This window comes from Vitis vinifera, chromosome 7 (genome assembly GCF_030704535.1).
Source record: "Vitis vinifera cultivar Pinot Noir 40024 chromosome 7, ASM3070453v1".
In the NCBI taxonomy this organism is placed as follows: domain Eukaryota; kingdom Viridiplantae; phylum Streptophyta; class Magnoliopsida; order Vitales; family Vitaceae; genus Vitis; species Vitis vinifera.
Window position 1 is genome coordinate 7,545,334 of NC_081811.1, and position 72,089 is coordinate 7,617,422.

At 34.9% G+C, this 72,089-nt stretch overlaps 5 protein-coding genes across 5 annotated transcripts in view; 1 reads left to right on the forward strand and 4 right to left on the reverse strand.

Annotated features, from left to right (window-relative positions):
* The first annotated feature begins 20,903 nt into the window (after positions 1–20,903).
* Positions 20,904–24,891, forward strand: LOC100266867 (MDIS1-interacting receptor like kinase 2). The gene is made up of 2 exons (XM_010654102.3): positions 20,904–24,240; positions 24,349–24,891. Exons 1-2 carry the CDS (start codon positions 21,081–21,083, stop codon positions 24,681–24,683), a joined length of 3,495 nt encoding a protein of 1,164 aa, XP_010652404.1. The 5' UTR covers positions 20,904–21,080; the 3' UTR covers positions 24,684–24,891.
* A 1,652-nt stretch (positions 24,892–26,543) lies between these two features.
* LOC100241197 (cellulose synthase A catalytic subunit 4 [UDP-forming]) lies at positions 26,544–31,120 on the reverse strand. The gene is made up of 12 exons (XM_002273485.4): positions 30,986–31,120; positions 30,700–30,898; positions 30,496–30,605; positions 30,282–30,348; positions 30,036–30,183; positions 29,316–29,928; positions 29,085–29,222; positions 28,883–29,008; positions 28,588–28,800; positions 27,879–28,391; positions 27,444–27,794; positions 26,544–27,366 (listed from the first exon to the last, which is right to left on the reverse strand). Exons 1-12 carry the CDS (start codon positions 31,058–31,060, stop codon positions 26,785–26,787), a joined length of 3,135 nt encoding a protein of 1,044 aa, XP_002273521.1. The 5' UTR covers positions 31,061–31,120; the 3' UTR covers positions 26,544–26,784.
* Positions 31,121–32,810: 1,690 nt separating this feature from the next.
* On the reverse strand, positions 32,811–45,931 carry LOC100244545 (protein PHOSPHATE STARVATION RESPONSE 1). Its single transcript, XM_002270475.4, has 8 exons — positions 45,660–45,931; positions 41,876–42,662; positions 41,502–41,712; positions 41,333–41,409; positions 41,202–41,241; positions 40,227–40,284; positions 37,157–37,226; positions 32,811–33,590 (listed from the first exon to the last, which is right to left on the reverse strand). The coding sequence occupies exons 2-8, from the start codon at positions 42,533–42,535 to the stop codon at positions 33,153–33,155; spliced, it is 1,554 nt and encodes a 517-aa protein (XP_002270511.1). The 5' UTR covers positions 42,536–42,662; positions 45,660–45,931; the 3' UTR covers positions 32,811–33,152.
* A 2,221-nt stretch (positions 45,932–48,152) lies between these two features.
* LOC100246316 (acid phosphatase 1) lies at positions 48,153–50,793 on the reverse strand. Its single transcript, XM_002273412.5, has 3 exons — positions 50,260–50,793; positions 49,493–49,702; positions 48,153–48,474 (listed from the first exon to the last, which is right to left on the reverse strand). Exons 1-3 carry the CDS (start codon positions 50,757–50,759, stop codon positions 48,297–48,299), a joined length of 888 nt encoding a protein of 295 aa, XP_002273448.2. The 5' UTR covers positions 50,760–50,793; the 3' UTR covers positions 48,153–48,296.
* Positions 50,794–57,248: 6,455 nt separating this feature from the next.
* LOC100260103 (uncharacterized) overlaps positions 57,249–72,089 on the reverse strand; it is a 23,797-nt gene continuing 8,956 nt past the window's right edge. The window contains exons 5-10 of the mRNA XM_002270355.4: positions 62,337–62,507; positions 61,763–61,863; positions 61,541–61,609; positions 61,389–61,429; positions 60,020–60,119; positions 57,249–57,676 (exon numbers count right to left, since the gene is read on the reverse strand). Of these exons, the coding sequence (XP_002270391.2) occupies positions 60,037–60,119; positions 61,389–61,429; positions 61,541–61,609; positions 61,763–61,863; positions 62,337–62,507 (465 nt within the window). The 3' untranslated portion in view covers positions 57,249–57,676; positions 60,020–60,036. The remainder of the gene's footprint in view (positions 57,677–60,019; positions 60,120–61,388; positions 61,430–61,540; positions 61,610–61,762; positions 61,864–62,336; positions 62,508–72,089) is intronic.

The following is a 72,089-nucleotide window of genomic DNA, read 5'->3' on the forward strand; positions in this document are numbered from 1 at the left end:
CAACTACCACTTTAAGGTTCCAAATTAGTGGTGAGTCATGTTGGAAAATATCTCAAATTTCTAACTAGTATAAATTCCTATAGACCCTCCATTTTATACCTTTAGCACAAGCCCTACTAAGTGTTTTTTTAATACTCCACAGCAATTCCTTGATGGCTTATTGCTACTCATACAACCTACCTTTTCTGAGTCACCTTGGATACTTTGGTTGAGAGATTTATCTACCCCCCCTAGTATAAATTCCTATAAACCCTCCATTTTATACCTTTAGCACAAGCCTTACTAAGTGTTCTTTTAATACTCCACAGCAATTCCTTGATGGCTTATTGCTACTCATACAACCTACCTTTTCTGAGCCACCTTAGATACTTTGGTTGAGAGATTTATTGGCCTAAGAAGAGTCTTCCAGGTATGGGTATTATAGGGTCTCTTGTTCAATTTGTTTATGATACTGCTCTTCTTTCTTTCATATTGATTTCTGGGTATTATTAACTTGCCTAAGAATGGATGGTGAAGACCACTTGTTTTAGAATCTGATTTTGGTCTTTTATTTGCCATTGTTATGCTTGTCCTTGTTTTTCCACAACTTTGCCCATAAAATGATTTGAATGAGGTTTTATCCTAGTTGCTTGATATTTGGAATTTATGCCTTTCCTTAGCTTTGAATTCCATTATGGTTCTCTCTTTCGTTCATTAAGCCCGTTGATAACTCATGAAACGAGGCTTTGCACAATAAACTTTCAATTCACTTATTCTTGTTATGTTTTTGTCAGCGTTCTTTTATATATATATACTTCTCTGCTCTTGGTGTTTTTCTGTGGTATGCTTTGATTGGTGCATTTTTGTTTGAGAATGCAAACCTATGGATAAAAAGCTATGATTATAAAGGCTTAGCCTTCAACGAGTCCCCGAGGAGATTTTTGCAGCTTGAGCCTAGATTAATATCTTATGTCATGGTTGGATACAACAACTGGGTAACTATGCTTTAGAATATCACAAAGCCCTTATGGTGTGTCACACACCCCGATAGGCAACCTAGAGTTCGACTCGTGATGCCAGGTCAAAAGTTTGACCCTATTACACATATCCAAGTTGGCAATCAATCCTAATAACCTTATTTATTTATTTTTTGCAATAAATCAATACTAATCTTAAATTTATTAAACTAAGTGAGAAAAAAAAGGTTAATCTTAATAAGGAAAACACCCAAGAGGGGGGTAAATTGGGTTTTAAAAAATCTTTTTCAAACACAGTAAATTCAAGCAAAAGAAATACCTCCTCAAGCTCCTAACTGGGTGAGGGTTTCACTATACTTGAAGTTTCAACCAAACTTCTAACACCTTTACACTTGAATTTCGACTCCAATGGGCTCTTACATAATCTCTTCAAGTCTCTACTCATTTGAAGATTTTAACACTCAAATAACACATTTAAATCTCTCAATCTAGCTCAATAAAGGCTCAAATACAACTCAAATGTTAGGATGAATAACAAGGCTGCACTAAGGAATATGCAATTAGAGGTTTAATGCACCAAGTAAAGAATGAGAGCTTGTAAGGCAAGAACAAGTAGGTAAACAAATAAATGCAAGTGTTATTATGCTCATAAATGAAGTGGAGCTCTCAATTTATAGGTTTCTAGCCTCAAGAGCCAAAATGCCAAAAAACAACCTCAACCAATCAAACTGGAGTCAACCAGTTGACTAGCCGTTAGGCAATAAATGCATGGCAGGTGATCGTTAGGCCTCTACCAAACCTCGACCAAGAAGGCATAGTCATAGACTAGGAATGCAAGGCTATTGGAAGACAAAGAAGATTTTTTGCATCTCTTGATCGAACCTCAACCAAGAAAGTATAACCAATTGACCAGTACCTTAACCGATTGAGCCGATTGACCAGTGTCTTGACCAATTCACCATTTTTAGCTTGTAAACCTATCTTTTTCTATTTCTTTCCCTTTTAACACTTAGGCAAGGTCTTTAGGTAAATGAATATGTCAATTTTGAATTGATTTGTCTAAGGTTCATTTGATAAAACTTGGGTTTTAATGGAAATGTAACTTTAATGCATAAACTGAGTTTTTAAAGATGCATAAAATGATATGAAAATCTTAAGTGCACTCATGCATTCAACTTACATATGTTTCATATGATTAAAAGGTCTTTCATTTGTCTTGATCTTGTATCTATTGGGTCTTTTGATAAATTTCCAAACTAACACTTGATTTTTTTTTTAATTCAAAATGATTAGCAACTTAACCATGGTTTGTTATTATCAAAACACAATTAGGAGAACCCTTGGACTAAAACTAAGATTTGCTATATGATTTTTTTCCAAAACCAACCATCGCCTATTCACAAGTATAGTAAATCCACCAATCACCTTACCACCTAAGGTGATAACCCAAATATTTACAATAATCTCTAAGTCAAAAATATTTCTAAAATGTTTTACTAACTAACAAAATATAATTTAAGCTATAAAAGTCCATATAACTCAAATTAGTATATGCCAAAAAAGGTAATATAAATTAAAAACAACCATTATTATTGTTCTATTACTTTCTAGGGCTTTTTGGAACACTTTCTAATCTTCTTGTGGTTCCTTAGAAACTATATCTGCATTCAAAAATTTTAGAAAATAAAGGGGTGAGCATTTTCACATTGCTCAATATGGTGTCTTACGCCCAAATGGATTAAAAAATTTAAGTCAATAGAACACAATCATATGTCAAAATATAATATTACATCTACATTGTGTATATTAAATAAAACCTCAACCATGCAAATTTAAACCAATCAAAATTATCACTCTTCTCATTCAATCATATGTATAACATATCAAACAATTCTAAATTTACGAATTAAATAAGTCATTTCTCTAATAATAGATCTTTTCTTTTCATTTTTGCCCTCTTTGAAGTCATTTTATTCTCGTTTCCATTTCATACAACCATTTCTTCAATTTTTCTTTTCCTTCACACAACCATAATGCATATGAAATAAAATAAACTCATTTGTTATCATCCACAATGTTTCAGGATATAATTTTTATTTACTCCAAACATGCTCAATAATTCCAACAACCAACACAACAATTTCTCTTCAATTAAATCACGACAAACATAAAAAATTAAAAAATTTAAAAAAAATTCACAACACTTCATTTATCATCAAAATATAGTCTAAGGTACCCAAATTATATAAATTTCATTTATTCCCAACATATTCAATAATTTTCAACAACCAACACAATAATTTTTCTTCCATTAAATAATTACAAATATCATTAAAAAAATATCCATATTAACCCATATATCATCAAAAATGCAACCTAACCATAACCATATAAATTTTATTTGCTTCAAACTTGCTCAATACCTCTCAATAATCAATACAACCATTTTTCTTTAGTTAAATCACCACAAACCTAAAAAAAAATTAAATAAAAATAAACAAAAAAGAAAAACTTCATAAATAATCCATAAATCACAATAAATAAATAAATAAATAAATAACCCTAACAATAATCATATTTCAAATAGCATAAAGAATAGCTCAAATAGCACGTATTCATCTTCCAACAACCAAATCTATGATTTTTTTTTTTAAGAAAATACATTAAATAAAAATTTTACAGTTAAACCACCCTACCTTAAATTAGAAAATCTAACTGTTGAAACTAAAATCCAACTCTGTAAAAATGTTCCTCGTGACAAATTGAACTCCCTCTCAAAATTTGATATAGATCGAAGCACATTTGGTAGGTCAAAATGAGGGTTTTCCATCATGGAAAAGTAAAACCAACGGTCATGCACTACATCTCCCTCTCTTATTCTTTTCTTTTTCTTTTTCTTTTTTTCTTTTCTGGTAATGACTTTTCACACCACTTTGATGTCCACTCTATATATATATATTATTATTACAAATTCAAAATATCATGCATATCCCTTTTAATAAATTAAACTACTATTCTTTATTTCATATTCTACAATTATAAATTATACTTAACTTATGATTTTTTAGCTTACAAAAAATACCACTATATTCTTAATTAAATTTACTATAAGTTTGCTCTTCAAAAAAATATAATTTGACTTTAATTACCTGAAGCATTTTTTTACTTTGAAATTCACTTAGGACATGACTCCATTAACTATTAAAAAAACAATTTCATAAAATTTCTAAAACATAAAATAATTCTTTGACATCCAAGAAGTTGAAATTCATAATAATCTTTAACTCGTTAATTTTACCAATATTTATTTACCACCAACATTTAAGCAATATTATGAAACTTAATTCCATCAATTATTTAATCAATCAATTTATAATAATCAAATTCTCAACCATTTAGTATAATTTTTATTTAATTTACTCCATTTGTCAAATCCCTCAATTGAATCAAACTTTCAAAAGTTAAATTCAATAAATTCACATTTAATTAATTTACCTTTTTGTATACTTTTCTAAATTCATATATCATAATTTAGTCTTAATTTAATTTCAATTTTATTTTATTTGATGTTTTATAATTCTATAATGTTTAATTATGATTGATTGATTTTTCGTTGTTTATTGCATCAAAACACAATTTATAACCTAATTCACTATTTTAGAATAGCTTGTACCTGATCAACAATGATTTTAGTACAAACTGCTGTTGTATAGTGGTTTTTAGGTGTCATCCACTAAGATGGATTATTTTGGGTAATTAAGGCCTGAATGGGAGGAAAAGAAATTATTATGATCAAGTGAAATTGGTTTAACAATTCATGATGAAAATCAAAATAACAATGATTTCAAATTTGAAAGAACAATAAAAAGTAAAACAAGAGAAAATTAATAGGAAAAGAAATTCTCGGAGTTAGGATTTTCTATAAAGCAATTTCTATGGTGAATAGATGTTGAGATCTATTTTTCATCAAGTTAGATTAAAAACCTAAATTCTCATCTAAACTAATTTTAAATTTGACTTTAAGTCTATAGCTAATTTATCTTCAAATTAGGTTATTTAATCCAAGAGATCAATTTAATCTATATATTCAATTCATCTTAAATCATCTTCTAATGATTCATACAATGCAACTATTCGATCTCATCAAATCTAGCTTTAAGAATTTAATGAATCTATCTAGTTTGCAATGTAATAGTCATTCAAGATAATTTTATTATTATAAATTTAATGAATCTACCTAGTTTGCAATGAAATTATAGGTATGAAGCTGCAAGTATAATGAAGAAAAGTTGCAGATATGACACAGAGAAGCTGGTCAATTTTATTCCATTTGAAATGAGACATTTATACAAGAAAAATAACAAATTCTTCCTATCTTTCATGCATATTTATTTAGGCTATTACACTTGTTTTTGAAATTTAAAACAAACGAAGTCATAACAAACTTGAGCTAATCTTCAGCAAAGACTAAGTCTTCAAGGCTTGGAATTTTGAATGCCAACAATTGAACACTCCTCCTTGGCATCCGAATGACAAACACCTATCTTCTGCTTAAGAGCTTCAAACCTTTCCATTGGTAAAGGCTTTGTGAATATATCTGTGAGTTGATTTTCAGATGAACAATGAACAAGTAACACTTCATTAGATTGTTGAACTTCTCTAATGAAATGATATTTGATCTTAATATGCTTTGTTCGACCATGAAACACAAGATTTTTTGAAATTGATACTGTAGAAATGTTGTCACACATAATGTTGGTTGCTTTAACCTGCTTTTGCCCCAAGTCTTTCAATATTTTTCTTAACCATAAAGCTTGATTTACAATAGATGCAGCAGCAATGTATTCTGCCTCTACTGTGGATTGGGTTGTGGTTTCTTGTTTCTTTGAGCTCCAAGTGAAAAAACCTGAGCCTAGGGAGAATAAGTACCCTAAAGTACTTCTTGAATCATCAACACAACCTCCCCAATTGCTATCGGAGTAGCCTAGCAGCTTCAAATCACCTTCTGCAAATTTTGAAAATTGAACTCTAAGAGCAACAGTTCCCTTGATGTACCTTAATACTCTTTTAGTTGCCGAAAAATGTTTCTAACTTGGTGAGTGCATGAACCTGGAAAGCACACTAACAGCAAACAGTATGTCAAGTCTGCTAGCTATTAGGTATAAAAGGCTACCAATTAAGCTTCTATATAAGCCTTCATCTATTTTCTCGAAGTTGTCATCCTTGCTTAACTTCTCGTTGGTTGTCATAGGAATAGACATAGGCTTGCAATCTTGCATTTTAAATTTTTTTTAGCATATCCATAGCATACTTTTGTTGGCATATGAAAATTCCTGAACGTGACTGCATCACTTCCATTCCCAAAAAATACTTCATGACTCCAAGATTGGTCATTTCAAAGACTTTGTTCATCTCATCCTTGAAGCTTTAAATTAACTCGAGTTGATTTCCTATTACAAGCATGTCATCTACATAAAGAGAGACTATTAAAAGTTGGACATCATCAGTTTTTACATATAAGGTTGCTTCACTCTGACTTCTAACAAAACCAAGTATAGTCAAATGCTTGTCCATGGTTTCATACCAAGCCCTGGGGGCTTGCTTCAAGCCATACAATGTCTTTCTTAGAAGGTACACATAGTCCTCTTTGCTTGGAGCCACAACCCCATCTGGTTGCTCTACATATGTCTCTTCATCAACAAATCCATTTAAGAAGGCAGATTTAACATCTAGTTGATGAATATGCCAAGAATTTTGAGCAACAAGTACAAAAAGTAGCCTGATAGTGGCATACCTTGCCACAGGAGCAAAAGTCTCCTGATAATCAACACCATACTGTTGAGCATATCCCTTCACCACTAGCCTAGCTTTGTGCTTGCATATCAAACCATCAGGATTGAGTTTTGTTTTGAAAACCCATTTCACTCCGATCATCTTGTGATTTTTGGGTCTCTCCACAAGCTGCCAAGTTTCATTCTTGTTAATCATCTTCATTTCTTCTTGCATTGCTCTCCTCCACACTTCAAAATCTTTGGCTTCTACATAACTTGTTGGTTCAATTATTGTTGAATTGCACCTTTGATAAATGTCCTCCAAGCTTCTTGTGCCCCTCACTGAAAAATCATCTACGGATTCAAAAGTTTGAAAATCTTCATGATTATTGAAGTCGACATCAAATTGTGCATCTTTTTTATTTTTCCAAACCCAAACTGTCATTTCATCAACTTTTACATTCCTGCTCAAGACAATTTTGTTAGTTTGCAAACAAAATATTCTATAGCCCTTAGTTGATGTCCCATAGCCAATGAGAATGCCCTTCTGAGCTCTGCTATCCAGCTTGCTTCTTTTAGGTTCTGGTACATGATAATAGCATATTCTTCCAAATATTTTAAGATGTTTAACAAAGAGCTTGACACCATACCATGCTTCATATGGTGCTTTGTTCTTCAAGGATTTTATAAGCAATCTATTCAGCAAATATAAAGAGGTGTTAACTGCCTCTACCCAAAAATTACTTGGCATTTTTTTTTCAAATAGAAGACACCTGGCCATCTTCATTATGGTTCGATTCTTCCTCTCTGAGACACCATTTTTTTGTGGAGTGTATGGGGTTGTTAGCTGATGTTTGATGTCTGCAGTGCTACAAAACTCAACAAATTGATTTGAGGTATATTCCATACCATTGTCGGACCTTAAGATTTTAATGCTCAAGTTGCTTTGATTTTCTACAAGGGCTTTGATTTGTTTGAAAACAGAGAAAACTTCATTCTTTAGTTTGATAAAATATACCCAACACATTCTGGTATAGTCATCTATAAAGAGAATGAAGTATTTGTTACCACTGAAAGAAGTTGTTTTCATGGGACTACAAACATCGATGTGTATGAGTTGAAGTTTTTCGGTGGCTCTCCATGCTTGATTATTTTTGAATGGCAACCTTGCTTGTTTGCCTTGTTGACAAATCTCACATATTTAAGCTTCATCACATACGTTTCGCATGTCTTCCACCAGCTGAAGTTTTTTTAGCTTTACTAAGTTCCTTTGGTTGTAGTGTCCAAACCGTTTATGCCATAGGTCTAAAACACTTTGAGTAACTCCAGCATATGCATATTCAACAGCATTTTCCCAATTGATGGCAAAGCTCTTGCTTTTCATCTTCACACAAAAAAATTTCTCTCCATAGGGATCAAAGATGATGCACTGGTTGTCTTTGAATTGTAGGGAATATTGCTTTTCAAGCATTTGACCTACACTCAGTAGATTTTGACTAATATCAGGTAGAAATAACACATCAAAGATGAGCTTGATACCTGAATTTGTTTTGACAGCAATCGTGTCCCTTCCCTTGACATCCACGTATCCACCATTGCCAACTTTCACCGTAGAGTTGTAGGTTTTGTCAAGGTCATTGAATATTATAGCATTGTGACACATGTGGTGTGTGCATCCACTATTAATGAGCCAAGCATTATAAGAGTCTTGACTTGAGAAACATGATGCTACAAAGAGTTTCTCCTCCTACAAATCTGCATCAGCAACTTGTGTTTGCTAAGATTGAGGACCTTTATTTTTATATTTGCAAACTTTGATAACATGCCTAAGCTATTTGTAGTTGCTGCACATTGCGTCCAGCCTCCACCAATAGTATTTCTCTAGATGCGTAGTCTTCTTGCAATGTGAGCAGGTTGGATATTTCTTCTGTTGGGGCCCTTCTTTGCTGCTCTTCTCTCTACTTTTACTTTTCTTCTTGCTAAACTGATTTTTTTCTTTATTAGATTGTAGGGTATGCATCTGAAAAGCACCATCTGTGACGTTCTCTTGCCTCAAAGCTCTTCTTTACTCTTGTGCTTGGAGTGCGTTCATTAGTTCAGTAAGTGAAATTTGTGAAAGGTCCCTAGATTTTTCAAGAGATGAAATCTTGGACTCAAACCTCTCAGGAAGTGTCACAAGAACCTTCTCCACGATCCTTGCATTATGAAATTCTTCACCAAGCGACTTGATTTTGTTAACAATCAAAGCTATTTTGTCAGAATACTTGGTGATAGTTTCATCTTCTTGCATGGTTAAAGACTCGAAGTCCCTTTTCAAATTCAGCACTTGCATTTGTTTGGTTCTATCACTTCCTTGATACTCCAATTTAAGCTTGTCCCAAGCTTCTTTGGTTGCCCTGCAATTCATAATTCTATGAAATACTAAGTCAGCAACTGAATTTTGGATTAAAGTCTTAGCTTTAAACTTTTTAGTCTTTTCGTCAGTATGAGCTTTGATTTGTGCTAAGGTAGGATTCATCGGAAGTGGAGCTATTGGTTTGTCTTCAGCTACAACTTCCCAAAGATCAAATGCTTTCAGGTACGTTTGCATCTTTACGGACCAAATTTGATAGTTTTCTCCAGCAAAGATTTGAGGAGCTAACAAAGAGATGCTATCAGTTGCCATTTTCTAGTGTGGTTTCAAATGGGTTATGAGGTGAATTTTCTTGGTTTTCTCTCAAAACACAGGTCCTATAAGATCAACTGTGGCTCTAATACCAATTGTTGGAGAAATTACAGGTATGAAGCTACAGGTATAATGAAGAAAAGCTGCAAATATGACAGAGAGAAGCTGATCAATTTTATTCCATTTGAGATGAGATGTTTATACAATAAAAATAACAAATTCTTCCTATCTTTCCTGCATATTTATTTAGGTTGTTACACCTGTTTTTGAAATTTAAAACAAACTAAGTCATAACAAACTTGAGCTAATCTTCAGCAAAGACTAAGGTGGTGTTTGTTTTTTTAGCTTTTTACTGAAAGCAATTTAGTTTTAGAATTTAGGTTGTTTGTTTTTCTACTTTTTCATGACTTATTATAAACTTTTTACTAAATAGAAAAAGTCAAAATATGTAGCTTTTTCTAAATAAAAAAAATAACATATTGGTTTTTTTTACTTTTTAATATTTAATATAAATAAAATACTACAAAAACAAGCAACCTAATATTTAACACTATTAAGCATTAAGGTTCTATTTAGAATTAAGTAAAAAAACAAACACCACCTAAGTCTTCAAGGCTTGGAATCTGGAATGCCAACAACTGAATAGAACAGCTACTTACGATAACAAAAGACAATGCAGAATAGGGGTAGGATGAATACATGCATTCTGTGACATCTTTGCCAGTGAACAAGGAAAGATTATATAAGGGCATTCCACCCAATGCTCTCTGAACTGGTGGCAGCATTCCAATGGCATCCAGATTAGGCTCTCCAAGTTCTACAGCATAATTGGAAGGTGGGAAGGTCATTCTTTTGGACAAAGTGAGAAAGATAGTGATCCTCTCAGCCTGATTGGGGACTCAGATTCTGGAAGGATTTTTTTGAAAACCAATCCTATTCTCTTTCACATAACTCCCATCACTATCCATGCTCGCATATATTCTCTGGGGGGCCATTCTGCACATGTAGTAATCCACTCTACTCATGCCGCTTACCATTCTCCGCGTGTGGTAGACCATCCTGCAGATGTCAGGGACCATTCTGAGCACGTCAGATCCCATCAAGCATACCACTTCTCAACAGAAGTTCCCCCCGGTTCTGCAAGCGATGCTCCAGGATCTGCCCATCCTCTCTTCTCAAGCTTCCCATTTTCATAACAGCAGGAATGTTGGCAATAGAGAATTCTTCTGATCTGGTTAAAATTATTTGTTTTTTGCATTCCAGCTGTTAATAGAGCACAGAATTGACAATACTTGCTTGCACGATCACAACTCAGCAGCCCCAAAGCAAAACCCGAAGACTCTTGATTCATCGTGTAAGGAGCTTGGTCTGACGTTCAAGCACGCAATCACTGAGATTCATTATTCTATGGACGATTCCATAGGGTCGAAAAACATAAGCAGTGACACAATTGACAAGCAGGCTGCCATCCAATAGAGTTCACTAACACTCCACCTATCATCGAGCCAATTTCAGATCCCATTTTGGAGCCAAAAGTGCAGTCCGGTAATTCTGAAGGTCTGATTTCAACTCCAATCCTGCCTAAAGACATTAGCAATGGGGGAGAAGTTGCAACCATTGGAAGTGGATGATGGCACATCTTCAAAGAAACTGTTGAAAATAGAGATGAAGGACTGTTTGCAGTCTCTGCAGTCATGTACAAGTTCACTCCCAGAGAAGAAATCCATTTTGGCACTACTGTCCCCGAATCCCCTCCCAGCATCATTATTCCTTCAGATGTCCCATTATATCTCGCAGGTGGATTCTACCCTAGTGCAGACTCTTTTGTGTCTGCTAGATCTTTTCCAACTGTCTTAGCTGCTACGCATGTACCAGAACTTCAGGGCTATTCAGATATGTTCAGCACATGGCCAGTTTATTCATCCAACCTTCCTGTAGTTTCTAATAATGGTGCATCACGATTCGAGGATTTAATCACGAGTTTTGTGCCCATTTGACAAGATTGAGCGAACAGTCAGCTGGAGTCTTGATGAATTCTCTTTCATTTTAGAGAGTTTGGAGCTTAATCAAATAGCTGAATAGAGATTTTTTTTTTTTCATTTAATGAGTCGCTGCAATCTGACAATTCAAGATTAAGTGGCTTCAAATTTCATGAGATCCACTGCAGAAACCTCTTTGATAATTCATGGCAAAGCTGTTGCATCCATTGCCCACAAGACAAAACCACTAGAAGCACACTTAATTCATGCACCAGTTTGCAAGGATCTCCTGCAGGTGACTAAGAACATGGATGCAGTAAGTATTCCAAAGGTGGGAATTGATGTTTGTCACGAGGAATTGATGAACTAACTTTGTTTCCCATTGAAGCACTCAGCTTGCAACCCAGGTACGCTCTCTATCTCCTACTCTCAAAATTCCATGAATATGCATGTCATTGTGAACTATGTCCATATTTGAATGTACTTGATTGCCCTAATGCTTGTTTGATTAGCTCTAATAAAATGTATGTTGTGTGTTTTATTTTTTGAACTAACTTTGATGTTTTATAATAGTGCTTAAGAAGTAGGTACACCCTAACTCTTCTTTATGACTACAGTTTGAATTTTGGTTTGGCATGCTAGTGTTAGTAGAATTTTAAAATCACCTTAGCCCTCTTTGGTACCCTAAATCAATCAATTAATTACCACACTTCCCTCAACCTATTTGGTAGAGACCTTTTTAGGGTTTAGAGGGGTGCTACCTCTTTGAGGTATCTTCCCGATAAGTAACATAATCCTCGAACTCAAACTCGAGTTTTTTAAATACATGTTTTTTCAAAACTTAAGGAGTCATTTTTTTTCTCAGGGTTTTAGTTTCTTATTTTATTTCTCTTTAAAAAAAATAATAATAAGTAGCGACTCCAATTTTCATAAAAATAACAATTTTTCAAAAAAAAAAAAAAAAAGTCTCGCCATCAAATGGGGATGCAAGTGAGAAATGCAAGTCCACAATTCCTTTTTTGTAAAAAAATATTGAATAAATTATTTTCAATGTGGATATATTATTATAATATTAGATTTCCTCATAAAATAAGGAAATTTATTAAGAATATTACTATAAATATACTAGGTCATGAGGGGAAAAGATTATGAGATGTAGATAAACTTGTAAAGACTATACAAGGTGGATAGAAATGTGAGAAGGAATAAGAGACACTAGATGGGGATAGGGGGCTCGTGGTTCAAGATGTAGATACAAGAAGTTAAATCATGGGATGTTTTGGGAATCCAATAATTGTATCTAGTTTATGTCCTTTATAATTCTCTATGGTATAGTGAAATGATTCTCTTTCATCCATGAATGTAGGCATAGTTGGCGGAACCATGTTAAAATTTAGAGTATCTTTATGTGAATTGTGTTATCTTTGTGTTCTTGAATTAATATTATTTGCATTAAAGCTTTTGTTGGCACAAGTCAAGTTTGACTACTAACTAGAGGTAATATGTCATATGGTATATATATTTTACATGAAAAATTCATGCTCGTGACTATTTTTGTTATTTTGTGGAATATTGCAACTTGAAACCTTAATATGCACTATTTAAGGTTGATTCTTATGGTACCAAGATCAATGGTAATTATAATTATTGGAATATCTACATTAATCCTTACCAAGCCTTAGATCGTAGGGTTCATGTTACTAACATCCTAATGATACTAGATCCAAGCAACATAAGCAGTTTTTAACTAAAACATTAGATCTAAGTTCTCAAAAATAATACCTACGACCTGGATGTTTCCAAATCGATTCCAATCGGTGAAGATGGTGATGAGAATCTCAAAACCAAGTGATCTTCCACCTAATCACCTTCTTTGATCCATGGGACTTGTGTAGAGCGGCTACACAACTTCAAAGAAGAGAGAAGAGGAGGCTATGTATCTAGTACACTAATAGATTGAAAAGTTAGTCTAAACCTAAAACCAATGGGGTTTATATAGACTCTCATGTAGGCTTAAGTGACTTTAGCCTAACTTTGGTTTTAGTCACTTAATCCCCATTGGGTCTTAATTAATTATCTAGCTTTTTATGGTTCTAATTAATAAATTAGCCAAATCCATATACATAAAAATAATGAATTATAAAATCTTGTACAACCTTGTGTTTCTACCAAAATGTCCTTATGCACATAAATTATTAATTCTCCATAATCCGCAAACTTTAATGCCAACAAAGAATATGAGTTGAGTGGGACTATTAAGACACATGAAAATACTACCTCCTTGACAATCTAATTATGAAGTTGACTCAACATTCCATTAAAAAAAAAAAAAAAAAAAGTGAACTGTACTCCAATATCTTATGTCATTACATCAAGATGGGAATTGATTAAATCCAATTTAATCAATTCCTCCAATCAATGACCTATTTTCATTATATTCAAACTTATCATAGACTAGTATTCATAATTTTACAAGGTAAATGCTATAATATCTCAAGATTACCTTTACAATCATTGAGTCTCAAACTCTTTCCTTATGTGATCAATTAACATACTCTAACTCACTAAAAGCATATGTCAAATTCCACTAATCGAATTACTGTAACATCATAAATTTCATAATTACAAGTCTTTAACATCACTTAAGGGGACACATTGTCTCAAACCCATAAAATATCATAGTTGTTATCTTGAGAATACTTATTGTCACCTTCCTTAATCAACAATCACACAATACATAGGGAATATATAACCACCCAAGTCTCACCTACAAGTTAGAGTCAATGAAGACCTCATCAATAGCCTAAGATTCTCTTAAGGTTGAAAATTCATACAACATAACAACTTGGTGAATCATGACTATCTAATAGCTAATGTCATGATTCACCATAGGTCATCATGTCTAATGTGTAACCATACACACTAATGCACTTATCATGGAAAACTCATTCTGGTGATCAAGACAAATTAAATCATCCCTCCAATTAAAAGGCAGTATACATTACAACCTCAGATAGATTGCAGCCTAAGTCCATGAATTAGTTGTATGCACTCATCAACATACAAGAAACCCATGACTTGGATCTTTTATGTAACTCCTAATGCACCCAAGTCATGTACAATGTGGGCAATGCAAACCGAAATGCTCAAATAAATCTTAATCCAATTATTGGATAGAACAGTAGAAACTCAAGTCTAACTTTATTATATTATGTCTTAATTTTAAGGGTTTTATCCTAATAATAATGATTTTTTATGATGGGTAAGAGTTGACTTAGAGTTCTATGTGATGTAGAGGTCAATTTAGAGTTTCTATTATAAAATTGTAAAGATATCACTTTAAAAGCATAGAGATTTGCCTTCTAGGTATAGTTTTTCATTGGCCATAAGGTCTATCCTTGACAATTTAATGACATGTGTTAGGTGTCATGTTGCCTTAAAGAGAAGAAAAAATTTTCTATCTTAGTTCTATTATGATGTAATTATTGCATAGTAATAATGGGGAAAATTTGAATTTAGGGATTTAATGTAGCCCATCATTCTAGGATTTTCAGTAAGCATGCCTACATATTTAAGGGTCATGATGTTTCCATATGGTTGGTTTAAGACCATTTTTTAATGGGATAATTATTCAATAGTGCTTAATTGATTTTGAGAAGAATGGACTTCATTGGCCCAAATTTCTAGAAATATGGGCTAACAACCCAAATTTGAAAACAATCCCCTTCAATAGCCCAAAAAACATTGAAAGATTACCGTAAATTAAGTTCGCCCATTCAGTAAACACCTAATCACATTGTTGCCTCATCACTAACACAACCAGATACTCACATGGAAAAATATATGGTGATGAATCAAAAAATGTGACAGACACAAAATTTGGTTACTCTCTATCTCAGTTCATCCACACATGCAAACCCTCTTATGGAAAATTCCATATGCTATGTCAAAACCTTGCATTTCAAAATCTGGTGCTAAGCAAACGTCATGGTGCATGGAAGGTGAACATCTAAGCACATGACTAGAGAGGGCATCATGGATTGCAACAACGTCCTCACTTGTTCATCAACTCCTTTGCAAACCGTGGGTTGAGTTATATGTTTGAACCACATTCGAACAATGTTTGTTCTCCTTTTCACCACATCTATGTTATCTAATTTGGTTGTAATAATGGTAACGCTAGGTTTGAAATGGGTAGGAATGATTTCCTTATTTGAAGGAGAGTGGGTTTTTAGGTTTTAGCTTCTCTTCCACTATCAATAAGATTATGCTTTGGTAGTATTGATCTAATTAATTTGTGGAACATGAAGTAGCATTCATAGGGAATGCTTAGCTGATATGGAGCTAGTGTTAGGCTTCCTAAGTTAGAGTTTTCTGTTTGTTTGAATGACTTGTACCTGGTCGGTCGGTATGCTATTTGGACATGTTTGGAAGAATGCTAGGTATTCAAATCATTCATGATTGCCTTTGTCTACGTAACATGCTTCTCAAACCTATTATTTAGGCTAATTGGTAGTGATGATATGGAAAGTGCTCCAAGAAAGTTTAGAAGTCTGGCTAAAATTTATCAATCTAGCAAACTTTGCTCTTACTGCATTTGATGTAACAACATTTGAAAATGCAATGGCAAAATCAAAATGGAAGGCAGTAATGAAAAAGTAATCAATACAATTTAAAGAAACACAACATAGAAGCTGGTTGATCCACTTACTAGGAAGGAAATGGTTGTGCTTGAGTGGATCTATAAATCTTAAGTCCAATTTTGATGGAATTCTTCCAAAAATACAAAACTTGATTAGTTGAAACAAGCTCAAATTCACTGAATAGATTTTTTAAAAAACTTTTTCACTATTAGCAAGGATTAACACCATAAGAACAATGTTATCTTTGGCAACTCAAAAGAAGTTGTAAGTTTACCAATTTGACATCAAATCAACATTCCTAAATGGAGTATTAACAGAGGAGGTGTATGTTGAGCACTCTATTGAGTTTGGAGTTAAAGGGATTGAGCAAAAACTTTTTAAATTAAAGAAGGAAATTCTTAAAAAGCTCCAAAAACGTGGTATGGTAAGATTGATAAATATTTTCTTGATAACAACTTCAAGAGAAGTGAAAGTGAACTTATATTATATGTGAAATCCCAAGTACTTATATTCTCATTATATGTATCTATGTTGATGATATGATATCCATTAGAGATTATCAAAGTTTGATTTAAGATTCAAATATATATATGAAAAACTTGGGTCTTTTGAATTATTTCTTGAAATTTTCTAGGACTCTCATGGAATTTTTTTGTGCCAAGAAAAATATTCTCGTGACTTGTTGAAAAGATTTGTCATGTTGAACTATAATATAATAAGGACTCTTCATGAACACAAATGAAAAACTTCCGGTGGATGATGGGGTCAAAAAAAATAGATCTAAAGAAGTATAGAAGTTTGGTAGGAGGACTTATTTACCTCACTCACTCAAGGCATGACATAATATGTATATATATATATAGTTGGCTTTCTTTCAAAGATTTATGCAAAGCCCAAGTAAGCATCATCTTGGTGCAACAAAAAAGGTTCTAAGATGTATTAGTGGTACTCTCAACTTTGGAAGTAAGTATTGCCATGGTAATAATTTTAAATTGGTGGCTTATACTAATGGTGATTAGGTTGGTTGTATATATAAATGATTGAAAAAACACTTATAGATTTGTTCTCATTCTTGGTTCAGGTGTCATTTCATGGGCAAGTATCATGTCATAGGTAAAAAAACAAGTAGCAATCAATTGCCTTATCAAGTTCACCAGCAAGGTACATTACAGCGTAACAATTAGTGCAACATGTCAAGTGGTGTGGGAAGGAGAAACATGATAACTAACAACCTTGTTTTGTGACAAGTCTACCATTGCAATGACAAGAAAAAATTAGTTTTTCATAGAACCAAACATATCAAACTTCAACATTTTTTTATTTGAGATCTTGTGGCAAGCAACTTTACAAAAGCATTTTTAGTTGAAAATTTCTATAGAACAAGGAGTCTGCTTGGATGTAATGGAGGAGATTTCCAATTTGAGTGGAAAAATTCTCTAGAAGGAGTCTTATAGTTATCTATTTTGCATATATTTTTTTTCTGAAAAGACAACACAGTTTTTCTTCAAAACTATCCTATAGTGCTTGTAGCTTTTTTAAAAAACTATTTGTCATTGGGTGATCTTCAATAACCCTGATAAATTGATAATCTCAACAAAATAATATTTTTTTTCTAGTCCCAACTTGGGGCCAATGTATTAAATAAATAATTCAATAATTTATAAGAAAATATATATTATAGCATAATCTGCGTAGTTTCATATAAGACCCACTTACTACATAAATTAAAAATTTTCTAATATGCAACTAAAACCATATGATTTGTTAAGGAGTCCATTGTCAAATGAATCCTTAAAATTAATGTCAACTTAGATCTCATCTTTAATTTTTCATAAAACAAAAAAAAAAAAAAAAAGTTTTAGTCTGGTATTCTCATATTGCAACAATATATTATTCAATGTCATTAACATTTTGAGTGTTTCTTTGCATGAGAAGGCCTCTATAATAGAATTACCCTCTTCATCTTCATTTCCATCCTCTTTATCACTTTTCATGATGCTCTCAATAATCTAATCATCACTTAACATCTTTGAGATTGTGTCATCTTCTCCAAGGTAGTTCAAGAGGTACTCAATATTCATTCCATTAGGGCACTACAATCCTTTGATTGCTATTTTCAATTCTCAAATGCCTTTTCCATCCAAGGGTTCATCCAAATTCTCTAAAGCTATATTTTCTATGGACCTAATTTTACAATGTCGCAAGCAATTTGCAGTTGTATTCGCTTAAATATCTACTATCCAAGTTTAAATTGCAAGATTCATTGCATGTAAAACATTTGTTTGTTTTGGATTTGGTTGCACTACTTTATAACTCTCCAAAATTTTACAATAAACTTGATGACAATAATGCATTTTGAAAGCTTGTATGATCTTTGTGTCACAAGGTTAAGTCTTTGATGTCATCATGTTGGGTGGCAAAAAAAACAATTTCACATTCTTCAATCCTTCAATTTTTAGATAAGTAGAACAATTATCAAGAAGCAAGAGAACTTTTCTAGTATCCATCTGTTTATCAAATCATCGAACACATTCTTGAAATAAAGCCCCAATCATCCATTCCCATTTGTTAGCATGATACTTATAATTTTGTACAAGTTTACATTCTTAGAATACCGTAGTTTAGCATACTTCCCGATAATCCATAAAGGAATTTTCTCTTAACCATCCTCATTACAACAAATAACAATAATAAGCCTTTTCTCATCTGTTTTTTTTTCTTTCAAGTTACTTTGTTGTAAGAGAATGATCTTATTGTAGCTTATAAAACAATCTTGTTTCATCAATATTGAAAACATCTTGTTGGTACATTAGGTTATATAATTTAAGTTGACAATTTTGTTTCATTCATTCTAGTAAAAGATTTTCCTATATTATATCTTTCCATTGAAGACTCAAGGTTGTTATGTGATCAACAGAAACGATACAAGTATATAAAGGTCTGAGAAAGGTTAATAGAATTTATATAAGACTTTGAGTAGACTTAAGCTTTTTAAAATTGAACAAAAAAAATAAATAAATGTTTTTAAAAACTTTTAAGGGTACTCAAGCACTCGTAAAAAAAAAAATTGCGTAATTGGACTAATTTTATAATTGTAATTGGATTAATTTTACAATTGTAATTAGATTACTTTTGTAATTACAATCGGATTTGTTTTGAAAAACATAATTTGTCTTCCCATTTACAAAGCTCCCAAAGAAGATTATCATACTTCTTTTGGGTTGTGAAGGAGATCTACATCCCCACAAGCGCTAAGGTGATATCCACTGGGAGTACACAAGGTGTTGCATCGCAAATGTTGAATATAATGTAGGTACTGAAGAGTAAGTCTAAGGGTAACGTTTTTCAAGTAAATTTGTGTATTGCATTCTCATACAATGGATTTGTATTTGAAGTCTTTGATCCTATAGTTTTTCATCTCCCCACGTGGTGTAGAGGTTTTCCATGTAAAAAAAAAAAAAAATCTTGTCTTGTGTGTTGGATTGATTTGATCTTTTATAATTTCTCAAAGGGTTTATTGAATTAAAAGGATTCAACTTTTAGGCTAATAAGAGTAAGAACACCTATTCACCCCCTCTAGGTATTCCATAACTAAGATCTACAAACTTTCACATCTTTCATTACAAATTGATGTACTTTCGTCATTATGGATTATAACTTGTTCTTCATGCACTCCATATCAACTAATTAGCTTTCTTCGAAACAACGACATGTTTTGATCTTATATTTTGATTTCAAAAGCTCAAGCTAACCTTGAAAAAAAAACTGCATTATGGAGTATCTACACAATAAATGTTTCTCATAAAATATTTTCCTTTTCCATGATTAGTTCTCCAATCATTTTCACACATACTTGGTATAAAACAATCCACTCATTGAGAGTCTTCTCTAACTCAAGGAATTTTGCGCCTTTGTATTGTTTAACATCACCTTTTTTAAGATCAGACAAGAGATATTTTGGAAATTGCTTGATCATATTTTATATCGTCCCTTGATTCCTTTGCAAGTTAAAACTTGTTTGGGAATAGGTTGGATTTTCTTTGTTATACTTACACAATGTTTTACACATTTTATCCATCATTAGCGCTTTCTTTACACATTTGAGATGAAAAGCCGTCGTTATATGACTTGTCCTATAGTTTTTTGTTCACTTAAATAGTGTTAGTTTGTAAAACGAAATATTGAATTAAAGCGATGTTAGATATAACAATTTGGAAAAAAAAATATGGGATGATTAGATAAATTAAGAATTTATTAATTAATCAATAAGCTAATATTTGTTCAATTAATAAATCTTCCTTGATCCCAAGGTAACTGTACTTTTAATTCAAATGGTTCTTGTTGATTCTCCTTCTCAAAAACTACCCCAATCGTTGATTCAATAACAACAATGATATTCTCTCTTACTGTGCTTCCGATCGAGAAGCTGCAACAAAGACCAGTGCCGGTGGTTCCGGGGGATTTATAGGGGTTCTCAAGTTTGCTCTGGGCCGCCCTTCTCCCCGTGAAATTCCACTTACCCACACATTGTGTGTGCCTCTCCACTTCTTCTTCCTTCGACCCACTCGGCGCCAACCATCCATCTGCTCAGGGCCTGTTTGTACCGGAATCTCTCTGCTGGACTGTGTTCCATTAATCTTGGATTAGGCATAGAGCAAAGGCCGGGCCTCACAGAAGTCGCAATGGGTTGGCCCATGACATAAAGCTCTCCCCATTCCCCAACCAACACAATTCGATTGCACCTTTCCAGTCTAAAGTGGGGTAAATATGCTTCATCTTCCGGTCTAAAGTAAACGTGCCTCGTTTTTCCATTGTAAATTAAATATGCTTCTGTTTTTTCCAATTCTAAAATGAACCTGCTTACTTTTCCGGTCTAATATTCTCAACTAGACTAGTGGAGTCTTAACTTCAGTTTCACTGGCTATTCCCATATCTATGAAAAATTCTACAGTGCCGCGTGGGAGCACCGTGAAGGAGATTTCGGTACCCAAGCATGACCCTTATATATAACGTGAGCAACATCTCTTTGTACTATAGGGAGATCTGACTGATCAGTAGAATACAACATGAGGAGCATGGCTATAATCCCAAGCACTTGTATTGTTGTTATTCAGTTTGTCTTCCTCATCTCCTTACTTTCTTTCAAGGTTACATCCTCATCCAGAACAGAGGCAGAAGCTCTCATCCAGTGGAAGAACAGCTTGTCTTCTTCCCCCTCTCTCAATTCATCGTGGGCTCTCACCAACATTGAAAACCTTTGCAGCTGGACGGGCGTTGTGTGCGGCACCACCGGAACTGTCTCCGAGATCAACCTCTCCCAGGCCAACCTCAAAGGAACGCTTGCCCAGTTTGATTTTGGTTCGTTTACTAATCTCACCCGCTTCAATCTCAGCATCAACAACCTCAACGGGTTGATACCATCCACAGTTGCCAACCTATCCAAGCTCACTTTCTTGGATTTAAGCAACAACCTTTTTGAGGGCAACATCCCTTGGGAGATTGGACAGCTGAAGGAGCTTCAGTATCTTAGCTTTTACAACAACTGTCTCAATGGCACCATCCCCTACCAAATTACCAATCTTCAAAAGATATGGTACTTACACCTTGGATGGAACTACCTGAAGTCTCCGGACTGGTCCAAGTTTTCGACCATGCCTCTGTTGACACACCTAGACTTCAACTTCAATGAACTTGCATCAGTTTTCCCGGAGTTCATAACTGACTGCCGGAACCTGACATACCTCGACTTGTCGTGGAATCACTTGACTGGTCCGATACCAGAGTCACTATTTCGCAATTCAGGGAAACTTGAATTCCTCAATCTTGCTAAGAATTTATTTGAAGGCAAGATTTCTTCTTCCATAGGTCAACTCAGAAACCTTCAGAAACTCGATCTCCATGGCAATGGCCTCAATTCTACAATTCCGGGGGAGCTTGGGCATTGTTCTAACATCATCTTCTTGGCTCTAGCTGAGAACTTACTTGCTGGAGTGCTGCCTTTGTCCTTGACCAATCTTAACAAGATATCAGAGTTGGGCTTGTCTGGAAATTCATTATCTGGTGAGATCTCCCCATATTTCTTCACCAATTGGACTGAATTGCTCTCTTTGCAACTTCAGCACAATCACTTCTTTGGAAAAATTCCATCTGAAATTGGCCTTTTGAAAAAGCTGAATGTCCTTTTCCTTTATAATAATAAGCTCAATGGCTCAATCCCCTCGGAGACTGGGAACTTGAGAGAGTTGTCTTCCTTAGACCTTTCGGGAAACCAACTCTCAGGTCCAATTCCTCCAACAATTTGCAAGCTCACCAAGCTTAATCTCTTACAGCTTTTCTACAACAATCTTAGTGGAACAATTCCTCCAGAGATTGGTAATATGAGCTCGCTGGTTATCCTCGATCTCAACACCAACAATTTGGAAGGAGAGCTACCAGAGACCATGTCACTCCTCAATAATCTAGAGATACTCTCTCTATTCACCAATAATTTCTCGGGCACTGTTCCAAGGGAACTGGGGAAAAACAACCTCAACTTGAAGAATGTAAGCTTTTCTGACAACAGCTTCACAGGAGAACTGCCGCCTGGACTATGTAATAGTTTCACTCTTCAACTGTTAACAGTAAACGGCAACAGCTTTACTGGGAAATTACCAGATTGCTTGAGGAATTGCTCGAGCCTAGATCGTGTCCGTCTTGAAGGGAACCACTTCAGTGGGGACATTTCCAAGGCATTTGGAGTCCATCCAAATCTCAGTTTTATTTCTCTGAGCGGCAACCAATTTTCAGGCGAGCTGTCACCTGAGTGGGGAGAATGCCAAGGCCTCACTAAATTACAGATGGATGGAAATAAAATCTCTGGTAAAATCCCATCTGAGCTTGGGAAGTTGTCTCAATTGCAGGTCCTAAGTCTGGATTCCAATGAATTTACTGGGGAAATTCCAATGGAACTGACGAAACTAAGCCTGTTGTTCAACCTCAGCTTGCGCAAAAACTTTTTCACAGGAAAGATCCCTCAGACTATAGGCACTTTATCTAATCTCCAGTATCTCAATTTAGCGGAAAATAAACTCAGTGGAAGCATACCAAAAGAGCTTGGGAATTGTGAGCACTTGGACAGCTTGGACTTAAGCCACAACGCTTTGTCAGGTGAAATACCATCAGAACTCGGAAACTTGGTCAATTTGCGGTATCTTTTGGACCTCAGCAGCAATTCACTGTCAAGAACAATCCCTTCAAACCTGGGAAAGCTTGTGAGATTGGAGAGCCTCAATCTCTCTCGAAACAATCTTATGGGGAAAATCCCATCATCATTTTCAAGCATGCTCAGTCTAAATTCCATTGATTTCTCATACAATCAGTTGACTGGTCAGATTCCAAGTAGCAATATTTTCAAGAAGGCAGCCTATACTGGAAACTCAGGTTTGTGTGGATATGCAGAAGGATTGAATCCTTGTTATTCAACTTCCCCCAGCAGCAAGCCCTCCAAGTTGAACAAAAAGGTTCTTATTGGTGTCCTTGTTCCTACTTGTGGGCTCTTGTTTTTGGCATTCATTGTTGCTGTAATTGTAATCCTCCATCCACGATCCAAACACTCTGATGAAGAGACTGAAAGTACAGAAAAGTATGATGCTGAGGAGTGGTTAATTTGGAAAAGACGAGGAATATTCACATTTGAGGATATTGTGAAGGCCACCGAAGACTTCAGTGAGAAGAACTGCATCGGAAAGGGAGGATTCGGGAGAGTTTACAAAGCTGTGTTGCCACAGGGTCAGACAGTTGCAGTTAAAAGACTTAATATGTCAGACTCAAGCAACATTCCAACAACAAATCGGCTGAGTTTTAAGAATGAGATCGAAATCCTGACAGAAGTTAAGCACCGAAATATCATTAAGCTTTTTGGGTTCTGTTCCAGGAAGGGGTCCATGTACTTGGTTTATAAATATATAGAGAGAGGCAGTTTGGGGAAAGTGTTGTATGGGGAAGCGGGGGAGATGGAGCTAAGCTGGGCCACAAGGGTTAAGATTGTGCAAGGCGTGGCTCATGCAATTGCTTACTTGCACCATGACTGCTCTCCGCCCATTGTCCACCGTGATGTAACTCTGAATAACATTTTGCTTGACTCGGAGTTTGAGCCACGGCTCTCAGACTTTGGAACTGCAAGATTGTTGTACCCGGACTCATCCAACTGGACTGCAGCAGCTGGGTCTTTTGGCTACATGGCTCCAGGTAAACTAAAGATTTAATTTATAGATCATCTTTTTTCTTTTCTCTTTCTTCAGGGGAAGGATTCAGAATATTTCTTTGAGAGGATAATTTTGTTTTCTCGTTGTGCAGAGCTTGCGTTTACAATGTGCATCACAGATAAATGTGATGTCTACAGCTTTGGAGTGGTGGCACTGGAAGTAATGATGGGGAGGCATCCAGAGGAGCTCCTAGTTTCACTACCATCATCAGCACTATCTGATGATCCTGGTTTACTTCTGAAGGATGTGCTAGATCAGAGACTTCCAATGCCCACAGGGCAATTAGCAGAAGAAGTAGTGTTTGTAGTCAAGGTAGCCTTAGCATGCACGCATGCGGCTCCAGAGTCACGACCCACCATGCGTTTTGTGGCAAAAGAACTATCAGCTCAACCCAGGCTCCCCCATTCAGAGCCTTTCCCCAGGTAACCCTTAAAAGATTGACAAGCCTCCAAAAGTAGATCAAAGTTGTATATGGTAAACTCGCTGTATTATGTATTGTCTGCTCAATAAAAATGATAGATGTTAAAACCCCACTGTTAAATTAGCTTCCAGGGTGGTCCACAGGGCTTTGGCTTTTGTATACATTGAGTAAATGTTTGCCGTGCATTGACCTATAATCCTGGTCCTTGTGTGATTGTATGTATTTTCCTTTTAATAAGACTTCAGAGGTTTGCCTTTATGGATTGCTAGTCAAAACTTGACTCTGAATGAGTAAGTCTTTGGTTCATGGATATCCACACACCTAGCTGTGGACCATGCTATTAAGAATTTTGGGTCATGCTGTCTTGAATTAGTGAGACATGAAAGGTCATTTGAGGTTCTGTTCAGTGATGGTCACAGAAAGTTCAGCAAAGTATAATGGGTCTGATTCGTTAAAACATTGTGTTGATATGAGTGTTAGAGATGTACAAGCTGATCAAGTTGGAAAAGTGTTCAAAAATGGCCCTTTAAAAACTGATAAGAGGACAAATTGATTGGCCCATGGAGACAATCAATTGTCACCTGGATGAACTTGTTTGCTTTTTAAAAAGTTTAAGGGACTGATCCTATCAATTCATGGCAATATGATCTCAAACCTACATAACAATAAGCTAAGATACGTCTGTTCAGCATTCTTTTTATTTAAGATGCTTTATGTACCGGTCAAATTATGAGTTTTGTCCATGTAGAGACCTCAAATCCCAGTACTTTCTTGCTAAATTCTGAAAATGCAAATCATGTACAAACATTTCCCTTTCTCTTTAATAGGGATGTTAAGAAGTTTCCATTCACTTTCTTAGGATTCCATTTGAATTATGGAAAGTTTGAGCCATAAGCTTTTTCTGCCATTCTTCCTATTCTCTTTCCTTTCTTTACTAATTCTGAAAGATATTTAATGCAGCGCAAGAGTGGGTTTGGGGGACATCTTTTTCTTTCTGCATTTGATAGTCTGAAGCTGACTTTGAATAAGAGGGAGTAGTTGTTGATGGAATGCCTTAGCTACTTTCCTGGTTCCTTTAACAGGGCTCAAAGTTGAGACTGACTGAAAGCCAAGGCATCAGTGGGAGTTTCCCAGGAAGGCCCCCTTCTGATTTTTGGTAGAGATTCTTTTGGTTGGTAAAATCGGGTTTTCAAAGAAATGTGATTGCACCATATCATAAGGCAAATTAGGTTGTCAAAGAAACCAATGACATTGGTTTCTTTCTATGGATTACGTAGTGATAAGATTGGCTTTAAAGAGGATAGGTGGGAGTCATAATGTCAACGTAAGGTAGGTAAGGGTTTATAGTAGGGTTTAAGCTTCTTTCACCCTCCAGACAGAAAATGAAACCAAAGAATTCAAAAAATAAGTCGGTACTCAAGTAGGATTGTATTTGGGTAGCCTTATTCTTCATTCCTATAAATCAAGGTATATTGAAATAAGTTTCAAATGAAATTTGTGCTTAAAACCATGACTGCAAGAAGGATGCTACACCATGTATAACAAATCATATTCATGGCCCATTTCCCTCATTTGCATATCAGGTCATATTTGAGCATGGGGCCTTGGGTTGTATTAGAGCTTGCACCTAGTCCTAAGTTCAAGTTATAGGCAAAATCTAGTAAAAGGGCTTGATTTGATACATTCCACTGGTCCTGAATTTTTTGGTGAACAGATCATGTTCCCAATAGCCTGAAAAGTGAGAAGCCTTCATATTGAATCACAAAATTAAGAAATTTCTTAGTCATACATACAGACCGATGGATTTGGATTGACAACCTTCATCATGTAGGAGGAGAAGATACATTTCTCAGGGCAATTCACAATGCACACAATGTTGTTCAGGTGGAGACTCTGATTTCAATATTTTCATTACAGTATTTGTGAAGTGTACATATGCCATGGGCTCAGAGTATGCACATTACCAACAAAATTCCTCTTAATGATTGTATACACAAATCACTCTCTTAGAAATCTTGAAAATCATTCAAAGAAGCAACTGAAAAATGTGGTAGAATCTGAGAAAGAGAACTGTAAAAAGGGAAGCCAAGGACCTCAAATGCATGGCTAGCATTCGACACCACATTGTTTAAGAACTGGGCCTGTTTGTTTAGGCAGGAAAGGATCAATTCGAACCCAAACCAGTGAGAAAATCGAAGCGAGAAGGATGGACCAAAGGACTACAATGGTAGGAGTTCTGTTTTGCCTTCCCATCAAACCCTTGAGGAATGGATAGAGATGGACAATGACCCAGAAGGCAAAAAATAGTTTCCCAAATAAAGGTCCCCATGAACCATAACCATTGTTGATGGCATCTGAAACTCCAGCTACAACTCCAACCATATTCAGGATTATAAGAGTGGTTGGTGGGATGAGAAGGGTAGTCCATTTGAAGAGGTAGAGGTCTCCAAACTCAGCATCATCTGCTGCTTTTGATGTTACAGTGAAGTTGGTATCAACTCCAGCAAGAACCTTGAGGAGGCCCTGGAAAACGGCGAAAAGGTGAGCTGAGACACCACCAATCACCCAGAATTGTTCATTGCGCCACCAGTCCTGGATGCTAACACCACTCCATCGGAGCTCAAGCACACCTGTTACTATGATGGAGAGGAAAAGAGCCATAAACCATACGCTAGCAAAGTTTGTCAGCTGCATAAAAATAAAGTTCCTATTAGAACTCATACTTCCCTAAAGCCACCTCAGAAATGTATTCTAACATTACTTACAGTTGGGATGATGAATTTTCCTGTGAGAAGACAGACTGCAGGAATGGTACAGTAGGCAAGCAAGGGAATGGAAGTGAAGGGATAAACAATGGTGTTAATGTAAGCAAGCCTCTCCAGCCATTTCAACTTTCCTCCATAACCATACCATAGAGGACAGTGACGACTAAGGAAAATTTCAACAGATCCAAGAGCCCATCTCAAAACTTGGTGCAACCGGTCTGATAGATTTATAGGAGCAGATCCCTTGAAAGCCGCTCTCTTTGGCATACAATACACTGACTTCCACCCTCTACAATGCATCTTGAATCCTGTCAAAATGTCTTCTGTAACTGAACCATAAATCCATCCAATCTGCAAAGGAAACAAATGTCTCAAGAAGTTATCTTTCCAGGGATTGTCAAAAACCATAAGCAGCTCAGTTTATGCTAAACTCACCTCTTTGCCCCATTCGGTTTTTTCTTCATAGCCGCAACTGATAACATGGATGGCTTCTTTGATAAGAGCTGTGCTATTAGTCCCTTCAGGAAGGCCACCATCTTCCATGAGAGTGGAAGTAATGAAAACTGGAGACTGTCCAAACCGTTTCTCAAAGTTTTTCTGTGACATAAGGGATGATTTCTCCAACTCATCATAGCCTTCAAGGCCTTCTTCAATCTCTTCAAGATCAAAGACTGGTCCAGATCCTTTCCTGGAGTAGTTCTTCCCCATCATTTTCTTCTTCTTGCTATACACTCCTCCAAGCAAACCTCTTTCAACTTTCTTCTTCGACTTTGACTTCCTTGAACCACCACAACAGCAGCAGCACCATGAAGGCCAGCAGTCACATGTCATCTTGGGTCTTTTCTCGGACACTGGTGGATCATAGCCATACAATGCCTGCCGGTTGAAGACACATCCAGTACCAACATACACCGGCCCTTGAATCCCATCTAGGCCTTTCATGTTGATCTATAATCAAAACCATATTGAAGCAAACTAAGATCAGAGATTGAAATATTGATCACAGATCAATTGTCAATCTGGGGTTGGCATATACACTGACATTTAAATAACTTTCTAAAGCTGCATATTCATCTAAATCAACTGTAAAGAATACACTATTGATCTGTAATAAAAGAAGTCAAATGGAATTTGACCAACTTACATCAAAGAATACAACATTTCGGTTAGCATATCGATCGTGGAGATCAATACCATCGAACCTCTGTGGGAACTGGACATAACAGAGCTTCTTCCCAAGCTGTGGATCCATCAGAAAGCACATGGCTTCTCTTGCAGCCTTGCTGTTGTTGATGTAGTGATCACAATCCAAATTCAACATAAAGGGTGCATTGGTAAGCACTGCAGAGACTCGAATCTAGGGATCAAGCATAACAATGTTAATTAATTAGTACTGCATATTTTCATTTCGTTCATCAATTCACCTCAAGATCACTCACCAGAGCATTCATGGCACCAGCTTTCTTGTGGTGCTGATAGCCAGGTCGTTTCTCACGAGAAACATACACGAGCCGTGGCAGCTCCTTACCTTCTACATCAAGTGCACCTTCACTACCAAGGTAAACCTGTAAAGAAGTAGCGTTGGTTACATCATAGAACAGATTGGTTCTTCCAAAAGAAATTGGAATAGCCTTGTAAAACCTGAATCATCCCGGGATGATCGCGAGTGATGTTTCCAGGCCATGGGGTGCCATCCTGCATGGTCCATCCTTCTTCTGGTTTCTTTTGAGCCTTTGCTACCAATGCGTTAATCCTCACTTTGAACTCTTCATACTCTCTCTGCAATATAAACAGCCAAGAAATTTCTTAAAACCAGTTTGGCCAGAGAATTCAGGAAAATAAAATGATGGGAAACTAATGTTGCTTGCTTACTTTCATGGCTCTGCGCTCCTTCACAAAGCTGGGGTCCACTTTATCTTTCAAGTAGTCAATTTTCTGAGAGAAGTAGAACTCAGGAGCCCTGGGCTCAATGCTATGCTTCTTGCAGAATGGCACCCATCTCCTTGCAAACTCAGCAGTTTCTGCTAGAGAATCGAAAAGAAGCATGGATGCGCCATCATCCGATACATAACAACTCACCTTCTCGACCGGATAATCAAGGGACAAGATGGATAGAACTGTGTTTGCAGTTATGATTGGTGGTTCCTTAAGAGGGTCCACAGTACTTACAAAGACATCAACTGGGGAGAGACGGTTGGGCTCACCCTCACGCTCAAACCTCATTGACAGGCGTTCCAGGTAGGTTTCACGGTTGATGGGTTGCCATTTGGGGAACTGGTCAAGTATCCAAGAGAAAGCGAACCAGATCTCACAAATGACAGAGATGAGCCACAAGGGAAAAGCATCATAAGCTGGGGTTAAGATGCGGAAACGGAAGAAGAAAGCAAGAATGACTAGACGGAGGACGATGACTATGCGATATGGGCTGATTTTGCTTGATGCGATTGGGACTTTTCTCCACAATGGTTGCCGGGCCTCAGCCAGACTGATGAAAAATAGTAGTTGTGTTAGTGCAAAAATTGAGTTTATAGACCCTTCCAAGACTATCTTCTTGTTTGATCGAGATTCAAAAGAAGAAGAAGAAGAACTTACAGGAAGTCATCATCATCGCCTGGATCATTTCCTCCATCTTTGCTAATTAAACCTTTCTTTTCTTGCCTGGTTTTCCATTTCTCTACCCTGTCTTTCCATTCATCATTGTTGTAAATATCTTTCTCACCTTCAAAATCCTTTCCAGCAACTAAAATTCAGAAAAAAAAAAATGAAAAATTGCAATTAAATTCACAGACTGCAACAAAAGAAAATTACGAAAAATAAAATAAACTAAAACCCACTTACCACTCCCTGCTGCAGAGAAGGCTTGGCCATTTGCATGCCATTGCTGCGGATTATAGTCTCCATTTTCCTGCAAAATTCATCACCTTAGCTTGAAAGGGTCTCATATATATCACTTCCTGACATTGCTAAGTATAAATATTTATTTAAGAAAGAATCTAATACTAACAATTTCTTAAGATTAATCAATTATGTGCCTCTTAATTAATTAAATTACCGAAGGAGCAAAGACATTCTGCTGATCTCGCGTGTTCTTAATCTGAAATTCATCATTGAAATCATCTCCATCCAAGCTGCCTTCATCATCTCCTGCAACTCTAGCGCAACCTGCACATGTAGACCTTATGTGGGTTGGTGACTGTCCCATTCAGATGTAAGGGGTGTTATTACTTTAAGCTCGACATTCAGGCAAAAAAAGAACCTTTGTGACGCTTATAGCGAGTGTTACACTGGGGACAGCACTGGTTTCCTTCACTCCTTTCATACTCATAACAAGGCTTGCAAACTGGGAACCCACACTCATGGCAGGCTACAAACAACTCACCATCCGCTTTAACTCCGATCTCATCGCCACAAACACGACATAGTTTGGGTACAGACTGGCGGGTGGGAGGCCGTTGCTGCCAAAAGAAAAATACACACTCACGTTAAAATCTCAAGAAAACCAACCCCATTATCAGAGAAAAAGAAGAGGAAGAAGAAGCTACCTCGCCATGCAAAACATGCATCTCATTTCGGGTATGGGAACCTGCAACAAGGCCTGCCATGGTGTTTGAGGCCATGGCTAGGAAAGAATGAGAGAAGTGGGGTTGACAGGTGAGGGGAGAGAAGGGAAGGAGGGGGTTATAATGAAGGGTGAGAGGTATCCATGTGTGTGTGTGTGTGTGTGAGTTTCTACCAACTGTGAGTTGAGAAGTCATAGGTTTGAGTCTAAGAGACGTTATGGGGGATAGGTGGTGGGAGAGAGAGTTTGCTTGCTATGCCAATATGCTGCATGTAACTTGAATTCAAAGGTGTCTGAGATGTTAACCCTTCCCAAACAAACAAACAATAAACGAAAAACAGATTTACATTCTTCAAGGACCCCACCACCATGGCCCCATGCCTCTCAAACCAAACTCTCACTCACACAGAGGAACCACCATTCTTGTTCAATAGCCCTAACCAAACTTTTCTCCATGTGGCAAAATGTTATCATCTCTGCAGGTCGATCCGTGAGTCCTAAACATTAGTCTGTTAAAGGTGTAACAATCGGGTCTGCACGGTTTTAAAATGTATTTATACGAATATAGAGAACTTTTTTTCATATCGGGATATGAGATATTATAATACTTATCATGTCGTGTTACTTGTTTGAAAATTACATCATGTTTTAGCTCATTTTTTAAATTTAATTATTATTTGTACTGTGTTTGGATTGATTTAGTTAAGTACCTTAGTACTGATAGACTAGATGTTGAGTTCATTTGAAAATGCTACCTCTTTGGATTTGGGCACTAGTGCCTTAAAATTGTGTTCACAAACAAAATCTTGGGTTAAATTTGACTTGAGCCGGAAGGATATGGGGAAAGGATTACCTTTTAATAAATTGTTTGTATTTACATATTTTTGGAAATTTTCAAAAAACAAAAAAAAAAAAATATATATATATATATATATATATATATATATATATATATATATATATATATATATATATATATATATATATATATTGCCATAAAATGACCAGCCATGATTTAAAAATAAGAAAGGAAAAAAAAAATCAAAATCACATGAAGTTCCTTGCTTTTAGTTTCAAAAATCAAATTTTGGAAACTCGCTAGTCCATCCAATTCCAAATAGTGAGGCTGAAGTTGCTAGGGCCTTCATTGCAAAGAAGACCCATATTTCTTCCATCTGATATGCTTAAGTTAAGGAACACCTTCACAGGTGAAGATCAAATCATGAGAGCCTGGTAGGTAGCAGCATTGGATTGATAATTGGCAGGAGGCCCATGGGGTCAAGCCCCATGATTAACAAAGTTGGGAACTGCTTTAACACCAGAAGGTAAAACCATTTGCTCCTTCCCAGTTTCTCTTTTCTCCCCAAATCCTGAAATCCTCCTCTGTTTCCTTAGCTCTCTCTGCATGTGCCTGTTGCATTTTCTTCAACCTTTTGGCCATCGAGATTGATTTCGTGTTGCATCTGCTGAAGCTGTCTCTCACCAGACAAATCTTCAGGAACTGATTGAATTGGGTATCATTGAAGAGGTGGATGCAAGAAAAGGGTAAAGCGTTACAAAGAACATGAATACAGGTAATGGGAGAAGACAAGCCTTAGACATGATCAGAACCAATTACTGTTAGCCAATAGGATTCCGGCAGTGATAAAGTCGTAAGGGAAAATCAACTATTCAGTTGAGAATATCATCTGAAAAATGGTCTCTGCCATGTCCAAGTAAACTAGTCCTGTGAGAAATTTTCTGGTCTGTTTTTCTGCAACATTTCTGACATTTATAACAAAGCACATACACAGAACATACTCTAACCATAAGTAAAAAGATTATTGATACCTTGACAATGAGGGGCATAAAAATTCGTTACAAATAGACACTCCTTCATGGGCATAATCAGTGGGTTTAGGACAGCATTTCTTAATGCACATTCGTCCTTGCATAACCACAACAGTACAAATGAGGAGGTCAATAATTATAATCTCCACTTTGTTTATCCAACTAAACAGAAAGAGTAAACTAGTCATTGCCCATGAGGACTTGACCAAAAGGAAGAGATAGGACATCAAAAGTTCCAAAGATTGATATACCAGTCAGCTAAGTCTGTCCTACTTGAGAACTCGATCTGAACTAGAAGATTCACTAGTTGACAATTCCTGTCAGCTCGATGCTGATTTGACAGATGATATGGATGACTCATCCACTTTTGCACGCTTCGAGGGTTGGGAATTAGATTCACAAGCAGCATCTTGTTCAACATTCCTAGGAGCTTCAGGTTCAATTGCAATTTGCTCGCTACCCAGAAGAGCTTCAGTTTCAATTGCATTTTGCTCCCTGCTCAGTTTTTGGGGATTTCCGCTTGATGTTTTGCTGTCATTAACTAGGTCGGTTCCTGTTTTGTCATGCTCATCATGGGATGCTTCCATTTCACTTTTAGCAGGGGAATTTGGTATGGTATCTGATGATAAAGAAGAGGGGTTTTCCAGTGCAGATGATGATGTCTTCAGCTTGTCAATTCCTGATTTGCATTGCTTCTCAAACATCATTTGGAGGTATCTCCCTTGTTCTTCTATTCGCAGCTGTAAATTTCTTTGTATCTGCGACCATGAAAGTTACCAATATTACATAAAAATCATGGATATGAACTAATATGCAATTCTCTTTATGCTTATATATATATGCATGTCTCTTTGTGTATGACTCCACAGCAAACCTTTCCTACCTAAATTATGAAGGGTTTTTTTTTTTTTTGATAGGTAAATTATTTTTTTCTTTTTTCCTTTTTTGTCCCCATTGGACTTGAACCTGGAACCTCCCATAAACCTACCTCAAACCTTTACCACTTGAGCTAGGCCTCAAGGGCGAAGGCTTTTTATTTTTTTCAAAAAGTACTTCAATTATTCAGGGTTTGTGATCAAACTAAAAATGCAGTGAACATAAAGCAGCCCATCCCACAGAAAAGATTTGTTTATGATCAAATCCCACATGAAGGCATTGATTTATTTTATTTTTATTTTTATTTTTTTTGATAGACACATCAAGGCATTATTCCATTGCTCAAAAAGAGGATTCCCATGGTCTATGGGTTAAAAAATGGGGTTTTGGAGATTCTTCCATGTTATAGAATCTCAAGTCCCATGACTAATTTTGAATATCTCATACTGTATCCAGAATTGATGGGCAATTTGGCACATGTTCTAGTACAGATCAAGTCTCTGGGACATTTATGCATGGCAGAAATTACATCATGCCATGTAGCTTTACACACTCTCAACACAAAAATAAAAGAGGAAAGGAATGAAACCCTCTAATAACAATCAAATAACACAGGATAGGGCTTCGGATTTTGGAGTTTGTGGTGGAGAAGATGAAAATGGATTTACACATGGAATGACAGTTAATTGGGATAGAGATGAAGATGTCCTATAGGCTGAAATTAAGAGGAAAAGTTTCTGGACTTTATAAGCAGAAGGGTCATTTTAAAATTTATGTTTTAAGGTAGTGGAGATAAAAGTAGGATTAGGTTAGGAATAAAATTAGGGCTAAGGGAAGACAGTATAACAATGTGCCCAGCAGCAAAGAAAATTAAAGTAAAAGAAGAGAAGGATAAATAAGCCTTAAAGTCTTATCTAGATGAGAATCAATAGGGTGTCATCATTAAAGAGTGAAGAAAGGGAAAGAATTCCATTTACCGAATGTAAAAATTGGTGTAACCATGACTTATGTAGAAGTGCAGTTCACAAATATCTTTAACTTAGAAAATAAATATAAAGGGACTTCAGAAACATAAACTTCTACCAAATTTCCTGACCTTAAATAAGACTCAAACTTAGAAAGACATAGTTAAATACAAAACTACTATAAGCATATACATGAACAAAAACTTTTTACAAGGCCTGGTCACAAATCCTGCCCTTAAATTTGAAAACTTCTGCTAGAACAAGGAAAATACTTTTTAATAATAACTAAACAAGATCAAACTAAAGCCAAAAAAAAACCACCTATGTAGTTTAATACCAACCACCTGAAATCTGAAACATAATTATAATCCCCCTGGATATGGAAAATTCAGATTTCTCCAAAATGAGGAGGCTAGTGGGCTTGACCACATCTAATTAAAGTCCTGTTTCAGAGAACTTCTCGAACGCTAAAAGCAGTGCTTGAAGGTGAAACACAACTTTCAAGAGTGTGTGGATCGAACTTTCAACCATTATCCCCACATTTCCCAATATTATTGATCAGCATTTTGAAGAAACAGAAGACCCATGATTTTCCTTAAACATGATCTGAAAAGTAGATTTTCATTTAATTAAAATTTTTAAAAATGTCATAATTATCTTTATCTCTAAGAAAAACATTTTTAAAATACAATTCCCAAACATAATATTCAATCACACCATAATAGTAATCACTTCTACTTCTTCTACTATTAAACTCATAAGTTAAATGCTATTCCAGACAAGATGTGGCCCCCATGGTGGGACCCCCTGGACCATTACTGGACCTACATGAATTTTGTGAACACCATCTTTGTCACATGTACCAACATTTAATACCATCATAACCATATTCAAATGGGAAAAAAAAAAAAACACAGCATTTCTAAGAAGAGAAGTAATAGAGATTGCTGACTCAATGATGGCAAAAGGAACCTAATGAATAATGTCTATGTGACCAACAATATAGCCACAAAGTTTCAGGGCTAGGCAAATCAATGGCAGAAATATCAAAAACCAAGAGTACAACTATATAACAATTTAAATGATAGTTTTAGCTTTCTGGCAAAAAAAATAAAAAGATGGAAAAGCAAAGTTCAAATGTTCTCCATTTCCTTGAATGTTGGCAATACAAGTATTTTGGCCAACAACAAGCTGTACCCAAGATGGGTCCCATGCTCTAAAATATGCCATTCAATTCAGCTACAATGGACCACATCTGTGTACCAATATGCCATGGATGTCTGAATTCAGTATTTCTTACTGCAACTACAGGATTTAAGCTGGTGACAGAACAAGATTATGAGCCTGCTCTCCAAGGTGTGAATTCCATATTAGGAAAGCCATTTGGCTCTAAAGTAGATCATATGCTTAGAAGGAAAACGGTTATTGCAATTGTCTGAATTCTATTAAATTTGATGAGGATTAACCTCCAAGATCTACTCAAAAATAGAATGAAAGCGAAATAAAGAAATCTTAAATTACTTCATCAAAGATATTTTGGTAATTTTGCAATTTTTAGGTTTTCTAGAATCATAATTAGTTAGTAGTTACTATTTAATTTGTATTCAAAGTTTGGAAAGTTTTTTATTAGAAATTTCTCCTGAAAACAAGTTCATATATTTCTAAAGTTCTATTTTGAGTCTTCTGTTTTTTTTTTTTTTTTTTTTTGATAGGCAAATAAGAGTTTGTATTAGTAATGCCTAGAAGCGGTGAAAAAGGTACACACGAAGTATACAAACAACGCCTCAGAGCTAGGCAAAAAGAAAGACAAAAACCTTTCACCTAACTAGACAAAAGCCACTCTATAGAAACTTTTTACAAGTCGTTTTCTAAAGTTCTATTTTGAGTCGTTAGAACATACAAGTCTTCTTTATTAAAAAATCTTATTACAAAAACATTTTACAAAATAAGTTTCTAATTCTAAAAAAAGGTTCTATTTTCTTTTAATCTTTTTTGAAGATATAATAATTTTAGGGAATGAATAAAAGGTTCTAAAAGTTACTACATAGGTTAGGTTTATTTTTTCATCATTTTCTTGAGTTTTTAGAATTTCTAAAGCCTATAAATAAGGTTAATTGATTTAAAACAGGATTAATGACCAATGACGAAATAATATTAAGTTTTACATACTTTAATATGTTAATGGTGCGGCACCATTGCTTTTTCTTCCAAGGTGACTCCTAAAAGGCCTTTTAGTGAGACTCTAAAGTTTTCTATCTTTCATTGTCTTTTCTTTTATTATTTTAATTTAATCTTTTTTTCCCGTCACTATAATTTTATTCTTGTTCTTCTCCTTAAATCCTAAAAGATTGAAACCCTAACTAGCCTAATTAATTACATGCAACCATCCTAGGGTTATCCCACATCAAAATTGCTTCCTGATTAAGCAGTAAATGAATGATCAAATCAAGACTTAAATTCTTTTCAAAGGAACAAATTCATACCTCAAGTTGTTCGTGCAGCCTCTTCTGAACTTCCATCTGTAATCGCAGGGCTTCAGTGATCTCAATACCTCTGCTATCCAAACAAAAATAGAGTTACAGATTTGAAATTTTCAGCAAAAGAATTCAAGAACAAGATATAGCATGACAGAAAACTCCATGTAGTGCTTGAATGGCAAAAAGCTGAGAGACCTTGCACTTGATCTAAGTTGAGTATGGCTACAGATCTATGACCCCATAAAGCAAAGAGTAACAAGTGATTACAACTAAAACCCAAATAGTAGCTCAATCAATCTTTCATTATTAGGCAGTCACTTCAGCAACAACATCTAACACAAACGTTCATTGATGGCAAAGAAATTAATTGAACAAGCTATTGTATGCAGCACCTATCATAAACCAAGAGTCTCCATACAGCTACTTAGGCTGCCCTGGATTATGTCAAGAGCTTCTATGCTTCAGTTAGCTGCCTTATTTCGATCATGACAGTGGAGTAGACTGTCCAAATTCAATCTCCAGTCCAATACATTGTTTTACAATAGGCAAATCGGAGATGTATTAATAGGCACCAACCAAAAGAAGGGTTGCAGCCCATTTACATAACGAGTACTAATGCACACAAAGGAAAAAGAACCAAAAAGGATTAAAAAAAGGCTCAAAATCAGCCCTATCCCTCCTGAAGCAATTGATAAAACCTAAACTTATAGTACTCTAGTTCATAGGGATTTGAGTGGAACATTTTTAATTGTAATCTCCAGTTTAACTTACATGAAACATTAAACCTCCTATTTTTACAGGATGAAGTCTTTGACTAAAAAATGAGAAGGAAAATAGCCTGATAAGGGAAAATTAAGGCGGTCCATTTTCTTAAAATTGTCAGTCATCTTTTCTCAGCTATAGGCAGGTTTTTATTTTTATTTTTGTCTCTTTTATATAAAAGGACGTTTCTAATTGGCAATAATCCCTAGAACTGAACAAACAACCCTACTGTTTTTTTTTTTTTTTTTGGATAAAAGAAAACCTAAATGAAGATTAATCTCATACAATTATGAGTTTTCATGGCCCCAATTTCAAGCCCCTGCATGGTACTTATTTTCCTTTTCTTTTCTTTGTTTTTTTCCTCTCTTCTGTTCAGTGAGCCAACTAGCTCAAAATTAGAACAAGCTGAACTTGTTTATCATTTGATAGGGGAAACAAGTCAAGCACAAGCCTAGCCCAAATCTCATTTGTAAACACGTCAACCTTGAGTAATCAGTTCCTGGTTCAGATGGCTCATAAAAAACGCAAATGAACAAGAACTTTCCAAATTGTGGACATTGAGTGAAAATAAGCTTTGTCACTAAATGAGAAGTCATCCACCAATAGAATGCCATTCAGCCAATTCACAGGCAGGTTGTTTTATCACTATTTTCTGAATCTCTACCTGTTGCATGTGCTAGTGACACAATAAGTCAACTGCAGAACTGTGTAACAATCTTAGGTCCAATCCAGTGCAGCTCTTTCTGAATCATAAAGGATTTACAGTATGTTTGCTTGCAACTGAAGTATAAAGCAAAAAGGGTCTGTGGCTCAAAAGCTTTTTTCAGTATAGGGGTGAAATGCTTTTGCAGAAGAGCTTTAGAATCTAAAATTTTTTACACATCAAGTCAAAACCTCTTTTATACAGATTTTTTCAGAGAACACAATTAGCGGTGCCTACACCCAAAAAAATTGCTTAAAACCTGCCTTAGCACTATGAAGAAACGATCCTCATTTATATTTTGGTAATGACCAGGAAAGAAAAACCTTAACTGGCCTGGGGCAAGCCAAGTTTGATATTTATTTCTATAATCTGAGCCATGCTTGAACCAGGCTGGCTGAAGTTTGTCTGGGCTCAAGTGAAGCTCGAGAGATCAGCTACAGCTCAGCCTTTCACACTGTTGGTAGATATTGAGAGGTCAAGGTTCATGAGGCCCACCATTATATGCAAGCAAACATGTGTATAGGTGAATCCATTGTAATCAAATGGTAGATAGATGGGAGAATTGCAAAGAAGTGTAGAGGGGAGTCATTACAAATAATAGAAACTAAGAAATACTAAAGTACACAATTACCAATGAACATTAAGATGAGAATCTTGGGTCAAATGGCTAGGCTACTAAGAAAATACACAGTACTCATAAAATCTCAGCCCTATGGACCATTAAAGGCTATGTGTTTCATGAGCATAATTTTTATAATACGGAAAACAATGAACAAGCCAAATTCTGATAAAAAGAGACATATTATCATAGAAGCCACCACACACCATTCATAGATAATAAGGAGCCAACAAAAATGACCTAGATTAAATACTTACTCACATGATTAACATAACACTGAATAAAACAAGAAAGTAGTCAAGCTACATATAAAAAAGTGATTAGGAATGGCAGGGCGAAGGCACAATTAAAGAGAAATAGATACCCTAAAAGAATTCATGTCCTTATGAACTAGTTAGACTCAAAACGGAATGTTCTACTTCATTGAAATAAAAAGCCTTGACTATGACAATAGAGGGATGGCAAACAACAAAGTGCAAACTCACCTCTTTCTTTAAAAAGCCCAACAACAATACCAAAACATAGATACAACAAATTTTGCAATAAAATATAAGAGAGAATATTGAGGTCAGGGGGATCTTTGGGTGGAAGGATCACAGAAGGAGTTAAGATGAAGAACCATAGGCCTTGTCCAATGGTATCTCTACTGCCCATATCAAAGATGTTGCAGGTTCTGAGAGAGTGCTAAATGAAGAGGAAGGAAACCTAATACGCTGTTTATGTAGTCTCTCATAACTCATGCAGCCACATGCACAACATATGACCTTTTTAATCTATAAAGCCACCTAGTCAAAGTGGATCCATTTATCTGGAGGCTACTGTAGGCAATTTAAATTTTAGGGCAAAACTCTCTGGATGTACACTTTGATGTTGCAATAGATACTTCAAACGACTAAGACACACTTATGATAAATCTGCAAGTAATGAAATAAATAAATGTATGGGCAGAGTAAAACAGAAATCCACCAAGAAATAATAAGAAGTTAATTTACGTTTTCAAGTCCAGAGACGACATTTCTTCGATGGATGTCAATCTTTTCTCAGAGGATCCTGTAAACATAAGAAAACAACCCAATAAAACTTCCTTAGAAAAGCCCAATATCACAACTAAATTTCCTAAATATTACTTGCTCTCCTCTATGGCTGTCAATGAAAAAGTTGAGTCAATGTATCAGCACTAACTACAAAGAATATTGAAGTTAGGAATAAGAAATTCAAGGGACACAAAAATAATAATAATAATAATAATAACAATAATAAGGTTGACGAAATATTATATTGATTTGCTTTTCAGGACACTGTCTGAAGCTTCCCAGAATATACAGTTCTATAACATTGTAACACAGAAGATGCTGAGAAGGATCAGTAAGAAAATAATAGAAGTAAGGCCACCAGGGAGTATATCATTGCCTGACTTGGTGAGAAAAAAGTTATGCTTAAGTTAATAGTTATAATTTAGACTCAGAAGACCCATTATCAACAAAAAAATACAAAATAAACAAATAATTGAGAAGAAAAAAATTAGTGTAAGTTTAAGTCTATAAAGAAGGAAGAAACAAACCAAAGAGAGAACTAAGATAAATATATGATCTAACCACATGATAATTTCTTCAGAACTTATTGTTAAAGAACAAGAAAAGGTTCTTGAAGATTCTGGAGAAATGGTTCTTGAACCCACTATTTCTGGTTTGAAGCACAAAAAAAATTGGTTAAGAGTTGATAGATCACCAAATGAAGGAATGTGATGCCTTTTTCCATGAAATAAGTTGGTTCTCCATGCCACATTCATATCATATCATGTGTATACTTTAGTAGCATATCATACTAATACCAAAGTCTTACTCATATATGCTCCATCAAACAATAGAAACACAACCTTTCAGGATTTTTTTTTTTTTTTCATACAGACAAAAGCCAAATCCAAACACAGAGACATATAGAAGGACTTGGGGGTACTTAATATTTACCTTCCGATGACTCTGGTCTGTATCTCGCTGTTCTATATTTCTGCATTCAATTCAGCAAGATCACAAGAAACCTTAAAAAGTCCATCATGATAGGGACTCATTTCTAGATGAAAGTAAAAAAGTATATATACCTGCAAGTGGCTTTTTACATGATAGATGGTTAAGCCTTCCACTTTCATGAGCTTCAGTACACCCTTAGGAGTAGCTCCTGTTTATAATAAAACAATTAAAGCTAGGACCTTATAATTGTATTGTCCAAATAAGGTTAAACAGTAAAGTAAGGCTAGGAGGGGTACACACTTTCACTACCACCAAGTTGGTTGACTGCCTCCACAAAAGCCTCATGAAGTTCTGGTGTCCAACGCATCCGTGGCTTGGTTGGAGCAGTGTTTACTGACGATGAGGGAGTAACAACATTGTGAACTTCTCCAGATGGAGCAGAAAGCTGTGGATGAACCTGGGGCTGGTTTGCTGAGAAGTTTGATGATGGTTTAGGCACTTGGTAAGCCATCTGTAGTAACATAATGGAAACAAAACAATTAAATCATACAAGACATGAGTCAATTTACTTCTTTAGAAGAGAAATGATTCAATTTCTAAAAGGAGGAAAAATAAAAGAAAAAAACAATTGCAAAGTTATCTTAATAGTTGGGTCATTATGAGAGGAGCAGAACCTTTGGTTCTACATCTGCAACATTGGTGTCAACAAGGAACTCATTCCAATTCGAATTCAGAGCATCATCATCAGTGATTAGCTGGTCTGCCCATTCTTGCCAATCATGCCGTTTGCTAAGGTCCTCAGATGCAATGACACCACTTGCACTCCTACTTTCTATTTGACTACTCTGGACAGGGGTGTTTACAGGAAAATCAAGAAAACCGGATAGTGAATCTGTACACCAGGAAGCATTGTTATTTTCTTCAATGTAATGACTTGATGCTGTAGACTGAAGCTGTCCTGAATGTGAAGAATGTGCTAATGGCAAAGATGTCCCATTACTTGATGACTGAGAAATAAAAGGAGCACTTCTTGAATGCCTTTCATGGGGTGAAACAGATGAGAAATGAAGGTCTGTGGAGTATCCTGAGGATGATGAAAAAATATGACCAACTGCACCGCTGTTGGAGGGTAAAGGACTAGCATGCATAGCCTGAGGCCTTGTCATGATTTCCCTTCCCACATAAACTTGTTGAGAGTCTGGCAACTTGGGATGTGTCTCTTCAAGAGAGGTAGGAAGAACAGACAACGAAGAAGACAAAGCTCCAGATGCTCCCAGGTTATTAAGCTGCTTTGAACCTGACCCCCGAATGGATAGAGTAGAGTGTGCCTCCATTTTAGTCCCCGAATTAAAAAACGGAGCCAGCTCACCTATTTAGCTTAGTCTGTCAGTTCACTCTAATGAATCAATGCTCCCTTAATGAGGAGATCCTGAAAGCGCCCCTGTCGCTGATTTTCAATTCCTGCAACACAGAGAAGGTCATCAATTCTTGAACCTGTGAAGCAAGGAAACTATTAATACAAAATATTAAGAAAAAGGGAGCATTACCATAGAAGTGTTTCTCAGAGGTCATGGAAATGAGAAACTTTTCACAGAATAAAAGTAAAAAGGCAAATCCACATTAATATCTCAAAAATAACAGTCCCTTGAATGGATCCTATTCCGACTTTAGTTGCAAAAAAACTTAACTTTGCATGCACAAATATAAAAGAGTAATAATGGAACAAACTAAAGTAGGGAATCCATGAAGGGAAAAAACCATCCTCTGGCCAATTAAAGAAAAACAATCAATTCTTTTTCATCTCATGATCCCACATAGAACATTCATGGCTAATGCCATTAAATCTTCCTTATTTTCTAGAAATACTAATTGAAAAGACAAGGCAAATTACATGTTATTCCCATTCAAGATGAATATTTTCATATCAATATCTGTTGGCAGGAGTGTTCATCTCCTTCATTGTCTAATCTTAAGTGTTCATACTATGCCACAATTTACACAGTGTAGCTTTCAGCTTTACATAGCATTTGCAGTTCAAACTAGTGGCAGAGAAGAAACTTTTAAGCCCCCAGGTACTCCCAGAAGAGCAATATATAAGCTGCTTCTAGTTCCTAAGCAACTGGAGGCAAGATAACCATAATGCGTCATTACCACAGAGAATAAAGAAAATGTTTTCGGGTTAAACAAGTGGCACATGATATGGTAAAACCAATAGGCTATGAGAAGGAATGCGCAACAACAGTGAAGAGTATGTTAGATGATTTTTCAGATGTGATGCTGGAGGATTGCCAAATGAGCTGGTTGTGCAATCCAACAAGCCCCCAATCACTCTTAAAAGTAACCTTGTCTAGACCACTAGAATTTTACATGAACATGAGGAAGGCTGCCCAACCTAGAGAGATAGATGTCTATATCTTCTAGAGAAGAAATTTAACTAGGAGAGCCTGACCCCTTTCTTTGATAAAGGATGAGATTTGGAGTATCAACATATTTGCAAGGCCATAATCGGGACAAGGGATAAAACATTCCTCAATGGGCAAAGCAAAAGCAAATTTAGATGTAATGAATAGCTCAAAAATGTCACTTTGTCACCTCTCAGAATGTTTTCTCTTAAAATCCTTAAATTCACTAAAGCACCTACAGCAGCTAGCCGCATAGGCAACCCAACAAAGCCATCACTCAACCCCACTTCAGGTATTTGAAAATTTGACAACAAATTTATACCAAAAAGGCCCCATATCTGTGTTTACCAGACCAATATAGAGGGCAAAACTAACAAATAAGAGGATAAAGGATAAGATAGAAATCATGGTTATAAATCATAAGATAGCAGATAATAGTGACAGCACCAGATAGATTAATAAAAAGTTCTGTGCGCACATGATGATGAAAATGATCTTCAAACAAATCATCACCTACCTAGAGGCCAGTAATCTCTTGTCATCATGATTTTTGAAGACCAAGATACTACTTTCTGATTCCTACCATTATAATTAAAAAAGAAACCAAGAAAATGAAGCATGCGTATACTGTTCAATGATGTCATGAGTCTAGTTGTAGCATAATAATTTTTTTGTATTTCCTAATTTCTGGAATCTACTATCCTGAATAGCAACAGGAGCCATCATTTCAAAATTCTAGAGTTAAACTTGATCTTTAATGGCCCTCATAAGTCATAACATCTCAAAACAATCCAACCTACTAAACATGTATATGGAAATCCCTGTGCTCCATGGAAACAAACACATGACAAGTTTGTAAGTAGTAAGACATGCCACAAAAACATCAAACAATCACTTCCTCCTCAATTGCCTTATTACATTTTTGTATGTACAATTATATTTTTTTTTCCACATTAAGACAAATTTACTATAAGAGATGTCTCCACTGCATGTTTAACCCACATCAACTGTTTGCCTGCCTGGTGTATAATACCAAAAGATTTATTTCATAATCCCAGACACTCACAGATCTTCTTAAACCAGTTTTTCTGCTTAACTAAATGAAACTAACTCACACAACCATCTAAATTAAAAGTGAAGTTCATTATCTCATTAATACCCAACCAAAGTAGATCCAACATTCACATTCAGAATCATGAGTAGAGCCATGTTTGAACCAGACACCACCAAAGACACCGAACTCAACTCAACTCAGAATAGCCTTACCTCAACTATTTGGGATCCACGATTCTATCTAGGGTCATACCTGCAAATTCATAGGTAATATAATGACACTAACTCAAATCAATTCGACTCAAAGGTCATGCCGACTTTTTAACTTCACTAACTGAATCCTTTTTCCACCATTCTCTATCGCAGGTCATCTTTTTCATTGGGTCATAACAGAAAGACGCCCAATTGAAGTCAACTCCACATCTCAATGTTTCAACTGTTTGGCATTCATCAAAATTGAAGCTTTATGGACAATTCTGCTCTATCTAGGGTTTTATCTTCAGCTAAATCGCATGCTATCAGATTAAGACACCCAACTCAACCCAATGCCACTCAACTCATAAAAGCCTCACTATTCTGAAGTCCGCTAATCATTTTCACCATTTTGCCCTATCCAGAACCACTTTTTCAGCAAAATCAGAGCATCATCAGTGCACCCAACTCATACAAAAGCACAAATATACAGAAGGAAAAAAAAAGTAACATAAGTTCCCACGATTCTCGACACGAGAAACCATCTAAATATCTATTTAAAAAAAAAAAAAGGAACACATTGAATAAACCTAGAACAACAACAAAAAATCTCGATGGAAAAAAAAAAGTGAGAGAAACGAATTCAATTTAAACCGAATAAACACTGGAAACCACCAAAACTCAAGCAAACTCCAAATGGGCAATTGAAATTCAAAGTACCAAACGACAAATCAGATAAAACTCATTCGTACATCCTCGGATTACACCCAAAATAAAACAAAATCATCAAATGGGTACATCCAATTCTCACCTAGAAATCCACAAAGAAAGCTGAGAAATTGAGCCCCGAAACGCACAGAATCGGATCCAAATTCTGCAATCTGAAGGTGGACAGGGCCAAGAGAAGTTTCTAAATTCACCTGCGGGTGCCACAAATCTCCGTCACCGGCGCACCACAGAAGCGGACGGTGCACTTTGAGCAGCCCACCCTCTCTATATTGAGAGGATCATCGACCCGTCCACGCGCCTCTCCAGAGCCTGCTCACCACTCGCTGGAAGTTGTAGTGAACGTCATGTGTGTAGTGCCTACCAGATTATTACAACGTGTAGCTCTCTTATTGGTGGAGAAAGGGGAAAAGTCTCGTGAGGTGCACGTGGGGCTTAGAATTTTTCAAATATTTTATTTTATTTATTTGGAGGTTGTGTGCCACGGTTATGCTCTTTGGGTCGTCCCAAAGGCCAGTGGGCCCCACGTACCATTCCCTTGCCTTCTTTTATTTGGACTCTCTTGGGTGTTGTCACTTATACCCCCATTATGCTACATCTGACATTTGGTGGTACACGTGTCAAAGCAAAGTCAACCCATCAGGCATCAACCTTAGTGATTTTTCCTTAGGGAAATTTTTAGTTTTCTCAAAATAAAAATTTGCCACTTTTTTCATTTCTTTTTCAGCCAATTTACTTTTTAATGGATCATAATAAAAAAATTTCCTTCAATGAAAATGCTATTATTATTTTTTTTTTTATCTATTTAACCTTATAATGATAAAACCGATGATGAAAATATAGGCAATCACGGATATATCGGTACTTGAATTTTACGAATATATTGGTGGATATTTTGATACAAAATATCGATAGACCAGAAAGTCATCAAAACTTATAAAAATGTAAGAAAAAACTCTTAAAAATGAAATTATAAGTATAATAGACATTTTAAAGTTATTTTATTGAAAAAATTAATATATGTATGATATGATTTGCGATATTAAATTTAATTATATAGTGTCGATTGATAATAAATATGAATTTTATAAGCGTAAACTCGTTATGAAATTAAATTATTATAAATATACTAATTATATGATTTAAATATATTATTATGTTAAGTTTATTAAAAATATATTAATTAATTGTAAAAATGTACTAATTTAAATTTAATGTTATATTAATTAAAAAATTTACTAAGTTAATTTATTCTTAAGATACTATCATTACACTTGAATATCAAAATAAAATAAAATTATTAATTTAAAACTAAATTATTGCAAATGTAATTTAAATATATTTATAATTTTTATTTAAAAATATTGATAATTTTATTTATGATTTTATATTTGTTTTATATTTAATTAGTATACAAAATAAATTATAAGATAATTAAAATTAACTTATTTATAATAATTTAATTTTTCACAAATATATCGTCGATATATTATCGATATTTATCAATATTTCTGACAAACTATATATTGTATCCACTTTTTTCAATCGACGATATATTATCGATATATCCTGATATTTTCATCATTAGATAAAACACATATCCTACTTTTAGATGATTTTTTTTATGATAAATATAATTTTTATTTTCCTATTTTTTCAAAGTATCATAAATTAATAATTTTGAGAAAATTTTTGGAAAATCAGAAAACCTCCCTTTCAACTTAGACGAAAGTGATTTGATAAGTTAAATGTGTTATAATTGGGATTTCATTGTAAGAAGTTTAAGGCTTGGTTTTAGATAGAGGTGTAATTTGGGCGGGGTAACACGATCTAACTTGAACCCAACTTGATGGTTGGGTTTGGGTCTAGTTTTTTTCAATCCAAACTCAATTTAGATTAGATTGGAATTAAGGTTTGAATAACATGAACTTAATTTGAACCAAATTTAATGTTTTTATAATATTTATCATGCATCTTATCCTATATAATAGTATTCATTTTCTATTTTTATTTTTAAGAAAAATTATCAAATTGTATTATATTATATGTTTTTCAATATTTTTAGAAAATATATAAATCTATGTTTATTTTTTTATTGTTATCTTGAAATTTTATTATATTTATTATCTAAATTTTCACTTTTAATATCATAAATAAATTTTGAATTATACAACACGATCAACCTAAGTCTAATTCGATCAACTTGAATCTAACGTAAACAACTTGAATTCAACTCAAACTTGAAAACATGAGGTTGGATTGAACTTGGAGTGAGTATCTCATGTTAGAGTTCATATTAAATAAAAATAAAAGAATTGAATAGTTTAGGATTAAAAGATGATATATTTTAAATTTAAATTTTTCTCTAAAATGACAACTTATATTTAGATTAAAAATGAGTTTTTGCTCTCTCAAAAGATAATCCAAACAGAGCATAAGAAAAGGATAGACATTAAGTTATGACTTTACCCAATTTGACAAAAATGCTCTTTCAACACTTTTTCATTTGTAAGCATTCTTAAGAGAGAGAAAGAGAGAGAGAGAGAGAGAGAGAGAGAGAGAGAGAGAGAAGAATAGGTTTAGTGGATGTTTGGAATCCTAGAAAATTAATTTTTCAAAGTATTGTATTGACAACGATAGTAGACAAGTAGACATGCACAACATCCATGGAAGAAAAGAAGAATAAAGACAAGTAAATGGAGTCCACATGATGAGAAGGTTATTAGGAAACATAGTACAAGGGATTGGGAAGCTTGAATGTTCTTTTTGCGGAGGGAGTCCCCTCAAAGCTGCTCCACTGGTCTCCAACTATGCCCCATATGCGATACCCTTCCTTCACCAACCCTTGCCTCGCTTTTGCCTTGTATTTTTGCACTTCCATCAATTCATCTGCTTCTTTCCTGAATCATCAATTAGCAATTCATTACACCCCGTTTGGAATCATGTCTTCAAACTCATTTTTAGAAGTAAAAATAAGAATGGGTTTGCCAATGTTTCTACTTCAAATATCTTTCATGTTTTTTAAAAAATCACTTATCAAATATTTTTTTTCCAATGAGTTTTTAACACTGCAAGTAATGTTTCAAATTTTTAAAAAGTATTTTCAAACTTTCTCAAACATTTGATTTATTTTTTTCAAAATATTTTTTAGACTAAAAATGTTTTTTAAAAACACTATCACACGGATTACTCTTTTGAAATTACGGCTTCTACTTCAACATTTTTGCAACAATTGAAAAATGAAGAATTTTTATAAATATCAACTTAGAGAGTGTTTGATAAATTAATTTAATGACTTAATAATTTAAATTCATTAAATAGATTAAATACATTAAAAAAAACTTAATATTATGATTTAAAATTAGAAATAGTTTTAATTATTAAATTAAAATAGTTAAATTATTTGAATTTCAAATTTCTATTGTCTCATTTGTTTATATTTAGTAAGTCCTTTGTACATTTATAATTCCACATCTACAATTCATTTTTTTTTATTATATATATTTTGCAATTTTTTTATATATCTATAATATTTTTAATATGGATGTTTAATAAATAAATTTATCTTTTAAAATTAATAAAAATAAATATTTATTACAATTAATAAGGATAAATAGGTCAATATATTAATTTAGAATTCAGTTAGATATACTTTTTATTTTTTATTTTTTATTTTAAAAATGAAAAATAGTAATAATTTTTATATAAGATAAAAATTAAAAACCTCTTGAAAACCTAGATAGAAAAAATAATGATTTTTAAAATATTAAAAATATAAAAAAAATTATTTTAGAAATATAAGATAAATTTATTTATTTTTTAAAGATTTTTATTTTAAAAACAAAAAACAAGACTTATATCCAAACAAACACTTATTTATATGGAAATGAAAAAGGAAAAAAAAAATATGAGAAATACCTTAAAATGAGCCTGGTCCAACCATGGTATCCAACCTTAATGAGGTTATCAGCAGTGGAAGATCTAAGGCATTCCCTTCTTGAAGATATCAAGAAGATCTTGAAGCCTCTTCCCCTGATGTCATTGAAGAATCTTAGTGTCTCCCTAAGGGCTGGTGCCCTATTCTTCCTCATCCATTCTTCCAAGGAGGTCACATTCAACTTCTCTCCCCTATCATTCCATAGTCCATACACAAACAAAATTTCCAATGAGGAAATGATCATATCATCTTGTTTGAATCAAAGAAGTGACTCAAATGGAGCACATTGTGCCCTTCTTACTGGCCCAATTCAACAATGGACCTAGTCTGAGTCCATGGGCCAGGAAAAGTATACCCTATCATCTAAGGCACCATCCTTGGAGATTCATACCTGCTTTTCCTTAATGTGGATCTACCCAAAAGACTAAATTAATGTAGAAAGGTGCAGAGAAGAAAATAAGAAAGGAGATAGGCTGGTGGGCCCTGAGCCCAGATCAAGCTTGAGCCTTCTCCACTGTACCCAAGCTCTTAAATCATTGATGAATTCATTTAATCAATTATATATATATATATATATATATTTTGTGGGTGACTCAGTCCATCAACTGGATCTGACTAGTGTAGGTTCATATTTTCTCACATCTGAAGGCAAAATCACATTTCAAAAGGAAACATTAAGGCCATGTTTGGCACATTGTAATAGTGGATAAGAATGAGAATGAGAGTAAGAATAAGGAAAGAAACTTACCCAAAATGATGCTTCTTATAGTAAGGCACAATGGACACAAGAGTGTCATCAATATCAAAGATCCATGCGTCTTTATCATCACCCTTTAAGCTGCAACAACCCTTACTTAGATAAAGCACACTCTCTTCAATTGCCCTCTCAATATCAGCCTTATACTGAGAAGAAGTCATATATTTACCCACAAACTCCACACATTCTTGGGGCACAACATCAAAGCCCTTGATGTTGTTTAGCTCCACATTGATCCTCCAACTCTCACAATAATTTTTCAAGCCCTCTTGCACCAAGCTGCTCTTCCATGGCCTCAAAATGTTCCAATCTGCAACTGCTGAGCTGATGAGAAGGCCTGTGAAGGCCAGTAAGAACCCTAAGTTTTTGCCCATTTGGGGGGTGGTAAATGACAATGATGAGGGAGAGAGAGAGATTTGGGGTGTTTTAGTGGCAATGGGTGATGGGGGAGGGGCTGATATAGGGCAGGATTCACATGGGTTGTGGGGCATTTTGTGGGGTCATGCACTTGAAAATGGAGTTGAGATCACGTGGGGGGACTAAATGAATGGGTAGTAGTACATTAATTGTGGGTTTATGTGCATGAGGACAAGGGCAATTATGCATTTTTAAGGTGGTGTTTGGGTTGCATTTAATAAGCTCTTTTTAGTGAAAAAGGTTTAGCCTTTTTAAAAAATAAAATAATAGTTTAAAATTTTAATTATAAGAAAAATGAAGAATATTGTTATGCTTGAGATTCATAAGTATTGAACATTATATCACATGTAATACCAAATTTAATTATTGCATGGAATTATCATAAAAGTTCAAATGAAAATTTAGAATAACTTTATTAAGAATATAATAACAAAGAATTAAAGAACACTTATAAATAATAGAAATTATTGATAATACTTTTATAAAAAAAATTGAAAAAACACATAGTTTATAGGAGAAAAAAATTAAAAAAAAAATGTTTTTCTTCTATACTTTTTCCCTTCTTTTTTAAGAATTGCAATGTGACAGATTTGATACGGATCACCTCCATTCCAATCTCACCTCCATTCCAATCTCATTTCATTTATTCAAAATAATTTTCATTTTCGTCCCATGAAAATAATTAAATGGGATGGTGGGTATGTATATTTTTTATACCCACTCCATTTAGTCTCATCCTAACTATTTTTAAAAAAGAAATTAATTTTTTTAAAAAAAATATTAATTGGATTAAAATAAATATATTTTAATTTATTTTATTAAAAATTTATTATTATTATTATTATTATTATTATTATTATTATTATTATATCAAAAATTATAAAATAAAATTTAAATTAAATTAATTTTATATGTAATTAAAGCGGATGAAACAAAATAATCCCAGATTTTTAAAAAAATCTTTTAACTCACCATGAAGCTGGTAAACTCGTTTCATCATTGGTAGGGTTGTCATCCCTACTCCTTTCAAAGCTTTTTTTACCCTAAAAAGATGAAGTTAATAAATTGAAAGAATTTTTTTGTCTTTGTGCTGGCCGCTCACAAAGGAGACAAAGAGGTGAGCCCCGTGATTGAAGGAAAAGAGAGTGGAATAATTTTGGAAATGACAGTTGCCAAATTAGGTTTTTATTTTCTTATTTCAAATAATTAAAGCTTGATATTTGCATCCCAATAATTAAATCCTTTCATACAAATAGGTTTAGGCTTTTTCCCTTTTTTTCTTTTTTTTTTTTACATTCATTTCTTTTTTTGAATTTTTCAGGGCACGTACTCCTCATTCCAATTTTGGTTTTAATTTCAGCTTCTAACCAATTTAAAAACAAAGACTCTAATCAAAGTCTAAAGTGTCCCATTACACCTTCTATCCTATTTAATAAACCAAGGGAATGAGTTTTTGGGCATGACAGGACACTTAACGTTGAAAAATTGACTAAATTCCAATGCCCTTGGACCCATTTGGAGGCAAAATTAGTTGGGTTCCTTCACATCCTTCTTAATAAACTAGATTTCACTATCTTAAGAGACAAATTTTCATCAATAATGCAAGCAATCCATTGTTATTATAGAAAGCTGACCAAACAAGTAACCTTATGGATTGATTCATATTCAAGGAGGAGATTTTATGGATGTGATAGGAAGACGACAAGTTTTCATGCCTTTTGAATCTATTTCACTTTCATTTCCCACTTTCACTAAAATCTTGCTTTGAATGTAGTGGAACGAAGACTATGGATTTTTTGGTTTGGATTGATCCTCCAATGTGTGAGCCTTTAAGGCATATCATACTTGGGTTATCAAGAGGGATGAGAAGGATGGAGGATGAAAATCAAAAGCTTTGGGCAATAGTGAAGAGGCTATGGGGTGTCCTTTATCATATTTGATCTTCGTACATTAGTATTTTTGTTTGTTGAACAATCTTCATTAGTATTTTACATTTGAAGGAGGTTTTGTTTGTTTTAAAATGGTAGTTGGTGTCAAACTTTCGAGGGTTTTACTTTATTTTTATGTAGTTTGGTAGTACTTGAAGCAAGTGTTTAAGAGATATCTGGTCTATGCAATTGGGTTATGATATGACAAAAATTTGGCACTTGGATATTGATTCAAATAATTATGTAATTTGTTTTTACACATCTAATAACTAGAAGACTATAGAAACCTTACTAATTTCTATTTCATTCAACTCTTAATGTTGCCTACTTTCAAACTTTAATCAATAAACATCATCCAACCTACTATTCAATAATTCAATAGCTGAATTGGAAGAAGGCTGATAGGAATCATCAACCTAAATTCTCACTAGATACCATTGGTGAGGAAAAAGAATACTTAAAATGAAGTACCTATAAGAAATAGAAAACTATTGATAAGAGCACAAACATAACATTTTTAAGGGGTTTTTTAAAAGTCTTTCTAATGGCTTAGGAACATATTACTAACTCAATACCTTGTGTTTGGGATTCATAAAAATCTCTCGACAAATGAATCTCCAAAAGGTGATTCAAAATAGTACCAAATGAGTGATAATGGACCACCATTGGATAGTTATAAGGCAACAAGAAGTGAATGAGAACATATAAAATAAGGTGTATTCATAGGATTGAGACAGAAATCTCATTTGATGATCCTAAAGAAGTATATTCATGTAAATTATGGTCATACTAGTTCCTTAAAGTCGAACTTGACATAAACTCTTTGAGAGCTAAGACATGTTAGTTGAACACACAATATGAGAATCGACAATTCAAGGATTGTAGAGGTAATCTTGAAAAGTTGATGATTTTCACCTTGTTAGACTATGAACATCTATTCATAGTGAGACTAAATGCAATGGATAACAAGTCATGGACCTAAGCATATAGTATCTCATTATTATTTACATATGATATTAGAGTGCAATTGATTCTTTATAGGAGGGTGTTGAATCAACTTCAAAATTGGATTATGAGGAAGCTAGTACTCATATGGGTCCCTGCTCTGAACTTATATACCATGACAACATGGGTTATGAGGGTCAAATTGACTCTAAGTTTACTTTTGTGTATAAAGGTGTTTTAGTAATTAAGCAAGGTTGCATTGGGGTAAGTGAACAAGGCATTTAGATTGAGCAAATTAATTAATTAGTAGGCTTTATTGGGTTAATTAATCAATTAAGATTCATTTTAAGTTAGATTAAGTGATTCAAGCCCTTAGTGAGCTCAAATCACTTAAACTCAATAAGAAACCCTCTAAATACCCTCTTAGGGGTTAGGGTTTCCATAATTTTACCATGAAGTCATTTTCCACCTTTAGAGGGAGAAAGAGAATCATTAGGTGGAAGAGTTCGAGTCTACAAGACTTCCTACGACAACAATCTTCTTCTTCATCGTATGGAACAAATTTGGAAATGTCCAAATCTCAGGTATTGCTTTTGTTATCACTTTTTGAATTCTATTAAAGTTTAAAAATACAAATTTTCCATTGTGCATGAGATTTAGAAAAGTCTAGGATAGTTTTGCATGTTCCTAACTTGATCTAGATTTGGGCATCAAAGTGATCCAAGCTTTCGCTACACTCCTATTATGTGATCAATTAACATACTCTAACTCATAAATTGTATATGTTAAATTCTATGTAAGGAATTATTGTGACCATAGATTTCATGATCACGTATCCTTTGAATTATCCAAGAGAATATGTTGTCTCAATCCCATGGGATATTACGATGTTTCTATTAAAAATACTTATTGTCATCAACCTCTATTAACAAGGGTTCAATCCATAGGATATATGACCACATAGAATTGAACAAGGGGGTGCCAATGACTCCCTTCTTTACATGCCTTACATCCCTGACTGCAACCGCCTGGGCACAAAGACCAAGGGTTCACCCATTGGTCAAAGTCTTCCATTAATTTCAACACAAACTTAATATCCTTTTAATGTTGAGAGTCCATATAATATAGTAGTTTGCTAGATCATAACAATTTAGTAGTTTTACGCCATTGATTTATTGTAAATCATATCCAATGTCTAACTATACACACTAGTGCACTTACTATAGGAAATTCATTTTGACGACAACGATAAGTCATCTTTCTAATCAGGAGGGAGTGCATCTATATTAAATTATCATATTGCAAACAACCCATGATTTATATTTTATGTGCAACTTCTAATGCACCTAAGTTGTATACAATGCAAGTAATATGAGTATAAATACTCAAATTAATATCAGTACAAATAATGGATGAAAAAATGAAAGTTCGTGTTTAACTTTATTATATTATGTCTTCTTTTAAAGGCTTTCTCCCACAGGGGTTTCAAAAACCGATTAACTAGTGATGAGCAAGCCCAATAACTCTCCTTTTGAAACCTTACAGGCAAACTCTTACACACAAGGGTAGTTGGGCAAATCCCAATTGCGCGTCCCAATGATCAAGTTGGTTAAGGCTTTTTAGGGAAAAAAGAGAGCTAGAAATGATTGGCTTTAGGATTATAACAAAAAACTGAATGCCCTTTATATAGGTTGCTTTAACTCTAGTTGGGCTAGGGGTTTGTTTCCAAGTCGATTTACGAGCATCTTATAAGGGTGCCGTTGGTTAAGCAATTACAATTTTTCAGATGAAGGCTTGAACTTCTGCACTAGAGCCACCATCGGTTGGTCAAGGTTGCCTCGATCGACAGTTTGAGATGGCCAGGAGTGCCTCCTGCGGATAGGACAAATTAGAACCTAGAGATGCTAGACAACTCTACAGGTATGACCATTTTGCTCAAATTGCTCCTAAACACAAGGGTGTAGGTATCTCTTGTGGTTCTCCATAGGCCGAAGCATCCTTGGATGGGTTTGTCTAGGGCTCATAGTCTCCATCATAAGGCTGGACCCATATTAGGAATCCGACCCACATAAAAGGGTCCAGAACTATCACTTTTGGAAAAATGAATCAAAATAGGAAGGAAAGGAGATGTAAGGAACCAGAATTAGAATTAGGACTTCTCTTAAAGTGGTCACAAGAATATTAGAACCAGAAGGAGAATGAATCTAATTACATACTACCCTTACAAATAGAAACAAGAATATTAATATTATTTTTTTAAAAATCCACATTTCACACTTATATTTTCAGATGATTATGTCTTCATATTTTAAAAAATTGAGTGAGATTTTGAATTAGTTATACAATAATTCTAGACATAAATAATTAAAATGAAATTTAAATAAAAAAATATTTTTAATCTTTTTTATAACATTGATTAAATATTTATAAGATAAAATAAATAAAGAAAATTAATATTAAACCAAATAAATTGAAATGCATCTTAGAAATATGCTATTATATCAATTTAAAATAATTAAAAGGATTGATTATCTTGAGTCATTCTGCCATTGTTTTTTTAAACATTGTTATATTATTTTTTATTTTTTATTAGAAAATATGTTATTAGTATTAATATGTTATTATGTCAAATTATAATATAATTTTACTATAATTAAATATATTATAATATTAATTTAAAATAAATATATCAATCATGAGGATATTTTTGTTTAATTTTTATTCCTAAGAAAATGAAATGGGGGAAATTAGATGTTTCTCATCCCTTTCATTGATTTAAGTGAAAACTTGGAAGATCCTAAAGACCCCATTAGTGGAATGGGGATATGCCTACCAGCTTTCCTTTGTAAGGAGATATCCCTATCCCATATTATTTGTACATGAATGATAAATAATAGTTTGGTATCATTGGTCATTGGCAAAGGGGAGGACATTATTGTTGATTGATAGGTGGGTCCACACTAGAGACAAATAAAAAGTGATGATGCTGATAATGCCAAATAATTCTTGATCATCTCTAGGTTGAACACCATCTCATCTCCTTGAGATGTATGTCATGTCTACTTCCATTTGAGGATGAGGAGCTCTGTTGAATTGTTGTTAGGATCTAGGGAAAACACTCATGAATCACAAATGTAATTTCAGCTCATGTTTGGATGCCCAGAAAGTTTTAGACTTTTCATGATGTGTAAGTAATGGTGGATTGGTGGATTGCATGATCTTCCGGCTTTATTTGATTTGGATTATGGCAGTGGGAAGTGGAGGGCCCCAAAAGCAACCAGGAGATGCTCTGTGAGTAAGATAATAAGAGAAATCCTGCTTCTTTACTGTTGTCCTTTTTGAAGATGAAGAGACCTGGAAAGAAGAATGCTCCAGTGTTCTATTGTCATTGAGTCATGATGTAGGCAAATAGTGCTTTTGTAAGTATTTTTGCAATAGAAATATAAACCCTAAACCATAAACCTTAAACCCAATTCACATAGATACCTCGAACTAGTCATCATCATAACAAACCTCTACTGATATGGGTTTCCAGAGATCAAAGCCTGGACATCGCTTTGAATATTCAATAATGCCTCTGCATCTTTGATACTAAGAGGCAATCACTAAAAAATCCCAGAAACAATTTTTAAAACAGAAATCTGAGAGGTTATAATCTAGAGTGGGGGATAAAGACATACAAAATAATAATAATACAATATATGCCATGGCACTGGCATCATCTCTTCCTTTATGGCATCAAAATTACACAGCTGAAAAAACAACCAAAGAAAATGGAGATTTTAAGAAATTCACAACATTTTCTACATGCCCCAAATGGCATTCTGAGACAGTTTATCTCAGAATGCAAGGTGAGACATGATCATGGAAGAAACCATCATCGAAGTTCTGAGAATAGCTATAAGGATCATAGCTGTACTGTACTCTACTTCTTTGGCATCTCAGAGAGTGCTTCCATTGAGACCTGAACCTCCAAACCAACTGCCTCAAGAAATATAATCCACGACAACATACCACTGGGGCTCTTCTTTCAACCCAGCCAAGTGTAACTGCAGATCCACCACTCATAATTCGCTTTCCCCACTTCAAGAATTGGATCCTCTTCACGCCTTGCATATCTGAAATTTTCATATTAGCTTCTTGCTTAACATAAACCATGTATTATCGCAATATAAGAGAGCTGATATAGCTTCACAAGCAACAACACATGAAAGAATTTTGACTTTATAAGAATCAGGTGTCACCATTCCATTAGCAGGCATCAGCATCTACTAATGGATGTGGCTTTCCCATCTGCAGGAATTTAAAATGTTATCATCAATAGTCCATTCAATTTTGATAGCTACTAGTCTCATCGTGGCGGCCCCTTCTTTTGGAGAAGACGGAAGACTTGTCCCTAGTGATGTAAAGCCAACGGTTGTGAGAGAGCTTTTTAGATTGGATAATCTTTCCAAAATGCTAGAGTTTATCAAGTTCAATCTTCCTTCTGTTTTACACAGTGATAAGGGGAAGTTTCCCAGGAAACATGAGCGGATAAAAAGACGGATGAGGTCTACTTTTACCTAAAAAGTACTCACCGCCCATGAATGAATTGCTGAGACAGACCCCATTAACCCCATTTTCATCCAGGGACTTTATAACTTTTCCTTTCCACAAAGGAAAGAGAATTTTGTGTCGGACGCATCATTTGATTCTAGGTAAAAGGTACTTCAAAGCAAAACAACCCCACCCTCCAAAAAACAGAAAAAACACAAACATATATATATAACAGGAGAATAAAGGAAAAGGTAACTGAAAAATCTGTGCCAACAACCCATTGAATGACATGGAAATGGCACATAAAGCTCATACAAGCAAAATAAAGAATGGAGAAAGGTGGTGCTGAAAAAATCTATGGGCATTAGAATGTTTAACGAAACAAGAAGTAGCCCAGGAAAGGGATGACGTTTAAATTATCAACATCTAATTGCTTACTCTCTTTAAGCCTGAACTCAAAAATCTAAATTGGCATGCAAAAAAAGTCCTTATTCCACAAAGATATGACAACATAAACCACCAGTGATCTATTACACAAACAGAGGAGTGAGCAGATATTTTGTCCAGTTGAAGCTACCATACAAGCTTCATCCCTTAAAGGTTATTAACAGTTAGCATACAAAATCATCATCCAAATTTCAAGCCACTGGGATCAAAACTTTCAAGATGTTTACTTTTAAGGATGAAGGAAAATGAAATATACCTGAAATTATTTAGTTTCAACTGCAACATATGTTCAGAAAATATGGGCTGAAACTTCTAAAATTAAAAAGATTTCAGTTACTCAAAACCAATAGTCAATTCCCATCAGTTTACATTCTCTCCATCTTCAACCATTTAATCAACTTCAACATATAAAACCATTAATAGGTCTAAAAGCAACCAAATCACTTGAATCCTTGAATGGGAAACACCTTTATACTGAATTGAAATGGAATGCAGAAAGCACCATATGCAAACACATTGAAACAATTTAAGTATTTTATTCTGGTCTAAATGCTTATGTGAGCTAAATCAGAAACAATTCTGGTCTCTTGATTTCTTTTAATTCATGATATTATATTAAATTGAAAGAACAAAACAATTGTAAGCAAGCAATTCTCAATAAATGCATATAATCGAAATAAGCACTGTTTGTAGTGCCATGTTATCAAAAGAAGACCCGTTATGAGTGCACCATCTTAGAATACCTGCTTACCTCTCTAAAATCCAGATCCAGTGATTGAGAAAAAGCATCTTCCTATGAACCATGATTATAAGGTGCAGTTATATGGTGGCAAAGCCATATTTGAAAAGAAAATAACCAGCTTCAGAATAGTCTGATCATTTATAACACTAAACTTCATCATTCTATGATCTATACGTTAATCATGATTTTTAGACTTAAAATTTTCATTTTAGGCAATAGACGAGCTATACTCTTGCATATTTTATTATTTGCAAATAGATAATTGTTTTTTGGTGATTTTATTAGCTAAAGATCAAGTACATGCAGCAACTATGTTGAAAACAGGAAATGTTAAAAAGGAAAGGAACAACTACTTTTAAACTTTTGGAATTTGAGCAAGACCACTTCTAATGTGCCATTGTATTTAGATGAACTTTAGGTTAAAAGTAGGAAGTTTGATTCTGGAGTTGACATATGAGGGTATGGATCAATGAATGAAATCTGTAGACTAGTTAATGTTGTACCTTTGAAAATGCTGACACCTAATTTCTGACTTTAACTATACTAGTAATGTGAGATTATAGTTATATTCATACAATGATGTGGGTGTTGTTAAGCCGTGTAAGGAATTGTAAAAAGAGCATAGAATGACTATTTACAGAAACATTTTTGTTCCACACTCTTCCTTGTACCTTCAACTAAAAGCAGAGTGCATTCAGAAATGTTAGTGGACAAGAGATTCTTACAGATCACCAACCTGGTAATGCTCAACTGTCAACCACTGCTGGTTCCATGCATTAGATAGGACCCACGAACGTGAAATATGTAGAGGCACCAGATTCTCTCAGCAAGTTCACCTGGTAATTTTCCATGCATTAAAAGCTAGTCAAGGTCTTAGAAAAAATCCTTCTAATTCATCCCTAAAGCTTAAGCATGGATCAGAGTTATTCACACAATTGAGGCATGTATAATAGCGAGCCAAAGACTGAGAAAATAAATAAATAAATTTGTTTTACAGTGTAATTTCTTGTAGTTTAGTTTTCTTTGGCGGGAGGATTTCTCATCCTTCTTATTGTACTTCTTTTTCTATCAATATATCTCTGTGTCGTTTCCAATCAAATAAATAAATAACAGAACAAAACAAAACAAAAACTTCAGGAAATGCTTAATATCTAAATTTTTAGTATATTAGAAGATATAAAGTGCAAGAGAAATATCATAGGCATGTCAACCAAGCATGTGCTGCAATTAGGAGTGTGTTTTACTGGTGCAATCACTTCATACATTCTAAGGAGTTCAATGTGGATTAAACAAGTCTTCTGTTAGATTCTCTAATGAGAACATGTTAGAATGATATATATTGCAGGTTCAAATCCTAATAGTTAGAGTTCATGAATTCGAGTTTCTCCTACTACTACTATCCTTGTTTATTAATCTACTGCTACTATTGCTGCTAATTTGCCTGTCCATGTGCAGATATGGGGCTGCATAAAAAGGAGGATGTTAGATGATGAACCCAAATTCCGACAACTTAAGCTTTTAGGAAAGTTGATAGCTTAATGGAAGATATGTTTATACAAATAATTACAGTCCTTCACCACATATTCTAGAACACTACCATGTGTGACAAATTTACATGTACACTTGATCTGCTTGATGAGAACAAGAGACGATCACCATGTGACTTTCTCTGCCATATTGCAAGACCCCCCAAATACACTTGGAATATGAATGAATCATAGACATTCCATAAACTATATAACAACCTAGATCATCTTAGATTCATGTACAATTGTAAAAGAAGTGGACAACAGCGCAAATATAAATAGTATGAAGCATTTTTCATAGTTTTTGACTGAGTTGGACAACCTGCTAACGGTAACAGGAAGAAATTTCTGATCGGCATCATTCATCCAAAAAGTTCAAATATATATAAATTTCCATAACATCTAATCTTCACACTGGTGTCTTACTTTCTGACAGAGAGCAATCTTATCAGGTCTGCTTCCTATCTAATCAAAATGTCAAGAAACTACTATGTTGGGGCCTTCAATTACTAGTTATTAGTTAGAGGATTTAGAAAATGAAGTTAAAGAGGATAGCCAGAAGAGTCTCAATAAACTCACAGTCTATGTGGTCCTTCCTATCTTGAGTACAACTGCAGCATCTAAAAGACAAAGAAATAACTTGCTGAGAAAAATGCAACATTGACCCCCAAAGATCACAAAACTTTGACAAACAACAAAATGAGAAAGGAACAGGGTTACAAACACAAAACCTAATTGTTGAAGAACATCCTTTGAATTGAGTGTGTATATCACTCAAATACAGTCTGAACAAGGGTGACCTGCAAAAACAATTTCTCAGCTAAAATAATGAAACTAGCAATTCCATTAAATTTTATTTATTGGATGTGTAAATGCCCTTAATATAAAAGGGCATTTATACTTCCAATGCACTCATTTCAAAACAGTTGGACATCCAAAAATCATACGAGTACCATGAAGGAATAGCAAATGCTGCAAGAACAGGGGATAGTTTCCACAGCTGATGAAGATCACCACCAACTAGTACATTCAGATACTCAAGAATGGCATTTTCCTAGTTTAAACAAAGAGATGAGAAGCGGCTCAAAAATAGTGATACAAACAAGGTCAAGTATTAAGTAAAGAAGGATGAGGAGCCAGTAGCTAGCTGATCAGTGATGGTGCTGACTTGCAACATATACACCATATGTATCAGCATGAAGAAAAAAGGAATCTGGATTGCAATCTATAACAATGTAAATTACAAAAATTTGAATTTAAAGATGCTAGCTAAATTTTTGTTCTGAAATAAAGAAACAAAGACAGCATAGTAGAAATTAAGAAAGTTAAAATGAAAAGGTGCAAAAATACATCAATAACAAACAAAGAGTGATGCATCAATATGATCAACCTTCAAGACAAATGCAATTATGTTTCTTGTGGAAATTTTCAGCGGGAACCGACAGCTACAAGAAGCATGCATTAAAATAGAATATGCACATACATCTGCCAATATAATCAACTGGAAAAAATTTACAGCACAAATACCTTCAGGTCCAATACATCCTCTTTAGAATGAGGACTTTGAGATCTTCCTGTAAGCAAGTTGCATATTTCACTATATTGCTTTGGGATATTAATGGAATCATATGAATCTGACATGAAATATTCAAGTAGACAACTCCACCTTCTTGCAATACATCCTAATAACAAGAGCTCCTGTTATAAATCAGACAACAGAAAAAGTAAATTATGTAATGAATGTCAACTAAAATATCAACTGAATTCCTAACAAATACATTAAGAAAAGAGTTAGATTCATCTATGTAACTTGATGAGAACAATATAGGGAATTCAACAAGAAGTTTGATTGGCATGAATATATTTTCTTTCATTATTTAATCCCAAAACTTCAATTAATATATGGGCATACAAGGTCAGCATTGTAGCAGTGAAGCTCTTCAAATCATGTTTAACCTGTAATTATTAAATGAGGAAAAAGAAAAAAAGGTCCAAAAGATATGTTTGATAGTAAATTTAAGACAGCCAAAAGCTTTGAGACAATGATGAGGAGGATATTGCTTGAACATCCAAACTAGAGGGAGAATATCGTTTAAACTAAATTATGATATTGAAAGAAGTGTCAGTTGGCATGAGGATATGCATGGGTTACTGATCAAACATAAAGAAGTGTCAATTGACATGAGGATATGAGACAGGTCATTGATCAAGACATGTTTGTGATAACTGAGTTTCAGTAATTATTTGCATTTAATAACATGGGCTTGAACAAATCTTTCACATTTATATTTCTGAATTTTGTTCCTTTTGTGGACTTGTCAGAATATTAAACCTTTGTGGTGTAATGAGTTGAAACTGACCAAAATTTTGAATAGCTTCAAAAAATGCCCAGATTCTGCCAAACTTTAAAGCAGTGACTCTGCTACTAGCCTAGACAATATGCAATGCACATAGCATTTGCACATGCATATACACAATTTCCATTGGTATTTTCAAATGTATAAGTAATTGGACATCCTAAACAATTTCTAGTATTAATGAAAATTAAGAATATTCTCTATTAAAATAAAAACACACTTGATAGAAGTTCTCTTAGCAAAAAGTAAAAACAAATAAGAAAGTAATTTTAGCATCCACTTTAAACCTAAATTTCAATCTCAACTAACCAAATCTGAAAGTTATTGGATCTAGAAGGATATCACCTATAGGGGGATTAATAGATGTTTGAACTCTTTTTAACCAAAAAGTTGTTTATTTTTAATCCTGAAAATTCCTTTATTAATTTACAGAAGCCTAAAATCAACCAACACAAGAACACAAGGATTTTTTACGTAGAAAACCACCCACACAATGTGCAGATGTAAAAACCACAAGGTCAGAGGCCTTAAATCGACAATCCATTACATGAAAGTATGGTACATAGTTTTACCTAGCAAAAGTTATTCCTAAGACTTACTCCCTAGCACCTACACTACACTTCACATTTGCGATGTAGCACCTCAAGTGCTACCAGTGGATCTCACCTCAGCACCTGAGAGGATGCAAATCTCCTTCAAACTCGGCAGAAGCGAACACAAATACTTCTTTGAGAGTTTTGGGAACGAAAGAGCAAATTAGGTTTTTCAACTCAAAAACAGCAAACCAAAAATCTTTTTGGGCAAAAATGTATATATAGACCTAGGAACCTAGTGGATCAAATCTCGAAAATTCCTAAAAATAATCCTTTTAAAAATAGAAAAGACAGATCTCCAAAATTCTTGAGAATTCTATTGTAAACACTCAAGTGCTCTTTGAGCGCTTCAACACTATGTCTTGCACTTTAGCGCTCGATGGAGTTTTTAAAACACATTTAAACAACATTTCGCTTGGTTTTAAAAACCTCAATCCACACCATGCTTTACCAAACACCAATTTGCCTTTCTCAGACCTTTCTATACTTACCTGTGTCATCCTGGTTGAACAAGCAGCAACCTCGAGTCTTCAATGGACAGAAAGACACAATCTAGAATAATGTAAGTATGAATGAAACAAAATTGTCAATCCTAAACTACAAAGCCTAATGTACCAATAATCCCCCATTGGAAATTTTGTGACAAAATACAAATTACATAAATCCTCCAATACTCTCAAATGGAGTTTACAAATCTCACAATAACTCTGGTTTAAACCAATTTATTCTATAACTAGTAGACAACCATAAACCGTATCCAAAGATGAATAAATACCCTAATACTTGTAATCTATACACATCAACCAACAACATATCCAGGTAAAGTAGTGCATGTGAAAAAATATAACTCATCAATAATTCATGAATTCTATCCAATCAGGATAAGAGTAAAAAGTAAATAGATGCAAGTCATGCATGAATGGATATCTAACAACCAATCATTCAATAAAGAACAAATCATCTACCCCTTTCTTGTCGCACAAATGATAAAGCAAGAACCAGATGAAAGATAGAGACAAAAGAAGGAAATTAACATCCATATATGATCAAATGGTTCTGGATATAAGAGATAAAGAAATAAAATACATCCAAACTAACAAAATACATGAGAAATTGAGTCAAAAGGACTTTAGTGCAAAAAGGAACTGATCTACAAAAACAAATAGTAACTAAAAGTTCGGATTAGATGGAGGTGGGGGTGTAGAGCTGGAAGAACCCTAAGGCATCAACCATAAGGTGACGGACGCGAGCTGCTCCTCGAGACTCTAAAAGTGAGCATCCACATGCTTCGTGAGCTCGCGATAGCAAGTGTCCACATGAGTACTCAATGCATCAATGTGCTAAAATCTATTAAGCCCTCTAGGTGCGGGCTTGGGGAACTCATCACTCCTCCTCTTCCTGCATGGCCTCCAAACCAATCGAGTTGGATACATGGCTCACATGCTTGGACCATGAACTTTGGTCGATGAGAGCATGCAAGCCAGACACATTAAGAGTCTAATCAATCTCAAAATCAATGTTGACGAGTATATGGGAGATGATCAAGGCGAAAGGAAGGCTGCCAAGATGAGATTACTCATGATATGTGGCCATGATGTCATGGATGACCCAAGCGACCTCAACTGTTGCCCAAAAAAGAATGGCATGAATGAAACGAGCAACCGACTAATGAATCTAGGTCTAGTGCGAGGAGGTAAAAAAAGTATAGGAGAAATAAGTGGTGAGGACCCATACTAACTTGGTGATTGATGGACTTTTTTCGTTTATCGTATCAAAATAAAATTTATAATCTAATCCATGCTAAGGCAACTTTTGTCTAATCAAAAATGGTTTTTAGCAAAAGCTATTGACCATGTCATCTTTTGAGTTTGTCCTTAGAAAATTTTAAACTCATGTAAGTTTCGTTTCTCATCTCCTCTACCTCATTCAAGTCTTGGAACCTCTTCAACCCAACACTCTTTGCATATCAAAGTTCAATTGCTTTATAACCCACCATGCTTTATACTCCATTTCCAATGGTAAATGACATGTCTTACCATTGGAAATAGTAACTAAAAGTTCGGATTAGATGGAGGTGGGGGTGTAGAGCTGGAAGAACCCTAAGGCATCAACCATAAGGTGACGGACGCGAGCTGCTCCTCGAGACTCTAAAAGTGAGCATCCACATGCTTCGTGAGCTCGCGATAGCAAGTGTCCACATGAGTACTCAATGCATCAATGTGCTAAAATCTATTAAGCCCTCTAGGTGCGGGCTTGGGGAACTCATCACTCCTCCTCTTCCTGCATGGCCTCCAAACCAATCGAGTTGGATACATGGCTCACATGCTTGGACCATGAACTTTGGTCGATGAGAGCATGCAAGCCAGACACATTAAGACTCTAATCAATCTCAAAATCAATGTTGACGAGTATATGGGAGATGATCAAGGCGAAAGGAAGGCTGCCAAGATGAGATTACTCATGATATGTGGCCATGATGTCATGGATGACCCAAGCGACCTCAACTGTTGCCCAAAAAAGAATGGCATGAATGAAACGAGCAACCGACTAATGAATCTAGGTCTAGTGCGAGGAGGTAAAAAAAGTATAGGAGAAATAAGTGGTGAGGACCCATACTAACTTGGTGATTGATGGACTTTTTTCGTTTATCGTATCAAAATAAAATTTATAATCTAATCCATGCTAAGGCAACTTTTGTCTAATCAAAAATGGTTTTTAGCAAAAGCTATTGACCATGTCATCTTTTGAGTTTGTCCTTAGAAAATTTTAAACTCATGTAAGTTTCGTTTCTCATCTCCTCTACCTCATTCAAGTCTTGGAACCTCTTCAACCCAACACTCTTTGCATATCAAAGTTCAATTGCTTTATAACCCACCATGCTTTATACTCCATTTCCAATGGTAAATGACATGTCTTACCAAAAACCAACCTATATAATGACATTCCAAGAATTGTTTTGAAGGCAGTACAATAAGGCCAAAGTGTATTGGGGAGTCTCAATGCACAATCCTTGTAATTTGTATTCACCACTTTCATCAAGATGTTCTCGATTTCACGGTTAGCTAGTTCTACTTGCCCACTTGTTTGTGGATGATAAGGTGTGGCTACTTTATATTTCACCCCATATTTAGCAGGAAGGTTATTAAATAGCTTGTTGCAAAAATGAGTACCTCCATCACTAATAATGACTTTTGGTACTCCAAACCTCATGAAGACATTCTCCTTAAGGTGATGCAACTTAAGAGACATCCTCATCCTTTTGGGCAAAAAGATGTGACTTCTTCCTGCTCATCCTCATCTTGGTTTGGATGTCTCTTACATAAATGGAAAACATTCAACTCAAGAGTCATATTTCCAAAGGTAAGTTGCATCACCTCATTCCGACAATTTATTATAGCATTTGTCGTGGCTAAGAAAGTTCAACCACGGATAATTGGGATATGATGTCTTCACAAGGTTTGAAAATGTCTTAAGTTGCATCACCTTAAGAAGAATGTCTTCACAAGGTTTGGAATACCAAAAGTCATTATTAGTGATGGATTACTCACTTTTGCAACAAACAATTTAATAACCTTCTTTCTAAATATGGGGTGAAGCACAAAGTAGCCACACCTTATCATCCACAAACTACTAGGCAAGTGGAACCATGAAATCGAGAACATCTTGATGAAAATGGTGAATACAAATCGAGAACATTTTCGCTAAATGGTGAAAATGGTGAATACAAATCGAGAACATCATGATTTGGGCATTGAGACTCCTCGATACACTTTAGGCTTACTGTACCATCTTCAAAACAATTCTTGGAATGTCATTGCTAAGTTAGTTTTTGGTAAGACGTGTCATTTACCACTAGAAATGGAGTATAAAGCATGGTGGGTTATAAAGCAATTGAACTGTGATATGCAAAGAGCTAGGTTGAAGAGGTTCCTAGACTTGAATGAGGTAGAGGAAATGAGAAACAAAACTTACATAAGTTCAAAATTTTCTAAGGACAAACTCAAAAGATGGCATGATCAAATTGTCCTTAGGAAGAAGTTTCAAAAAGAACAAAAGGTGCTCTTATATGATTCAAAATTGCATATCTTTTCAAGAAAGCTCAAATCCCAATCAAATGGTCCATATTTGGTTCAAAGGGTGCATTCAAATGGGGCTATTGAAATTTCTAATTCAAATAGTGGATGTGCCTTTAGGGTTAATAGACATTGGCTCAAACCGTATATGGAACCTATGGTACAAGAGAAAGGAATTATACCTCCTTGAACCTCCTATGAATTGAAAATTCAAGGTTTGATGGGCTTAGTCTTCTCACAGACTAACCAGCCAAGTGATTTTTCAATTTTTTCCTTTGAATCATTCATTTTTTTTGTTTGAATTTTTTTTAGTCTCTAGTTTATGAATCCCTTTAAAACTTTTTCATTTGTGTTTTAAAGGACTTGTCAAAAGGATGGAATATATAAAGCAAGGAAAAAGGAAATTTTAACGTCTTATAGTCATTTCACACATTCAAGCAAAAATAGGGGAGTTTTCATTTCATTGAAAATATACAAATTTTAAGTCTCTAAACCAGTTCGCATGCTCATGCGAATTTTCGCATAACTATGTGAACATTATGCTAAGGGTTGCAATGAAAAAATGGCTCTCTGAACCATTTCACACGCTCATGCAAAATTTCGCATGACAGTGCCATTTTTTTATATAGCTTGTAAAAAATCTAGGTCTCTAGTTCATTTCGCATTACCATGTCAAAACAAATATTCATGCCACTCCAGAAGACGAAGACACTGAAGAGGCACAAGAACATCCAAACCTTTTCTTCTTCCCTCCATACCCTAGTCTAAGGAAGTGGCTACACCACTTGGTAAACTTTTTATATTCGCTTTTGAATTCCTTAGAATTTTCTTGGGCACACCCTACATTTTGGACACTTGAGGTATTTGGTTTCATCCTTCTCTTTATTTCCAATTGCGAAGTAAATTAGGGTTGAGATTAGAGTTAAGAAATAATAATTTTGAATCAAATTTAGTCACTACTTCATTGACGATCTTAAGGATTTATTTTTTTAACTTTCGAAATTATCGGGATAGTTGAAATTCTTAGCCAAATTGGTTGTGCATTAGTCTATTGTCTCATTTCAAGTTTTTTATTTTGTTTCTTTTTGCGTTACGGATGGGGAATCAAAAACAAAAAACTATTGAACCTGAAGAAGAATGTGTGGAAATCAATGATGTTAGCATTACTTCTCCTACAGGAATCTCCATTTCTGAAACTCCAACCCAAAGATATGTCACAAGAGCTTTGTAGAACAAAGGCAAAGCAAAGATACAATTCTCTGATAAGCTACCAGTGAAAAGAAAGCAAGTGACCAACATACAACAAATCCTTCCTACTGCTCCAGCATCTTCTGCTACTCATTTGATTCAAAACCCTATATCTCCATCTCCTAGTTCTGCAGCCTCAGTTTTGAAACAAGTTACCAAATCTACTCCTCAACTAGAATGGATAGCTCAATTCCATTTTACAAAAGCCTTGAGAATGGAAATTGCCCCTGGTCCACGGGATGATTGCTTGGTTGGACAATTTCACGAGGAATATTACTCTGATTTTAAAGCATTTGCTGAGTTTCCTTTTAACTCAATTTTCCAACGATCTGTTATTGATATTTTTTGGAGTCATTCATGGTGCCCAGACCATTCTTATACCCACGTGTAATCCGGGAATTCTATCAGACTATGACTAGCAGAGATACTAATTCTCCTTTAAGTGATTCATTTTGAGATCGATGGAAAACAAGGGATGCTAAATGTCAAACTGGCAGCCAAAGCATTGGACTAATTGCACCTCCAAACCCTGTTGATTTTCAATCTTCTACCAAAGTCGATGCAGCTGAAATGGTTAAAATAGTTTCCCAAGGTCGATCTAGCAATCCACATGCAGCGTTAAGAAAGGAAATGGAATCCAAATTTTGGTTTTTGGATCATGTGCTTCGTTCTAATGTGTACCCATGTCAACAATCAATGCAAAGAAGGGAAGACGTCCTTGTAACTTTGTTCTGAATTGTGACTGAGTCGTAGTGGACACCTGTTGATTTGTTTATGGTTGCTTTGTTTTATTTTGAAGATAAAGTATATATGAAAAAACTACAAGGGCCAAGAAATATCCTTTATTCTTCCCTAGGGAGTTGGGTACCTCCCTAATCTATTTCTAGGTGTTCTAAGTGATAGAGAGGATATGTCACCGATACCAACAGTTGTTTCTGCAGCATATATTGTTTTCAATTCTCCAAACTCCACTATAGCTTTCCTTGTTTCACCGGGTCCTTCATCTACACCTGTCATGTTTCCTCCACCTTTTGTTGGTTATATATAATTCTCCATTGATGCATTCAAGCAATTGTTAGCTAGGTTGGATATGATACAAGAGACTTAAGCTACTATCCAACATACCCAACAGCAGCTCATCCAGTCAATTGATGACCTTACAATGGTCATATAGCAATAGCAATCCTTAGTCCACACTGAGCCTTAAAAGGGACAAGTTGTTGTTCATTTCGACATGTTTTCCACCACTCCTCGGATAAGTTTTTCAGGCTCCCACACCAAACCAGTTCCCTCTCCTCCAATTTATACCTCTGCTATCATGGCCACTACCTCTATTGATCATACACTTAGGCTAAAGAGTAGTGGAGTACCAGTTACTCCATTGTTTGCTTTAGGTTTATCTACTTTCACTACAACTGCAAAGAGTGAGCATTTATTGGAGACACTTGATGCTAGAGTTCAAATGGTCACCAATTCTGCTGACCTAGAGCTACATGATACTGTTTTTGCACCACTCCAAGCTACTCCAAAGGTCACCTCTTCAGGGATGGATACTATATTTCTTACACCCACTGCAGCAACTTTAGAGATCATCTCCTCTCCTACCTCTCATGTTTGAGGACATTCCCTCATACCACTCTCTTTTGCAGTCACTTTGATACTACATATACATTCCTTGATTTTTTGTGTTTGCTATAATGATAGTATTCACTTTTTTGCTTTCTTCTTTTCCTCCACACTTGTGTTTTGATATTGTTTTGTTTTAGCCATGGGAGCTAAAAAGCAGTGAATTGCAAGTACCTTGCCCTTCCTTTGTTTACATTTTCTCGGTCAACATTGAGGACGATGTTTAGTTTGGTTTGAAGAAAGGTAGGAAAGAAAGAGAAAGGGATTTAGTGATTTAGCATTACTATTGCTATATTTTTTCCTTTGTTGTGTTTATAATAGTTTGCATCAGCTAGTTTTTTTTTTTTTTTTTAGACTTAGTTGTTATTTTTTTTTTGAGAAAAACATAGCACTTGTGATTAATGAATGAGCATACATAGTTTGAAAGAAGTTGATTTAGAATACTAGCTTATTTGCTTGATCTTAAAAGATTTGTTGTGTAAATTGAAATTGATTTGATTTTGAAGTTCTCATTTCTCCGAGGATCATTTCTATTTGAGTCTTGACACACACTATGCACTCTAAATCCCGGATATGAGATGAAAAACAAGTCTAACCTTAAGACTTAAACTTAATTGTCTTAGTGACATGGATTACTTTTGAATTGAGTTGAGACACCTTGGAAAAAGGACAATGTGCCCAATTTGGAAAAAAAAAATTGATGAATAAAAAAGGTTGAGTTCTACTTACTTTGAAACCCAAGCAAGGACCAAGGGGTATATGACCCAAAGGTCTTTGAAGCCCGATGCCCTAAGCCATTTTGGTTGGGAGCCACCAACCTCAATGCTTATTATATGGTTGGATGAGTGGAGTATGAGCTCAATTGTAGGTGCTAAGGTATTGGATCTCATTCTGAGGAGCCTAGGGTAAAGTCTGAAGAGTTAGTGGCTGATGAAATAATCCTATAAACTTAGTATCGTATGCCTTATGGTTAGGAATCACCAATGGATCCCCGTTACATGGACTGTATTCTTGGCCTTTAGCATTGCACTCCTACAATGAGTCCTTTGAAAAAATAAAAATAAATAAATAAAGATGGATGCATTCTTGACCTATGAGATAGTGGTTTTTGTTGCTTGAGATGAATTGAGCTAGGTTAGGGGGAGGATTAGTTTTGAATACTATATTTGGGGGCTAGCTTAATTACACTCAAGACTTGTTTAGAAAGATTATTTTAGGGAATGAAAATTGATGTGTCTTTGATACTTTGATTTGCATGATATTCTTTTTATTAGAGATAGTAAACAAGTTGGCATTTTGATGATATCTATGGATTGTAGGGTGTGTTTTCCTATTAATCAATTGTGATATGGAATTTTTCAAATGAGTTGTTTAGTTGTTTTT

Coding starts and splice junctions, on each gene's coding strand:
- LOC100266867 (XM_010654102.3), top strand. CDS start 21,081: ATGAGGAGCATGGCTATAATCCCAAGCACTTGTATTGTTGTTATTCAG. Junction 24,241..24,348: donor TTTTGGCTACATGGCTCCAG/GTAAACTAAAGA, acceptor CTCGTTGTGCAG/AGCTTGCGTTTACAATGTGC.
- LOC100241197 (XM_002273485.4), bottom strand. CDS start 31,060: ATGGCCTCAAACACCATGGCAGGCCTTGTTGCAGGTTCCCATACCCGA. Junction 29,929..30,035: donor GGCGATGATGATGACTTCCT/GTAAGTTCTTCT, acceptor ATTTTTCATCAG/TCTGGCTGAGGCCCGGCAAC. Junction 28,801..28,882: donor CTGGTGCCATGAATGCTCTG/GTGAGTGATCTT, acceptor CTTGATCCCTAG/ATTCGAGTCTCTGCAGTGCT.
- LOC100244545 (XM_002270475.4), bottom strand. CDS start 42,535: ATGGAGGCACACTCTACTCTATCCATTCGGGGGTCAGGTTCAAAGCAG. Junction 40,285..41,201: donor CAGACCAGAGTCATCGGAAG/GTAAATATTAAG, acceptor TTATGTTTACAG/GATCCTCTGAGAAAAGATTG. Junction 33,591..37,156: donor GGCTGCACGAACAACTTGAG/GTATGAATTTGT, acceptor TCATGGTCGCAG/ATACAAAGAAATTTACAGCT.
- LOC100246316 (XM_002273412.5), bottom strand. CDS start 50,759: ATGCCCCACAACCCATGTGAATCCTGCCCTATATCAGCCCCTCCCCCA. Junction 49,703..50,259: donor TATAAGAAGCATCATTTTGG/GTAAGTTTCTTT, acceptor ATGGAATGATAG/GGGAGAGAAGTTGAATGTGA. Junction 48,475..49,492: donor TGGACCAGGCTCATTTTAAG/GTATTTCTCATA, acceptor TTGATGATTCAG/GAAAGAAGCAGATGAATTGA.